The following is a 62,407-nucleotide window of genomic DNA, read 5'->3' as shown; positions in this document are numbered from 1 at the left end:
CGAAGAACATTTTCAGTAACATTCCGATTTTCGTGTTCCATATTTTTTATACCAGTCAAATGAAAAATGATGTTCTAAACACCACAAAAAGAAATCCAGATAGAAATTCGCGAGTTTTTTGTAGGAAGCGGTGACATCACAATAGTGAAAACTGTTTACCTATGTCAACCAGATTATGCCTATGTCCTTTTAAACAAGATTCTGCAACGTAAATGAAGACGTTTTATGATCAAGATGAACAGATATCACTTGCTCAGTTATCACTTACAGTTTTTAAGGAATAATGGCAAACATTTATTTGGGTATTCTCCGTGGGTAGTTTTCATGATTTTTCAATAACGTTGATCAATTTCTATCGAATCAAAAGTTCTATCATTTTTAATGATTGGTATAAAATTCAGCGAAAATGGAAACCGGAATGTTATCGAACATGTACTTCAGAAACAGGCAGCCGACTAAGTAATTGTTAAAATTTTACGTTTACATATGGTAGTGATCGTATGGTTTTTTTTTTCCTGGCCAGACTTCATAAAGTTTGACAGTTTGATGTTTTTACCATTCAGTCTCACCCTTGCCTAATATTAGGAGTTTGAGCGCACTCCGAACCCCCCCCCCCCAAAAAAAAGACGTGCATATACCATATATGAAACCCTAAAATCGCGAGTTGTTATGGGATTGTTACGCAAGAGAATCAGGTTTTGTCTTGTCTCGGTTTATGTGAAATGAGATCTATTCTGTCCCCCCCCCCAGGTTAGTGAACATAAATTTTTTATGACCCCTAGGCGCACGTGCTATTTTCTTACATAGTAACGTGCTATATAACAACATATAATTTCTAACTGGGGGTCATAAAAAACACTGGGGGGGGGGGGGGGCGAAACAGAATAGATCCGTAAAATGTTTTAAAAGTGTTGCAATGAGATATGGGAGCCTGGAAATTTTTATGGCTTTTACAAGACATTCTTCGCACCCGAACTTGCTTTTATTCCGAAGCCGTCCTGTTTTTTTATTAGTACAACGAAATGACGCTCACGAATAGGCTTTTTGAAGCACAAAAGGCAACTAAGTTTGAATATACTTTATTGACAACTTCACCAAGTTGAACAAAGACTGTTTTCTATTGATCAAACCTGCATGCTATGATTATGTTTATGTTTTTTATTCTCAGTAACCAATTCGCAGATTCCCAGCAGATCAGTGGGTCTAATACAACCCTCTATGAATTGCAAAATTATTGCTTTCTTTTCTACGAAAATTCGATTCCATATCATAGTGGAAGCATTGGAATCGTGAAGCTTGAACTGCTACAGGGACACAAAGACGGGATGTTTTTGTTTATTGTCAACAACACCACAACCCGCCCCCTCCCTCGAACACTTCCATATAAGATATACCCAGTAACAAACTATCACAGAAGTCTTGAACAAAATAAACACACGAACTACAAACTCTACCCTAGAGGAAGTCAATTTTAAACGTACGAAATTGTCCAATAAATGTATGAAATCGTACGATAAACATAAATGATGAAAATTCATATGTTTTTTCTTCGGTATAGTTGGTATGTTCGGCTTCAAATGTATGAAAGGTACGGTAAATTCAACTTTAAGCGAGGGAGACCATCAGTATTTTCGGTTTCAAAACAAAAAAATTCCTAAGCTAATTCCTTACGTACTTGTTTTCATACAAATATACAAAAATTCAGTGAAGAGAATTAAAGAACTGGACACAATCAATGTTCAACCAGTTCGTTACATTTGTGAATTCGAGTCAAGCATAAATTTCACATTTGTTAAACTAATTTTGTCAACGTATTAAAAAAAATCAAAAAATTGATTAAACTTTAAAAAGTTACAAAAAGCACAATTGAATATTTCTGGCACTTAAGCTTCCAAAATCTTTGACTAGCGCTTCCATAAAGTTTCATAGCAAACATGCCGACAAAATTCCTTGTTTTAAATTCAAGAAACCAAAGTTTTTTATTGCATTTTTAACCGAACATTCCGAGGTACTCTCACGTTCTCTAAAACCGACCATATCAGAGACATTTCTTATGCAAAAAATCTATGACACCAGCATTTTGAAGCATCCTAAGTTCGGAATTAAATATTCAGATGACTTTCTCCAAAAAAATTTTTTTGTTATTTTTTGTTGTTCGGACTTCCAAATTAGAGGGTGTATCCAAGGTCAAAGTGTTCCTTTTGCGCCATTTTTTAAGTTTCCTTAGTACAGTTTGGACCCCCTCTCCATAACCATTATCCAGTTAGCCAGTATTTTGGATCACGAATATCATCTTGGGTGCGCAACGCTTAATTTCAGACACAAAACTGAGGCGCAAAACGTTTCGATCAAAGACCGCGCATCAATTTGAGGTGCTTAGTTTCTTTGGAGTGACATTTTTGCGGAGCCATGTAATCAAGATTAAATTAAGCAACTTGTAAATTTGAAGAAGTTCATGAAAGTCAGTCTCTGATTATGGACAAATGAACTCCATTAATTTCAATTTTCGGGACTGGATAATTGTGGGCCTGGATAAACTTTGATTTTTTTTATTTTTTCATCAATAATCTATGAATACATTTAATATCAACCTATTTTTGAATTCTGAATAATTTGGAGAACCGTTTTAATTTTGCTTGACCCCACTCCAGAATTAATTCAAATTTAACCGCATTAAAGATTTCTGGTATTTTTGTTTTAAATTGAAGCGTTTTTACCGTAACTTTTGGCAGCAGGTATATTCGGTTTTCAAAGGTAGGAAATTGTGGGTAATTTTGGTTTGGAGCGTAGAATTTTGTTTGCGGTATGTTTTGCTTGAAAAAAAAAATCCTGAAATTTTTGAATGTATGAGAACGTAGTTTTGTTCATTTTCAAACTACAGGAACTAATGAGAAATTACTCATTAGGCTTTATATGACCCTAAAATTTATGAGCAAATTTGCATTCATTTGTAAGTGAAAATCACAAACAACCTTTATAAATGTATTCTTAATTGCCAATTGTGAACAACGCTCACCTTAAATTTTTTGTTGGACTTTGAAACATATAAGCGAGAAACTGTTAGCAGAGTTCACAACAAAGAAATGTTGCGTGTTTTAAGTTTCCGCCTGAATTCTACATAGGAAAACAGCAATTAGATTTCACAATCTTGTAAGCGTTGTGAACAACCTCCCGTAGAGCACCAAAATCGCTTGAGGGTTTAATAACCGGTAATGACTGATGTGTTTATATTCACCTGAGCTTACCAGATTTTTTTTGCGAATGAGAATTATTGAAAAAGATCCTTCGCATTGTTCAACAAGGATGGTACATTATTAAAACAAACAGAAAATTCATATTTTGTTCAACTAGGATGTCAATGAACTAGACTAAGTTTTCAATAAGCTTTCAAATTTGGAAAATTGATCTCTGAAAACAATTACTTTTGAAAAGCTTGCAAAAACATTCTACCATATTCTTTGACTTAACGAATTCAATTTTGTATATAGAGAAAACAAACGTTTTTTTTTCGGTTTTCGGGACTAGGGATATGACATTGTGCTTTCCAAATTTCGCACTTTTTTCTATTGAATATGTATTTCTTAAAGATTTTAAGCAAAAGGTTAAATACCTACACGCCAATTGATATGAATCAGATGGTATCATTTTTGTGGGCCTCATTATTTTCTGATTTCGAGATATCTGAAATGGGTTTTGGACCAGTGCGGACAGAAGTCTGAACATGAAACAAACTGTGATAGCGGCTCTATCGATCTGGGATCTTTAACTTGCATGCATTATTTCATTGCATACCACTTTTCTAATATAGGGTTCTATGCCCGGGTCGAGGTTTAGCGGTGAATTTTCGTAAGAAATGCGGTGAAATGCGGTGAAAAAAAATAATTTTCACCGCGTATTTCTTACATCTTTTTGCTGTGAATGCGAAGAATTGCGGTGAATTATTTATTTTCACCGCGTTCTCAGTATTCTTACAAAAAAGAAGCTTCCCCAGACGGCTTCGAACCTATGACCTCCTTCATGCCTTCCACTGCTCAGTCCACTGCGCCAACTGCCACTTACATCTTAGCATTTTCTAGTGAATTTAAATCAGATTGAGTAACTTTTGGAAATCATATGCGGTGAATTTTTGTAAGAAATGCGGTGAATTTCGCGTTGAATTTTTGTAAGAATTGCGGTGAAATGTGGTGAATTATTTTTTTTCACCGCATTCACCGCAATCACCGCATTTCTTACATTAATTTGCCATAATAGTCTATGCGGTGAATTTTTGTAAGAAATGCGGTGAATTTGGTGGTGAATTTTTGTAAGAAATGCGGTGAAAAGCGGTGAATTATTTTTTTTCACCGCATTCACCGCAATCACCGCATTTCTTACATTAATTTGCCATAATAGTCTATGCGGTGAATTTTTGTAAGAAATGCGGTGATTTTGGTGGTGAATTTTTGTAAGAAATGCGGTGAAAAGCGGTGAATTATTTTTTTTCACCGCATTCACCGCAATCACCGCATTTCTTACGAAAATTCACCGCATTCATCGCATTTCTTACGAAAATTCACCAAAAAACCTCGACCCGGGTGGTAGTAGCAGGAAAAATGTAACCGCACTAACCTAGAGCGGGGGGACAAACAAAAAAGATCCCAAAAAGACATCTACATTTATTCTTATGATTACATGAGCTATTACCTATCGAGTCAATTCATCATAACAATGGACAATATACCAATTGAGAGGAATTTGTTGCCTATTTCGAATTACGGATTTGTTGCGTTCAATTTATTTATTGTTGACATCACATTATCCGCCATCAGCGATGGTATTAATTTTACAATGATAAATCAAAAATCGTTGTTCTACACAGTTGACATTTCCAACAGCGTCTTAGATCCTCCGAGACAATATAATGACCTTTTGCATGTTGTTGAAAACAGTGTTCAAGTTTTCAGGCCACTGTTTCCCTTTCCTACGAAACATTTCTCTTGTATGGAATGAGCGCTTGTGAACAAAGTGTTTCGACATTTTTGCTAATAATATGGTTTGTAGCCTGCACCCTAGTCCCAGCACAATTCAGCGCTGAATTTTTACATTCACATATTAACTCAGAAAATCAGTTCTGAATCAGTACATTTGCAGTCCATTTATAGATTTTTATGAGCAGGACAAATTCAGAGAAGCTTTTGTACTTGACAGAATAGATTTTGATTTTTACCATGATCAGACAAAATTCATGCAAAATTGAAACTTTCGATTGTAGCACCAGAGTTTATAGATGATGAGTTTTATTCTGAGATTTTTTTTCAGGCTGAAATTTCGTTCTGATCAGTAAAGCCACAGTCTGATTTTGTCATGTAGCTCAGAACAAATTCAGAGAAACTAGGTTGTCCTGAATTTTTACTCTGATCATCGTAATTTTTGACATGATCACGATACTTGGAAGGCAAAAATCCAGAAGAAAAAGTATCACGATTCAGCGTTGAAAAAATAATTTAGTGAAGTCCGGGAGTGACAACTAAGAGGTGTGTGACTTTCGATGAGAAAAATATCAACACTCTGCTATCATAAGTAGAACTCCCCCTCCCCCCCAACACAAATACACACGCAGGACGCACATAAACGCATATAAATTTAAAATGCAGACCTTTGGCTTTTTTCCGTAGTGATGAGCAATTTTAAAACTTGCAAAATTCTTGCAAGCTGCCTGAGAACTTGCAAGACACTTGCAACAACCTGCACGTTATAAATTACGGTAAATATATAAACCGAGACTCTATTGTTTTAGAACAAGCATTTGAAACCAATAACACTTATTTAACAGGTTATAGAACTCAAATCTACAGAAAACATTCTGTCTTGAATCAAAATACTGCAAAAATCATGCAGTATTTTGATTCAAGTTTTTGAATTCCGAAAAAAATCGCATAACATTTTGATCATAAAAACACATGAAAATTAATTAAATACACATTTAACGGAATTTTAACCTACAGATTCAGTTCAACGTACAATTTTCTGGCCAGAAAAATAAATGCCCCGAACAAAAAAAAAGTCTTAATGGACTTCCATTTCACGCAATAAACGAAATAAAGTTATTTGTAAACTATTGCTTCTAATTTCCCCGTAAATGCTTTTCTATGGAAAATTGAAGGTTTGGAAGTTCTTTATTAACGTTGTTGATATACGACTTCATGTTTTATTGTTGAAATTAAACTGTTCATTGCTCAATATAGAAGTCCTAGTTAATAAGATGAGTCAGCTGTTTCTAAAACAGAGATCTAAGTAAAAAACGGTAAACTTTTCCTCCATATAGTGTTCTTTTGCAATCAAACAGTCTTTTCTTCAAATGCCAAACAACAAAATTGTTTCGGTCAATGGATTTTAAAAACGTTAGCAGTTTAATAGTCCTTGAGAAATTTGTTGTTTTCAGCAAGATAATGAAGTTCAACCCCTCTTTCATAAATTGAAGAAAATGTTTTAACTAACCGCCAGTTTGTAAGACCATCAAAACCTCTCATTAGACCACGTTTGCAAGCAGTAAACAATATAGACAATAAGTGCTTGCATTTTTTTTCCTACGAAATGATTCTCAATGAGAAATCTATCAAATGGAAAATATTTATCCGTTGTTCTTTATTCGCAAGTACAACACACTCACAAGCGAATAACTTTCAGACAAGCGAATAACTTTCCAACCAGCGAATAACTATCAAATAATACAGTTGACCTTTCTTCTTTGGAAACATTGATCGATTTTGCACTTATGCAGACACAGCAAAAATAAACTTGACCTTTTTCATTCAAAAATACAGAAATTGCAATGTCTATGACAAACTCTAATAATATACAACCAGAAAGCCAGGAGCATTTCATTCTAAATGAACAAACAGATCCTTCATTACTATCCCTAACTGAATGGGTTCAACTTAAAAAGGAATATTCCTACAAATTATATCTTGACTTACATTAAAGATTAGAAAAAAATGAAAATTTTTTTGAAAATGTGCTCGTTACTTATCAGCAACAACTGCAGGACAAAACATTGGAACTGTCATCTAATGAGGGGAAGGGCACAACCAACCATGAATCAAAATCTCGAAAAAACCAGGTTTATTTCAGAGAAGGTGAGCGATTTTGATTTAAACCCGCTCAAACGAGAACAATCAAATTTGGTTCTGGGTAGCAGCATCATTGGTAAGAGAGAAAGTGATGCAACAATTCCACTGGTTACAGCTATCCATGCATACCGTGGGTCAACCACCAAAGAGAAAATAAAAGTTGTGGAAAAATATGAATGCAAAAAACTTAAAACTTTAATTCTTCAAGACGGAACAATTACTGTTTCAAAATTGCAAAAAAGTTGTAATGAGATTTTAGATGACATGTTCAGCCTTATTGAAGCCTGTTAAAATAAGTTCCAGCCTGATGTGTTTGCAGTTATGGAAGTAATACCGTTCAAGAAAACTGACTACAATAGATCAAAAAACAAATTAATTGATGAAGTTAATGCTGCACTTAAAGAAAGATTGGAATCTCTTGGGAAAAATTTTGTTTCGCTCAAGATGAAAGAATGAATACGCTTAATTCCCTCTTTCAATCCTAAGATCAACCATTATATTTTCCTTTATCATGACAATGTACATTTGAATTACAATCATTGCATTCCTTTCCCTAAAAATCATCATCTAATGCTTCTACTGCAAACATCTACTGGCATTTGTGATTCTGATAAATTCACCAACCGCAGCCATAAAAAGAATAATAGATTTCAAAAAAATCCAAGAGCAGAACTGGCCTAGTACAAGAGCAAACACTAACTCTAACTTGAATTATCATTACCGTTACCAACCATATTAGTAATGATAAATTTATAAATTGCCGAATCAATTGTAATTTCTGTTGTACTGAAAGAATTGGGTCTCAACTGTTTGATAAGCATAATGTTTTCTAACAAGATATGTTTAATAATTTTAGGATTAATGTTGTTGAGCTCTCAAGTGACTTCCTCTTTTCCCACGTCACTTAACTCAATAGCAGTTGCTACCAGAATTCGGTCGGAGACCAAATCTAGGAGCAAGAAGCGAGCTTTAATATCAATAGAATCTTCTCTTGTCTTAAATTACTTGTTTTTTTGGTTATGCTTTAATAGTATCTGGCAATTGCTTTTGAGGTCCGGAAATATTGAAACCAACCCTGGGGCATTTAAATCGATAAAAGACATATTCCTTGATTGCGAAACTTTTTCAGACAAATTAAAATTTCTTCATTCAAAAGTACGGAGCATAACAAGAAAACAGCTTCAGTTGAAAAACCTAATGAATGATGTTGGCGCTAACTGCATCTATGGTCTATCTGAAACATGGCTGGATACAAACATTTACACTGATTTGATAAACCTAAACAAAACAAACTGTATTGATCGGGTGAGTTCAAAAAGAGGAGGTGTATTGTCAATTGCTCCTAGGAAACTTAACCCAAAATTACGCGTTGATCTAGCTTTCAAAAGTACTCTTTTTGATTTTCTGTGGGTCGAAATAACTTGCCCAAAGATTAAAAAGTTTACCTAATAAACTTTTCTTGTAACCCAAAAAAGCTTCTTTACGAAGAATTTCTCGAGCAGTTCACTGAATCAATTGATAGAGCAATTACTGAGAACAAAACAATAATTATGATGGGAGACTATAATATCAATTATTTGGAAAACAAAGAAAAGCAGAAATTGGAAACAATCATTCAACCGTATGATCTAAATGTGACTAATAAGCATCAAGCATCTAGAATTAAGGATGAATCAAACCCCCTTATAGATTACACTTTTAATAATGCAAACGAACCCTTCTTTATAGTGAAATATTTGACTCACCAATACAAACAGATCATTTTGCTCAATTGATTATTCTTGCCACAAAACTTAGCAAGAACAAAGTAATTAAAAACTAAATTTATGATAAAACGAATTACAGCCCAAATAATTTTAAACATTCTATCAAGCAATTAAATTGGGAAAATGTTTACTGCTCTACAGTTTCAAGTGAAATGCTACGCATATTTGAGCGAAATCTTGAACAGCAGATACTCCTTCATGCGCCAATCAAAACAATTTTTATAAGAAACAACAAATCACAGTTTTCCCTTGCCAAACGGTTCATTTCAAAAAACCCACTAACAAAAATCTGCTTAGAGAGCAATACCTCAATTCAAAATCTTTCCACGAGTTCTTCAAAATTGAAAGCCGAAGTGTGCGCCGGCTATGAGAAAGATTTTGAGAGATTTCATAATCAGTAAATTGAAAGCTTAAATTCAGAGCGCAGGAAATGGAATTTGATCAATGAAGTAAGAAACTCCGTGAAAACGACAACTACGGTATACTCCTTAAAAAACTCTTTCAATGAAATTATTACAGAGAAAACTAAAATAGCCAACTTTAAAATTCAGTAAATTAGGAGAATTTTTTGAAAGTAGGAACTATGCTGTAGACCTGCCTATGGTGAGGCAAAAAACACCTTTTCTTTTAAATTTGTTACTAAGTTTGAATGTTTTAAAACGCTTCTTGCACTTGGAAAATTAAAGCATAGGGTCCTTCTACCATTCCCTCATGGCCATTGCGAGACGATTATCCTCTCAACTATTGACCAATTTCAATAACACCAGCATTAGCAAAAAATTATGAATCTTTTATTAAACAGTAACTTGATGAATATGTTCATAGGAATGCCCTGCTTTCTAAAACAAAGTTTGGTTTCAGAAAAAAATTTTCTACAACAGATGTGCTCGTTTATTTAACTGAAAAAATATGATGCAACCAAAACGAGAAAAAAGTTTCTGCAGCAGTGTTTTTAGATCTATCAAAAGCTTTTTGACTCCATTAATCACGAGCTCATGATTCAAAAGCTTTCCCTTCTTGGTTTTTCGATATCAGCTCAAAATCTAATTACGAGCTATCTTTCAAATTGAACACAAAGAGTCATAATCAATAATTTTAAATCAGGGTGGATTGAAGTGGCTCAAGGAGTTCCCCAAAGAACAGTCTTAGGTCTTCTCTTATTGAATCTATATGTTAACGATCTTAGCAACTTTTTGTCATGTGAAACAATACAATACGCAGATGACATAGTCCTTATTAAGCTCTGATGATGAAGACTCAAATGCAAAGACGAGCTTGAGAAGGCCATAGAAAAGTGCATACAATTTTTTAAATTATATCACCTCAAGATCAATCCGGATAAAACAGAGTTTATTATTTTTGGTAGCTCTAATCCTCAAGACGAAACGTCATTAAAAGTTGGAGACAATTTAAGAAGTTCGAAAGCGGAAACAAATATCTCGGTGTTTATATTGACAAAGCCCTCAAATATCAAAAACAAGTCAAAATTCTTTCGTCAAAAATGGTCCAGGGTATTAAATGCATTTATGCACACAGGAACATAATTCCCACTGTAAGCAAAAAATTATTTTGAAGTCTTTTGTTCTCAATCATGTTCAAAATTCTTGTGTATTACTTGCAAACATCAATCAAAATCTCAAAAAAACACTAGAAAAGCAGTTGAATTGGGCCACCAAAGCCTGTTTTCACAGACAAGAGTTTGACTCATCCTCAGATCTTAAAATGAACATTGGTATGCTACCTATTTCGCTGCTTTTTGAGTACAGGGCTGCCACATACTCTCATAGCATCATGTATAGAAAGAAGCCTGCCATCTCAAGCTCAGCTTTGAAATTACCAACGGCAAGTTTTTGTATACACGAGCGAACTCAAAAAATTTTTACCCAGTCAATTTCAAAATGCAATTTGCATGAAAAAAGAATAATTATAAAAGGTATTCTGCAGCACAATTCTTTCCCATGAAATTGTTTGTCAATGTCATACAGTCTTGTAAAGAAGAAATATAAGCAGTTTTTTCTTAATGAATACAAGAAGGAGCCGAAGAAAACCCAACATGGTTCAATTACTTGAAAACATTTTAAGTTCAATTAAATTTCTTTCTGTTTTGTATAGAATTTATGTTACTGTCGTCCCTCCCCGCCAATACAAGCGACTTCTCTTCTATTCTGCCGATATTTTAGTTATTATAAATTATTAATTTCTCTGTTGTAATTATAAATATTATACACTGCCTATCTCTGTAAATTTTACTATGACTGAAACATTTACAGATATTAGTAGAAATACAGTGTTTTTTTTACTCACTTTCGGTAGCTCGTTTTGGTCGCTCAATTTACTTTGCTTGCTCGTTGGCTTATTTTCGTTGGCTTGCGTTTATTTACTTGAACTCTTATTTTTGTATGTTTGCTCGCTGGTTTTCGTTGTCATGTACGCTACTTTTTAATCGCTGGCTTGCTCGTTTTTGTGTGATTGCTCGCGTTTTGCCTTTTTTTCCTGTGGTAAGCTTTTGTTTTACGGCTTGGTCACCTATTTTTAATTGTTCTCTCGCTTGGATTCTTTATCTTGCTCGCTCTTTATTAATCGCTCTTTTCCTCGTTTTTGCCTGCTCGATATTGGTTGTTCTATGTCATCGCTTTGGCCTAGGGCATACCATTTTGTCCAGTCCAAACCCCACGCTTCTTTGAGCCCAAATTCAATAAAAATTAATAAAATCAATAATTCAGATGCCCATTAATATGTTTGGTTATATTGTTTTTTGTGCAGCGCTATAACACCCCAACCTTCCTTGTGAATTTTTCTTGCGCATTTAGATTTTTATTAATATTTTTCTCTTTCCAAAGTGATAAGCCCCATCTCTTTTTTGTGCCCACTTCGCGCTTTCTATTGTTATATTTTAGTGCTTTAGAATCTTTGTTTTTTTATTTGGTGGTTAGGTCAGAGGATCGATCCTTCTTGAGCTCTGGTCGTCAACTGAGCTGAAAAGTCGATAGCAAAAACTAAGACAAAATGTTATCTTCGAGATGTCTCACCCCCCTCTCTCGTGGCCCACTTTCTCGAACATATAAATAAAAAAGCTTGCAAGACTCTTGCAAGTAAATAGAAACGCTTTCAAGCATCTTGGTACCTGTATGCATTCACTTGGAAGATTGCATCCAAGTTTTCAATTAATCGATCTCCAGGGGTCATTGTGGTAATGGGGCGGGCTATAACAAGGTTTTAGCGAAATTTAAACAAAGATTGATCAAGATCTATAGCTCTTAAAGGAAACAGTACCGTTATCAGAATTGCGAATAATAGACGAAATTTGGGAAAAGAATACAACTTGACAAATTTGCAAAACATTCAACATCTAAGTCGAGTTGAGTTGTACCAAATTGGCGATCCTATTTTATTACCCGATCTTGTTATGATTCCTGGCCAGAGTTTCTCCCTTGGCTATGCGGAAAAAGGAATCGGATATTTCATATATGAAACTTTGTTTGTCAACAGCAAGATCAGATTTCAGTTTCGAGATGTATATATGCGGATAAACTTGACGTAAGTTGTACTTCATGCCACAAACGTGGGAAATTTTAATTCATAAAATATAAAAAAACCAGAACATCTATGCAATCTGATTCTTCAATGATTCAATTGACCATCAAAAACTACCAAAATTTTTCTCCAAATTTTGAAAGTTGCGCAAATCCGTGAAAAACGCAGGAATCTTCAAGGATTCCTGCACAATATGCGTCAAAAAAAGTTGCTCTGAAAACCAGAAACAACAAATTTTTCAATTCAATGAGCAGTTTTTCTATTCAGATGATTCAGTTGACTGACTTTGACATCGGAGTGCACTTTTTTGTAAATATAAAAAGAAGCAGATAGGCATAAAACTCATTAAAAAAATCAAATTCATAGGGACTACAATAACATCATAACAAAACAGCTTGGGTTAAAAAACGTTCATTTTGAATTTTACCTCATCCAATAAGGCGTTTTTGTGATTCCAATGATATTGAATTTTTATTAGGCAACCAAAACTAATTTTCAGTATGATGCGAGCTGAATGAAATCTTTGAAGGATGCTAAAAAACACTGACCGTACGTTCATACCGACAAAACAACAGTTTTCACTGATTCGGCGCTTATTTTGTTCTTAAAACAAAGAAAAAAGACAAAAACTGGCAAGATTAGATTCCGGATCTTGCATCTTGCAAAATAAACCTCTTGCAAATTTTTAACCTCGTTTACTCCATTAATAACTCAAGATGTCGCAACGCTGTCGATAGAGTTATAGTTCGCACTTCAATTTAATGCAGTGAGAAACTATGTAATAGAAAAACTGCCGTAAGACACATATTGCGCAACCAGGTGGAATCTCTTTTAATTCCTTTTTGTTGACAGTGGCCGGAGCTAACATTTAATACGTTTTTGTTTTTCGTTAATCTTTACGGTCTTCTTATATAGAGAAAACGGAGAAACACATTGTGTCTTCGAATCATACTAAAGCAAAAAGAAGCTTTTTTAAATGAAATTCTTGAGTAATCTTCTTCTCAAACAAACAAAAACACATATAAGCAAAGTACTGGCGTTCAAACTTTACGCTCTATCAATGGAATGAGAGTTGACTTATTTTCTCATTATTAATCAACTATTGTTTTGTGAAAAAAATGTTGTTTTTCAAAGTAAGTTTTATATGATAATACTTTTTTTTACAAAACAACGTTTTTTTTTATGTTAATGTCTGAGAAAATTTGAACACTTTTTAGTTTTCATAAACATCTTCTCCTGTCTTTTCACCTCCTTTCTCTTTTGCTTAGAACCAATAAGTTACAAAAAAGTTTTCAGTTTTTCTGAGTTCCAGCAGAAAGCGAACTTTAGAGTCGAATGTACAAAATTTACAGACTAATGAGAATTTAAATATTAAGCTGTCAAAAAATGCTTTTAATGAAATCCTACCGACATATTTTTGCCTCCTTCCTCAATCGAAGATTGATTTTTGTCACTTGGACGGTGAAAACTATAGTCAACAACGCCGTTGACAAATTTTATCGTTTCGTGCCGATAGTTAACCTTTAATGTCTATTTGTGTGGTTTTATTTCTCCAATTTTCGGTTTTTTTCATTGTTTTACGGAATTATAAATAACCTCACTTTCTCAACTACTCAATATTTGAGAGAGAAAATGATTTTTTTTGCATTTGAATTTGCTTAGATATTATTCGCAGAAATCTTCCATTCGCGGAGATCTTGAGCCTATGTTGAAATCTATTTTCTAAATTTCTCCAAGGTTTATTCTGAAAATTGTATCTCTTCTGTCGTAACCAGCTTTCAGTCATAATTGAGACTTATAGACAGTCATAATTTTTTTTGATTTGTTTTTAAAAAGAAAATGTTGTCTAAAATGTTAACCCTGTAACACTACAAATTTTTTTTGAAAGAAACAGCGCTCTAGCTCTAATGTGTGCAATGAAAGGTTCCAAGGATTAATTTGACAATAATTTGAACTAAAAAAACGATGCAGTCAAGGATTATCTTTTTCTGTTTCTTTTTATTAGTTTGATTGCCTGTTTTTTGTTAGTTTTTCGAATCGTGATCCATGAACTCATTCAATCCACAGACTGCACAAATAGTTAGTGATCTTTTAGTTCTTCTTCTTTGGCAATAGCCGGAGCTAACAATTTACCGCTGAATTTTTAATAAGTTTTCATTTTGCTTAATCTTGACGGTCTTCAAATATAGTGAAAACGGAGAAAAAAAACTGTCTTTGAACCATACTAAGGCAAACACATTTAAGCAAAGTACTGGCGTTCAAACTTTACGCTCTATCAATGGAATGAGAGTTGACTTATTTTCTCATTATTAATCAACTATTGTTTTGTAAAAAAATGTTGTTTTTCAAAGTAAGTTTTATATAATATTTTTTTTACAAAACAACGTTTTTTAATGTTAATGTCGGAGAAATTTTGAACACTTTTTTAGTTTTCATAAACATCTTCTCCTGTCTTTTTACCTCCTTTCTCTTTTGCTTAGAACCAATAAGTTACAAAAAAGTTTTCAGTTTTTCTGAGTTCCCAGCAGAGAGCGAACTTTAGAGTCGAATATACAAAATTTATATACTAATGAGAATTTAAATATTAACCTGTCAAAAAAATGCTTTTAATGAAATCCTATTGATATCTTTTCGCCTCCTTCCTCAATTGAAGATTGATTTATGTCACGTGGACGGTAAAAACTATAGACAACAACGCCGTTGACAAATTTTATCGTTTGGTGCCGATAGTTAACATTTAATATCTATTTGTGTGGTTTTATTTCTCCAATTTTCGGTTTTTTTCATTGTTTTACGGAATTATAAATAACCTCACTTTCTCAACTACTCAATATTTGAGAGAGAAAATGATTTTTTTTGCATTTGAATTTGCTTAGATATTATTCGCAGAAATCTTCCATTCGCAGAAATCTTCCATTCGCGAAAATCTTGACCCTATGTTGAGATCTATTTTCTAAATTTCTCCAAGGTTTATTCTGAAAATTGTATCTCTTCTGTAGTAACCAGCTTTGAGTCATAATTGAGACTTATAGACAGTCATAATTTTTTTGATTTGTTGTTAAATAGAAAATGTTGTCTAAAATGTTAACCCTGTAATACTACAATTTTTTTTTGAAAGAAACAGCGCTCTAATGTAAGTAATGAAAGGTCCCTAGGGTTAATTTGACAATAGTTTGAATTAAAAAAACGAGGCAGTCAAGGATTATCTTTTTCTGTTTCTTTTTATGAGTTTGATTGCCTGTTTTTTGTTAGTTTTTCGAATCGTGATCCATGAACTCATTCAATCCACAGACTGCAGAAATAGTTGAAAGATCTTTTAGATCTTCTTCTTTAGCATTAGCCGGAGCTAACAATTTACCGCTGAATTTTTAATACGTTTTCATTTTGCTTAATCTTGACGGTCTTCGTATATAGTGAAAACGGAGAAAAAAACTGTCTTTGAACCATACTTAGGCAAACACATATAAGCAAAATACTTGCGTTCAAACTTTACGCTCTATCAATGGAATGAGAGTTGACTTATTTTCTCATTATTAATCAACTTTTGTTTTGTAAAAAAATGTTGTTTTTCAAAGTAAGTTTTATATAATATTTTTTTTTACAAAACAACGTTTTTTAATGTTAATGTCGGAGAAATTTTGAACACTTTTTTAGTTTTTATAAACATCTTCTCCTGTTTTTTTACCTCCTTTCTCTTTTGCTTAGAACCAATAAGTTACAAAAAAAATTTCAATTTTTCTGAGTTCCCAGCAGAGAGCGAACTTTAGATTCGAATGTACAAAATTTATATACTAATGAGAATTTAAATATTAACCTGTCAAAAAAATGCTTTTAATCAAATCCTATTGACATCATTTTGCCTCCTTCCTCAATTGAAGATTGATTTTTGTCACGTGGACGGTGAAAACTATAGTCAACAACGCCGTTGACAAATTTTATCGTTTGGTGCCGATAGTTAACCTTTAATGTCTATTTGTGTGGTTTTAATTCTCCAATTTTCGGTTTTTTCATTGTTTTACGGAATTATAAATAACCTCACTTTCTCAACTACTCAAGGTGTGAGAGAGAAAATGGTTTTTTTAATTTGAATTTGCTTAGATATTATCCGCAGAAATCTTCCATTCGCGAAAATCTTGACCCTATACTGAAATCTATTTTCTAAATTTCTCCAAAGTTTATTCTGAAAATTGTATCTCTTCTGTCGTAACCAGCTTTCAGTCATAATTGAGACTTATAGACAGTCATAATATTTTTAATTTGTTATCAAAGAGAAAATGTTATCTAAAATGTTAACCCTGTAATACTACAAATTTTTTTTGAAAGAAACAGCGCTCTAGCTCTAATGTGTGCAATGAAAGGTCCAAAGGATTAATTTGACAATAATTTGAACTAAAAAAACGATGCAGTCAACGATTATCTTTTTCTGTTTCTTTTTATGAATTTGATTGCCTGTTTTTTGTTAGTTTTTCGAATCGTGATCCATGAAATCATTCAATCCACAGACTGCACAAATAGTTAGTGATCTTTTAGTTCTTCTTCTTTGGCAATAGCCGGAGCTAACAATTTACCGCTGAATTTTTAATGAGTTTTCATTTTGCTTAATCTTTACGGTCTTCGTATATAGAGAAAACGGAGAAAAAAACTGTCTTTGAACCATACTAAGGCAAACACATTTAAGCAAAGTACTGGCGTTCAAACTTTACGCTCTATCAATGGAATGGGAGTTGACTTATTTTCTCATTATTAATCAACTATTGTTTTGTAAAAAAATGTTGTTTTTCAAAGTAAGTTTTATATAATAATTTTTTTTTACAAAACAACGTTTTTTTATGTTAATGTCGGAGAAATTTTGAACACTTTTTTAGTTTTCATAAACATTTTCTCCTGTCGTTTTACCTCCTTTCTCTTTTGCTTAGAACCAATAAGTTACAAAAAAGTTTTCAATTTTTCTGAGTTCCCAGCAGAGAGCGAACTTTAGAGTCGAATATACAAAATTTATATACTAATGAGAATTTAAATATTAACCTGTCAAAAAAATGCTTTTAATGAAATCCTATTGATATCTTTTTGCCTCCTTCCTCAATTGAAAATTGATTTTTGTCACGTGGACGGTGAAAACTATAGACAACAACGCCGTTGACAAATTTTATCGTTTGGTGCCGATAGTTAACCTTTAATGTCTATTTGTGTGGTTTTATTTCTCCAATTTTCGGTTTTTTTCATTGTTTTACGGAATTATAAATAACCTCACTTTCTCAACTACTCAATATTTGAGAGAGAAAATGATTTTTTTTGCATTTGAATTTGCTTAGATATTATTCGCAGAAATCTTCCATTCGCGAAAATCTTGACCCTATGTTGAGATCTATTTTCTAAATTTCTCCAAGGTTTATTCTGAAAATTGTATCTCTTCTGTAGTAACCAGCTTTGAGTCATAATTGAGACTTATAGGCAATCATAATTTTTTTGATTTGTTATTAAATAGAAAATGTTGTCTAAAATGTTAACCCTGTAATACTACAAATTTTTCTTAAAAGAAACAGCGCTCTAATGTGTGTAATGAAAGGTCCCTAGGATTAATTTGACAATAATTTGAATTAAAAAAACGATGAAGTCAAGGATTATCTTTTTCTGTTTCTTTTTATGAGTTTGATTGCCTGTTTTCTGTTAGTTTTTCGAATCGTGATCCATGAACTCATTCAATCCACAGACTGCACAAATAGTTGAAAGATCTTTTAGTTCTTCTTCTTTGGCAATAGCCGGAGCTAACAATTTACCGCTGAATTTTTAATACGTTTTCATTTTGCTTAATCTTGACGGTCTTCGTATATAGTGAAAACGGAGAAAAAAACTGTCTTTGAACCATACTAAGGCAAACACATATCAGCAAAGTACTTGCGTTCAAACTTTACGCTCTATCAATGGAATGAGAGTTGACTTATTTTCTCATTATTAATCAACTTTTGTTTTGTAAAAAAATGTTGTTTTTCAAAGTAAGTTTTATATAATATTTTTTTTTACAAAACAACGTTTTTTTTATGTTAATGTCGGAGAAATTTTGAACACTTTTTTAGTTTTCATAAACATCTTCTCCTGTCTTTTTTCCTCCTTTCTCTTTTGCTTAGAACCAATAAGTTACAAAAAAGTTTTCAATTTTTCTGAGTTCCCAGCAGAGAGCGAACTTTAGAGTCGAATGTACAAAATTTATATACTAATGAGAATTTAAATATTAACCTGTCAAAAAAAATACTTTTAATCAAATCCTATTGACATCTTTTTGCCTCCTTCCTCAATTGAAGATTGATTTTTGTCACGTGGACGGTGAAAACTATAGTCAACAACGCCGTTGACAAATTTTATCGTTTGGTGCCGATAGTTAACCTTTAATGTCTATTTGTGTGGTTTTATTTCTCCAATTTTCGGTTTTTTCATTGTTTTACGGAATTATAAAAAACCTCACTTTCTCAACTACTCAAGGTTTGAGAGAGAAAATGTTTTTTTTCATTTGAATTTGCTTAGATATTATCCGCAGAAAACTTCCATTCGCAAAAATCTTGACCCTATGTTGAAATCTATTTTCTAAATTTCTCCAACGTCTATTCTGAAAATTTTATCTCTTCTGTAGTAACCCACTTTCAGTCATAATTGTGACTTGCAGACAACCATAATTTTTTTGATTTGTTATTAAATAGAAAATGTTGTCTAAAATGTTAACCCTGTAATACTACAATTTTTTTTGAATGAAACAGCGCTCTAATGTGTGTAATGAAAGGTCCTAAGGATTAATTTGACAACAATTTGAATTTAAAAAAACGATGCAGTCAAGGATTATCTTTTTCTGTTTCTTTTTATGAGATTGATTGCCTGTTTTTTGTTAGTTTTTCGAATCGTGATCCTTGAACTCATTCAATCCACAGACTTCACAGATAGTTGGAAGATCTTTTAGATCTTCTTCTTTGGCAATAGCCGGAGCTAACAATATACCGCTGAATTTTTAATACGTTTTCATTTTGGTTAATCTTTACGGTCTTTGTATATAGAGAAAACGGAGAAAAAAAACTGTCTTTGAACCATACTAAGGCAAAGAGAAACTTTTCAAATGAAAATTTTCAATAATCTACTTCTCAAACAAACAAAAACACATAAGCAAAGTACTGGCGTTCAAAGTATACGCTCTAACAATGAAATGAGAGTTGATATATGTTCTCATTATTAAACGGCCATTGATTTGTCGGCTCATTATTAATCGGCCAAAAAATCATTGCCTTGTAAAGAATGTTTGTATATCATAATTATTTTTTACAAAAGGGTTTTTTTTATGTTATCATTGGATAAGTTTTGAACGCTTTTCAGTTTCCTAAACATCTTCTTCTCCTTTCGCTTTGCCTCCTTTATCTTTGGCTTAGAACCAATCAGTAACAAATAAAATTTCAAATAACTGAGCAGCAATAAAACGCGGCTGAAAAGTATGAATAAAAAGAACTTGACATCATTTTTGGAGATCTTATCCGTATGTGCCCCCAGTACCTTATGCACCCCCCCCCGTTAAGGGGGCACATGTAATTACACAGTACATCATGATGTAAAAAGTTGGCAAATGAGTCGGGGTGTGTGGGCACAGCTAAAATTGGTTTTTAAAACCATGTGCACATCGAATGTTTGGTTTTTCTTGTCCTGACTTGGCGACACGGTCTAGAGGTACAATCTTTAATCTCTCTTCTGAATGTCATTTTTTTCAGAAAGCGGATCACCTCAAAATTTTTGTGGGAATTATATATTCTGCGGCTGAGCAAAATTGATTCATAACTTTCACTAAATTCTGATAAAAAGAATAGCATGAGTCGGAACTCTTGAACCGATCTTTCTGCATTTTGATTGGGCTTGCCTTACATTATTTGACAGTCGTACGGATTGAAGACCAGATAATTTTTACATTAAAATTAATTAGTCTCTCATATAAATTTTGTAGTTATTAATTTATCATATTGATCTATGTAATGCGTGTTTGAATCCAACCGTTGTTCATCTAATACAGTTTAAATATAGTTTAAACAAGGCGGCTCAGCAATGTGCGATGGCACATAATGTTCCGACCCCGCACATCCAAATTTTTGGCGTAATTGTCTACCAAATGAGGAACAGATAGAAAACCCAAAAAATATTTTTTGGGGATCACAAAAAACCCAAAAAAGCCCAAGTATTTTTGAAAAAAAAATTGTGTATGAAAGATAGAATAGCCTCTGAAGCAAATAACTCAGTGGAGTAAAAATTGAAGCATTAAATTGCTGTGATATGCCAATATTAAGAAAGCAAGTCAAGACGAACAGCAAAATCAAACAACAAAAACAACAAACATTAATTACATCAAAAACTTTTTGTCCGTTTTAGAAAACAAAAATAATAACAAAGTCAACATATCGTCAGATGAACCTAAAACTAAACAAAATAACTTATAAATCACCAGAAAAGATATGGACCAGTCCATAAAAAGGTTTAGTAATAATTAGACAAAAAAGAACAAAAACAGTAAAGTTAAAAAATTCGCTTAATTTTTTAAAATCATTAACTTCAAAGTAATTAAAACCATTAGAAATCAAGTAAAATATCCGAAAGGTTTACGATAACCACTGCTTCAATAGAAAGGCATTAGGACCTGTCCTTATTCATTTCTTTAAGCGACTAAAAAGAACAACAAAAAAACAACAAAAAAAATTCAATCGAAACTTTCCAGAAAACGCTGTCAAAACCGTCAAACCATATTTCAGCCCTCAAAATATATTCGTTTGCGCCTTCTTCAAACACCGATAATGTAGAATTTTGGCTATTTATTAGTGAGACTAGGTAACAAGCAGACAAAAAAAGAAAAGGGCAAAAGAATGTAATACTTCTGATTTTTTTTTCGAAACAAAATTATATACAAAGTCATGAAAAACAATAATTACAAAATGAAATAATTAAATAGGGTCGTTTATTCATCCAAAAGATTTCTTCGAGACCTGCAATTTTTCAGAATAATTCTTGCGTCCTTATAAAGAACGTCAAACATGACAAAAATCAAATTAATTTACTTTTTTTTATGAAAAACCGGGGTCGAAGTCAGTAAGGTCATAACGCCTTCTTTAAAAACAAATTTTGGGACATCAATCCCTTTTGACACCTTCCCTTGACACCCATAATGTCATATTTGAGCTGTAATTAACGAGATTAGGTACCAAAAAGAAAAAAAAAACAAACTTGCGAAGTTAAAAAGTTTTTTATTTTTAGTTTTGGAAAACGATTGTTTTCAAAGTCATGAGAGCCATCAGCTATCTACTAATATCAGAATATCGGCTCAACTATTCCTCAATGAAATGCAAGTGAAACCATTAACGATACAGGAAACTTCAAACAACTGAAATGACAAAGTAAAAATGACAGTTAAAGACAAAATTAAAAAATTCAACTAATTTCTTGAATAAAGAAGTGTCGAGGCCGTTAAAACGATTATCTATATCTTTAATAAGGATTTTGATATGTTCAATTGCGTTTCATTTTGAACATTAATAATGGGATATGAGAAGTGTCTGTATTGTGATAATGTGACTAGAAAACTTAAAAAACTGGAAAATTTCTAAAAACAAAAAAAACTCTGACATCTATTAGTAACAAAGCCAGAAAACAAAAACCTCAGGCTCAAAAATGCAATTGAGACTAAATTTTAAATCAGTAGATTGAAGGAAACTAAGCTGAAACTTTGCTGAAACTAAGCTGCAAGTTGACCAAATTAAGAAAAAACGTGGAGGAAAACTCATTAAGCCATTATTTATTCAAAAATCAATTATTTTTAAAAGTCGAAACGATCAAAAACTTTCAAAAAAAACTAAGTGCATTAGCTTGGAGCGGCTTAGGAAGCCAATTGGGCCTATCACTCTTGAGCTTTCATTTGATATGTTCTGTTCTTTATTATTAAAAAAGTTCTTTTTTCAAAAAAAAAAGACCGACTGATTGCAATCCGAATACTTTTTTGATTGTAACAGTCTAAGATTGGCTTAAAATTAGTCCTGCTGATGCATATTGTCCGTTAGGAACTATTGATTTTTCGAATATTTTAGATATAGATAATTTGATAGTTGAAAACTCAAAAAAAATTCTGCTTTTTTGTTAATAAACGAGTAAAGGTAGCAAAAAACGGCAAAGTTTTAATTACAGAGCACTCTCAGCGGAAGTTGAAGTAGAATTAGCCCACTTCTGGGTCTACAAAGATTTTATTGGTGTTGTTTGGGGGTGTAGTGCCGGCAAATTTACTCAAAGTGGACTAAAGTAGCTTATTTCGTGCTGTTTTTTCTACGCTGGACGGGCTTTCTGATGATACTACTCACAATTCTCAGCCCGGGTGGAGAAAAAAATGATGTAAGAAATGCACTGAAATACGCTGATTTTTTGAAAAAAGTTCATCGCAAAAAACTTACATAAAAGTGCGCTGAATTGTGCTGAAATGCGCTGAAACTTTGCAAGAAACGCACTGAAAACCACTGAGTTTTCAAAAAAATTAGCTATCAATGAGAATCGAAACCTGCTCTACGGTGCCGTAACCTTGACTCAATGCCCTGGCCTTTGAATCCTGAAATTCTTCCTATTTAGCTTGATTTTATAGCTAAAATTTTGTAAGAAATGCGCTGAAAATTCAGCTCACGTTTTACATATTTTCAGCGCTTTTCAGCGCTTTTTTTAAGAAAAAGTTCATCGTCATATAATGAAAATTATAATTTCGAAAGGAAGGAATCGATTTCAAAAAGCGTTTAATTCAACTCAGAGCGTTTCAGCTCATTTCAGTGCTATTCAGCGCATTCAGCTCATTTCCTACATAATTTTAGCACATTCAGCGCACTTCTTACAAAACAATACGCTGAAACAGCGCTGGCATCTCGACCCGGGTGCGATGATTATATCGACCGGCCAAAATTGACTGATCAAAAAACCCGTTTAAGTATATAGTTCCCCCCCCCCCCCCCAATAAAGTGGGTCAGAACAATTAGGTTTTCGTTTCCCTATTGATGAAAGACTTCATTGTAAATTCTCGCAAGATTTTTTAAAGTCTTCTTGGACGGCAGAGCAATATCTCCCAAAATTTTAAAGTATTAACAGAGGAAATTAGTTAATCAGCAGTAGTGGCTGTTAGTTGTATTACGAACTAGAACCATTTTTGTGAAGATATTGTCCATGAAGAGTGTTCAGTAAAATTTTCTTTTAATTTTTAGAGTGATATTGAACAATAAATGCGAATCAAATTTAACCAATTTGCCTAATTGAGTCTTCAAACAGGAATACTTTTATTATTTTCCACCCTCGAATAAATAGAACATACCCCAGTGTCCTCCTAATGGATTCAGAATCTTGCACAATATGAACCCATACATGACCTGTGAGGTTAGTTTCGATTAATGTTTTAATCGGTAAATTTCAACAAATTCCTGTGTTGAGATTTTCGTTGGATTCAAACATAAGAATTGTCGGTTTTCGTCGGTTTTACCTCGCCAAAACCGATCAAAGCCCTTACATTTTTTTGTCGTTTTGATCGGTTTTTGTCGGTATTTAAACGTAAGAATCGTCGGTTTTTGCCGTTCTAAAAATCTTACAAAACGACAGTCTCTGTGAGGATTCGAACCTTCGACCCCTACATTTTTATCCACCTTCTCCTCCACTGTACCATCAGTCACTTATTTTTTCTCTCCTTATTTTGTATTTAAAACAAATTGAGACTGACAATACAGACAAAAAACCACGATAATCAACACTTCTTACATCAAAAACCGACAATACCGACAAAAACTACGCTAATAGGCATTTCTTCATCTCCATAAAATACCGACAATACCGACGAAAACGACCGTATTCAAAATTTCCTACATAAAAAACCGACGAAATCGACAAAATTCGACAAAGAACGATGCTTCTTGCGTCGATTTCATCGCATTTTCTCAACCCTGGTTGTGATTGACATAGATTGGAGACTTTATCAGTTAAATTTTCAAGAATTTGTTAAGGGATTTGATTAATGACCACCTTTGAAATGTTTCCTCTGTTTTCCTCTTTTTTCCTCAAAAGAGAAGATACAGAAGAAAATTTTTTACACCTAGTCTTCGAACGAAATTAGCTTTAAAAGAAACAACGTTGTTTGATTGAGTTTATCATGGTTTCAATGTTTTAGCTTGCTTTATTGCCCCTCATCGCCATATTCCTACAATAATCAACAGCCAGCTCATATTGAGATATATAGCCCCGCAGGTATTAATTTGTCATGTGTGTTGAATTATTTAAAATGTACCAAGTTGCCAAACGTACAAATTGCTCGAATAATTATACGCGAGTTTTTAAGCATTATGTGCACCCATGTTTTAAGATTAGGCTTTTAAGCGTGCGTGAACAACATAAACAGCAGGAAAAATTAGTTCAAATTCGCTCAAAAGTGGATATATCAGTCACATTTATCCACAATTCTTAAATTTTGTCCAATGTGGATAATTGTGATAGACTTTTGTCAATATTGTCCGCAAAAAACCGTCACAATGACTCACACTAAACGCAAACTTACTCCGCGTTTGTGTTGTCCACAAATACTTATTCGATATTCGAATTAACATCCTTTTAAGACGTCCGTCAAATTAATCTCCTTTTTTGAACGTCCATAATTGGCTAATGAGTCCAAATCTGGCGGAGCTAAAAAACTAAAAGAAAGCAGCGTTGATCTGATTTTCTAAATACCTAACAAACGTTAGGCCATAAATCGATTAAGTCTTAAGCATAAATCATGAGTTTATGCTTAAAATTTTGGACAGTAATTAAATTGAATATAATTGCTTCGAAATTTTGAAACTCTTGTCTGCAATTCACTGCCACATGGACACGTAGATAGTTGTGACAAAAGAACTTTACGTATGTCCTCCGCATAAGGCAAAAGTTTCTAAATGTGTACGTTTGGCGACGTGATATGTCAGGTCTCTTTTTCGTATGCTTATTATTTGTTCCAAAATTCAACAGAAAGTGTGATTAATTTATGCGCGACTTTTCTTCCTTTTTCCAAGCCATGATGAAATTTTTCTTCGTAATCCAGATCTAGAAAAGAAAATACACAGTTTTTTATCATCATCTGGAAGACATTCATGGGTCAACATACTTAGGAAGTTAGGCTTCAAAAAAGACTTAACACCTTCGACAAAATCTTTCGAGACAGTTATTGATTCTATAAACGGAGCTAAAAAACTACCATTGTCTGCATTGGGATTAATGGCGCTTGCTGGAACAGCTGCGAATGGGATTTTCTTGTTCTAAGGAGAAGAAACTTTTGATTTTCATTTTAAAACTTTTCGAGATTTTTTCCCTAAAAGGTTGACAGAAAGATTTCAAGTTGAAAGCAAAAAATGTTGCTCCAAAATCTTTAATATTTTCCCTTTACTCAAGTGCAAATTATTATGTAATCATTTTGTTTAAATTCAACAAAGAGCACAGTATGATTTCGATTAAAAAATAACAGAAAAAATTCATACGTGAGAAATGATAAGAAAAAAGAACTATCGTGTAAAAAATAGTTGTCAAAAGTGCCCAGAACATTTCATATGGACTTTATTTTCTGACTGGAAACTTTTTGCGAACGATGCCGAAAATAACAAACGACTTAGCATTGGAAAAAAACGACTATTTTTAATTGAATAGGGAACTGTTCAGTCTAAACATTATTCGAAACGTTTATCAGATAATCAAAGCTTCAAATCAAAAGAAGATTGCGTAGTAATCGATATCGGAGTTGTTAAATGAACAGGTTAGGAGATACAAAAAAAATCAAAAATTGACCAATCTTTGAAAAACAAAAACGGTATTTCGAAACTCAATCAATCAATTCAGTTATGAGCTTAGATGGGGCTTTTAGTGAAACTTCATAATTGGGAATTGACACTCTTTTCTGTCTAGGGATTAAAAACTGCACCAAATTGAAAAGTGCCCAGAACATTTCATATGGACTTTATTTTCTGACTGGAGACTTTTTGCTAACGATGCCGAAAATAACAAACGACTTAGCATTGGAAAAAAACGACTATTTTTAATTGAATAGGGAACTGTTCAGTCTAAACATTATTCGAAACGTTTATCAGATAATCAAAGCTTCAAATCAAAAGAAGATTGCGTAGTAATCGATATCGGAGTTGTTAAATGAACAGGTTAGGAGATACAAAAAAAATCAAAAATTGACCAATCTTTGAAAAACAAAAACGGTATTTCGAAACTCAATCAATCAATTCAGTTATGAGCTTAGATGGGGCTTTTAGTGAAACTTTATAATTGGGAATTGACACTGTTTTCTGTCTAGCGATTAAAAACTGTACCAAATTGACAGAAACTAAAGAAAATTTTAAATAGACACTAAATACAAAAAAATCTCTCAGCTTAATAAATACTGATTAACACATCAATTTGCAGATTAGCATTTAGTTGTATCTAGCTTGCTTCCATCATATCTTCTTAGGTTCGATTTCGTTTGCCTACAAACTTTGTCAAATTTATTCGGTACTTTTTTTAATTTTTTTTGACAGGCGATCAGTCCCAAAAAAAATGTTTCAGAAGGAAGTTCTCTCAGCTGCATTCTCTGATTGGGAAAATTTCTAACATTCCTTTGCCACGATTAAATTGATCTCTTTAATAAAGAGAATTTTTTTTGAGAACTGTACAAAGTTCTAAAATTCTGCCTATTAAAGTGGAATTATAATCATATATATATGGTTATTTTGGTAGATGTCAGTTTGTAAGATGTCTGTAAGATGACAGTTTACCCGGAAATTTATTTAAAAAAAGAACAATTTAATTTCCGCAGTTCCAAGTATATTTTAAAATAGGAAAACTGGAGACTTGACGCGGTAAAAAGCTGTTTCAGCAAACCAATCTTTTGTTGCAATTTTTTGTGGAAGAGTGTTGCAATTAGTCGAAATTGTTATTGGGTGAGTTTTGTTTTGCTAATTACTTGAGAACCTATTTATCTACACCAAACCTCTAAAGAGCCATGATATTCATAAAAGTGAGTCTACATGAATATGACGTTTTAGTCCCGAATCAGAATTATGAGCAAATTTTATGCAAGATTTTTTGATTTCTGTCTGAACAATGTCCTGTTAACGGTTTGCGCAAAACACAAACAAGTAGCAGTATGTGCGCTAAAAACAGCTATTTCTCAGTTAATGTTTGTTTTTTTTAGCAAACCAAGCATCTGTAAATGTGGTACTGGGCGCCAACTGTTGTCCCAAATCTACACTCCAGAAGTCAATTTTTTCACCTGGATCGAAAATAGCCAGGCTGCAACTGTTTCCTTTAACACGTCATAACGATACTATATTGCTGACAATTGTAGATTCTCGTAATCAACTGAAAAAAAAATAACCTCGATTACTTAAATGCTACCAACTACTTTTTTTTGAAAGAAACATGTTATTTCATATTAGAACGTGTCACGGCTATATTTTCGATCATTAATTTTTCGCAAAATAATTGCAACGATGAAACTTTTGTTCCAACTTTTTTTTGTTTCCTCTAATCGATGTAAATAAAAATAAACGCCACTATTTTTTTGTGATTGGTTATTTCGCCATGTTGGCGGAGAAAATTGTCTACAGGCGTTTGATTATTTTGACGTCATGATTCTGGGTAGAGCATAGGACCTGATAAGCTACAATTTTACTAAATGGCACTTCCGATATCCCCTAGCTGGTTGTGCGGAAAAATCAGAAAAGTTTTGCGGAAAAATAAAAAAAAAAGTTCTATAAATTCCACCCAGAAATATTTAGCCTTTCAATGTAGTTCAATAAATTGGATGAACATCATTACAAGCGTCTGCTGGTATCGAAATAAGTCAACTTAACTGTAAGAAAGTGGTTGCGACATAGATAAAGTGAAAATATTAAGAGGGAGTAAGTGTATTAAGACATTGAAGTACACCATGTATTAAGATACGGAAGTGCGAAAGAGCTCAAAAATTGAGTACAATTGCTTAAAAATAAAGTACTTTTTAAACAGTACTTTAATCAAGTTTAATTAAGCTGCTTCAACTGATATTCTACTTAATAGATGAATATCTAATTTAGGTGGATATAAAAGTCAGCTAATGCAATAAATGATTTTACAACAACCTGTCTAAATTACTCTCAAAAAAATGAAAAGATCCGAGCAAATTGATGGATCGCCATTATAAACGTTTTGCCGTTAGAATGCCAATTGAAAAATGTTAATAGTACAGAGGAATTGGGTAACGTTAACTACAATACGGAGACCTGAAACATAAAGGTGGAAACTGAAATTCCGAGATGAAATGCAAACCTACTATGAGGTAATTTTTCCTGATATTACGTTATTGCACATAGATTTTCAGAATTGTATTATAAGCTTTGTCGAATACTACCGTTGCATTAATTGATACTCGAATAGTCCCAATATCTAAAAGTTCAAGTTAAACAAATTTTATTCAAAAAATTCAACAGATTTGCTCACACTGTCAAAATGATTAACTGTTAAAACAAACAAATTGAGCTCGACTTTTTGTTAGTAGCTTAAGTCATAACTAAAAACTACGATATCCCCTGTGTCCATATCCATATAACAGTCCTTGCTACTCGTTAGAGTAATTAAATTCTATCTGCAATGTAATCACATTTCCGGCTTATTCTTGAAAAATCGAAATTAGAATTAAGTGTGTTAGTAACTGCACTTTGTGCGTTTTCGTTCAATAGCTCAAAAGCACATCAAGCAAAATTATGCTAAAACACTCTAAATCAGTGAGAAGAATTATTTTTGTACTTCAAGCAAAGCTTCATTTATTTTGGAACTTGATTAATAAAAAAAATGGAGCAAAAAAGTCACTTCTCTTTTCAACGTTTCAAATGAAGTTTAATTTGTGAAATCATTAAATTGAATTTGAAAATAGCAATCTCACTCTACGCAGCTAAATAATTTATATAAAATTAATTCACAAATATCAACTAAATCTAAAAAACAACATACATTAACTGACATCTATCCAAAGTTTTTGTCCACATTTTTTTCATATTCGTAAAACACTTCTAAAAAATTAATACTGAATAATAAAGATCATTGACAAAATGGGAAAACATAAAAGGTTCAATTGTCTATGATTTTGTTTAGTTAGCCTTTTTACAATTTTCAGATACTGTTCCTCTTTAACTTTTTTCAACCGTGTTTTAAATGTCTGATTGGAAACTTTTATCAATTATAAATCCTCAAATGTTTTTATATTCTCATAGGATTTTTTTCAGATTTTCAGTAGCCAAAAAATCGGAACAATGTGGCTTTTTATCTCATCTTTTTTAGCAGCTAAGATATCATTGTGTTGCATAACTTTAATTGGATCCTACAAAGTATCAAAGAAAAGCGAAGCCGGCTCAAATGTTGTTCAGGATTTTTTAAGTCCATCAAAAACGAATGTTGGTTCAAAAACCAAAGCAGTTCAAAAACGTTGGTTAGTTAATTCAAAACTGAAAAAACTAGATTTTTTCTTTAATTGACGCAAAAATGCATTTTTGAATACAGAAAATTCATAAAATTAAGAAAAATGCAAACGAACAAAGTTTTCATGTTCAACCAAAATCCAGTGGACATATTCAAAGGTATTATGTGTCGGGAGATCAAAATCGTTCATTTTTTTAAAGAATAAATGATATTACAGATTTTAGAAGTTATTTATAATTTAGTTGCGTCTATACGTCGCGAAAACGTTCTGTTTCCTACAATAGTGTGTTGCAACTACTATCTTAATTGATCAGTAAAAGCTTTGTGATAACCTGACCCAGATTGGGAACTTTATCCTCCTCATAAACAGAATACGTGTTTTGAAAATTGCAAAAATGTGTCTCTTATTCATTTTTTACTGAAAATGAAAATGATGACAAAATTATTTTTTTTTTGTTATTTTGCTTCACTTTGGAGAAATTAATTTTTTCTGTACCTTTATCGACAATCAGATTAAATATATGTTCTTTGTGTCAACTTTTTTCAATACTTATCTTTTTTGATCTCTTCCATTTCGTATTCATCGACACGGGGCAGCGCTAGCTCCCAATATTTCTATCAAACGTTGTGCGTCTTTTTATACTATAATCGCAGAAACTTTAGTTACAATTTGTTGCTTCAGGTTTCCCAATGTTGAAAAACGAGCTTGCAAGATTGGTTTGACAGTAGTAAATCTGAAGAAACAATAGAAATTAAACTAGAAGTGACATTATAAAATGCAAGTAAAAATAAATTTTGCGAGGGGAAATTTTATCTACTTTTATTCAGTGCTTTAGAAAACAAAAATGGCCCAAAACTACCTTCTTGGTGTCCTTTTCCTTTTTTTATTCTTTTCATCAAATGTTTCCATTAAAAAATGAGATAATCATTTTTTCATATGAGTCAAAACTAAACTCTAAGAGCTGAAAATTGACGTTTTTCGTTTTTTATGACGCGCGAAAAAAAAAACTGACTGGCGAAAAAAGCCTGCGAAAAAGAAATGAATCTTTAAATCTAAATTCTGGACTCAATTGATCCGATTTCTAGACTTGTTTATAGAGTTGCTTGAACAACTCATAGTTCAAAAACTTTGAAACCAGTTGGACAAAATTGATCAACCCCAAAGAGCTCAAAAAGCTCAAAAAGCAACTTGCAAACAATTTTGTAGAAATACAAAATGCTGTGAGATCTTTCGCTTTATGCATTTTACTTCATAACAGCTAATGATGGCTGAACCGTTGGGGCTAGCGTTTTTTAAAGAGAGCTTAATGGGAAAAAGATGGAAAAGTTTTGATCGTAACAATCACATATATCAAAAAGGGGATCCCCAATTTTTATTTGGTGGCTCTTTAAAAATGAAAACTCACAACTGAAACGCAAACTCTGCAACAGAGACAAAAATGACAAAGGAAACAGTTTCCAATAGATTATGTTTGGATGAGAAAATTGAAATGTTTGAGAAAGGTTCACTGGGAGAGAAGAGATTCATTGCTGATCAATTTGGAATCGGAAGAGACATCGCAGTTAATAAAAGAAGCAAATCATGTTGATCTGATTCGTTTTTATCGTTTTTCTTTGGCTTCTTTTCTGGTTTGATGAGTCCCTTGTGCGCTTTCACATCGCAACGCGACCCCAGTCAGCTCTGCTTAGACCGAGTAGGGTTGCGCACGGGGGGGGGGGGGGGGGGGGGTGAAACGCGAACCCTCCAAGGATCGAGTCTAACATCTAACATGGCTATCTACTGTCTGGAAATTCTGATCTGGTCTCCATGGTCTCATAGTCTGCATGGTCTGATCAGCGCACTACCTGCGGTCTGGAAAATTTGATCACAGCCCCCCCCCCCCCCCCCCCCAGAGTATCAAAAGTCTGATCGTAGTGTTGTTTAGACTCTGGATAGTTTTGCGGTGCTGCTGAGCTAAAAACTTTGTTTTCTTTGTTTCGATTTTTTACTTAAGAGTTATAATGGGGAAACATCTATTCTCCTTCAATTGCTAAGGGCAGGAACGGTTTACTTAAACTTAAACAAAGTTAAAAACGTAAAACGCCCAAATTCTGGATAGAGTAATCATAGCTTTGTCTAGAGTCTGAAGAGATCCGTCGCATGATCTGGATAATTTAAAGAGAGCCCTTTTCAGAGTCTTTACAGTCAAACAAAAATGACGGCCAGTTCCCCGAAACAAAAAAGGAGAGGTGTCTTTTAACCTCTACGGTGTCTGTTTTTGAAGAGCATTCTTCAGTTTTACTTGATGAACACCAAAGTCCATGCTGAGAACACAAAAAACACATATTTAAAGTGACGTTTTTCACAATTCAAAAGAGTTTGAATTTTATTCGCGTGCTGTCTTTTTTTAAAGATCTGTTCACACATTTTAATGAATTTTAAAGTCAAATTGAAGTGATGATTTTGGTGACGCCGAAACAGGTTGTGGAGCGAAAAAGCGAATGGTTTTGCGGCGTGAACTTCTTTCATTCTAATTTTTAAGTAGAGTGAGAAAACAGTGTATGAACAAAAATTCGCTTTCTCGCTAGTGGTTTTTGCTCACAGGCGGCTTTTTCGCTTCGCTTTTTACTGTTTTTTTCCGATTTTTTGATAGAATTTTTTTCTGAATGATTTTCTCAATCCAGTGATAGTCCATTATAGGTCTAGTTGTCTATTTAGTCAATGAATTTCTTTGAACTGTAGGTCAGGATTGTCCTGCTATGTTCATCTTTCTAAAAACAATACTTTACACCATTGATTACTGCAACTTCAACGGTGAAAGTTTTAACTGGGTTAACCCACGGGCACAACCCAAGTGAGAATGGTACTACCACTGCACGATCATAATTTGTCTGGCATATCCCATGCGCAACCCAAGTAAGTCTGGCAATGAAGTGCGCAGCTAAATTGGTTCTTATAACCCGAGTGCGATTCAAGCCGATCTAATCAGAGCACATTTTTGACTGGATGGTCTGGCTCCCCATACATGATGATCTGTGCACGACGTAGATTAGTCTGTTTAAAGCTGGCCTGGGTGAAATACCGCATTTTGCGATACACTGCTTTGTAGATCTTTTGTGTAGGGACAGGATAGTAAATTCAGAGGACAGTAGATTGAGAGTGATAAATTTTAAAAGTAAATTCGGGACAGTAGAAAGAAAAAGAGAGAAAAGTTGTAAGATACTCCATTCGACAACTGTTAAGACGTTAGTTACAAACTAGCGTCATTTCAAACCTTTTTAGGGAAAATGGTCGGAAAAAAATAGTCTCAAAAATAATCAGAGGTGGCTTTGGTTGTGGTCAACTTAAATTTATGGAGTCAAAGAAGAGAAAAAAAGTAGAGAAAAAAACAAAGTGAGAGATGTGGATGATAAGAATTTTGTGTCACGGTGCTCTATATGGGGAGGGGGATCGGTTGCTCATTTTTTTAGCTTTATAAAAGTCCGGTAGCTTACAACACATGTTCATTGATGCTCAGGACGCAAACTACTTTTGTAAACCAAGAAACAATCAAATGAAAGGTGCTCATGAAATATATCCAGAATAGAATTCTGGAGAACATTCTTTTGTTGCCAACAATTTAAATTTTACAACAACTAGTACCTGGGGAAAAGTAACACTATTTTAAGTATAAGAATTTCGACCAACAATTTCTTTAAAAAAGTTATTAAAAAGTAATCAAACCACCCGATCAAAAGTTCTTTTAAATAGAAAGTGTTTGATCATTGCTTTCTCAATCTTCGTTGGACAAATTGCCCCCGCACTTGTTCTTGTTCTAGAGTGATTACTGTTACTAAACCAAGTTGACGTTAAAGAAAAGAACTTTAGATCTACCGTTCTGCATTACGAACGCTGATCTAACTCAATTGATCATTTCAGACAGTTTGATGCTAGCAGAGTTAAAAACCTGTTAATTCTATATACCATTTGATCTAAGGCCCGAATCTTAGGCCATTTTTTCTTATTATGTCATCGCAACCAGTATCATTGATCAAAAAAGCACTCACCTTATTAAGAGTTCATTAATTTTGGGAGCAATTGAATATCTAACTTGAGCTGATAAGTGTTACGCAGTAAATGAACGAATTATTAACCAACCAGATTCGAGTATTTTAAAAGCGTATAGAAATCGTTCCAAATAAGATTTAAATGCGTATAAAACGTTCTAATATACGTAGAAAGTTCCGAAAAAGTTCATTTAACCTGATTTTAAGTAAATATAACCACTATATGTATCGAATAAGCTGGTTTTCGGCTTAATATTTTTAGGTTTTCTAGACAATTGCCGATTGAATACGAACTCATTTTGACGTCAATGACAACAGACGAAAAAACCTGTTAAATGAACAACAAAATCTTGCCGTCTAAGTTTTCACTTGTTACATTGAACTTGATAATGCTTATACGTTGCTTTATTCTAATAACACGTTGTTATATGACGAAAAAAGAGTTGAATTGAATCCTCGGACTACTGATCGTTTTATCAGAGTTTAAATGGTTCCGCTCCCGGTTTACGATGAATATTTTTGTGAATTGTCGACATAGACGCAACAGTTATACGCAACCTCTCTGTACTACCAGCAACCAGCAATCGGGAATAAATGGAAAAGATTGTGGGTCGCAATTGAAGTGGACTGCACGTTCTGTGATGAGGGATCAGTTGTTTGCAGAGACTTAGAGAACAATGTCATGATCAGCAAATTGGGATTTATCACTTAAATGGCAAGAAACCCAACCCATTAATTTTTTTGAGATTGGTGTAGTAGAATTAAACTAATCTTTGTAGAAAACATTGGTAAGGGGGCCCACAAAAAACAACTTTTGAGTCGAAAAAACATCAATTTTGAAAATTTCTGCCGATTTACCAAAAATTCGAGAAAAAGGATATAGTCGGTTAGGATATCCAAAAACAACCTCTGATATAGAGAAAATTGAGAGAACATAATGCTAAATTGTTCAATTTTGAAATTTTTTGGTCAATTTTGAGGCAATTCAAAAAAATTGGAATATCACTATCGAATATTGAAAAACCGTACTATCGCGCATAAAACGATAGTTTTCATAAAAGAATTTGCAAATAGTTTTCATAAAACGATAGTTTTCATAAAACAATTTTGAAAATTTCTGCCGATTTACCAAAAATTCGAGAAAAAGGATATAGTCGGTTAGGATATCCAAAAACAACCTCTGATATAGAGAAAATTGAGAGAACATAATGCTAAATTGTTCAATTTTGAAATTTTTTGGTCAATTTTGAGGCAATTCAAAAAAATTGGAATATCACTATCGAATATTGAAAAACCGTACTATCGCGCATAAAACGATAGTTTTCATAAAAGAATTTGCAAAAATTGGCAAAAAAATAGAGAAAAACTGGACAAAAGCATTAATTTTTGACAAAATTGTCATAAAATCGAATTCTCCAATAAGAAGGTTCGTTATTTGAGTGAAATTCAAACACAAAAAGTTGTGAAAATTTTCACAACCTCCGGCCTACTGAAAAAAAATGATCGAATCACTATAATTTTTTCTCGTCGCTTGTTTGTTCACCGTTTTGTCCGCGTTCTTTTCGTCCTTTAACTTTTCAATTCTCCGTGTTCCGTTTTTTTCTTCAATAACGTTGCTCTCCCAAGACTTTGCTTTTCGTTTTCCTCGTCTACGTTTCTGGATTTTGATGTAGTATGTTGTCATATGTGATGAAGTATGTTGTTGTTTTTCTTGAGTTTGTTGAGTATGCTAGTATGCTGGTTTGTTGTTTAGGTATTATAGCTTTCTAGGGTGCGACTTAAGTTTATTCTCGAGTTACGGCTGGATTGTCCTTTGACTTTTCAACTTTACTATTTTACTAGCCTTCCTGTTGTAGTATATGGATTTTGCTGCTGTATATTTGTGTTCACCGGTATGATTGCTGTTGGTTTGGTCTTGTTGCCTTCTGGGATGTGACTTATGTTTAATCTCGAGTTACGGCTGGATTGTTTCTTGACTTTTCCAACTGTCTTAGTCTAAAAGTACACTATTGTAGTTTATTCAATTTTGATGTAGTTTGTTTAATACCGTTAGGTTGCTGATTGTTTGTTGTGGTTTGGGTTTGGCTAGGATGTGACTTAAGTTTATTCTGGAGTTACGGCTAGTAAATTTCTCGACCTTTTCATATTTTAGTGTACTACTGCATTGCCGTAAATTAGTTTGTTGATATATTAAGCCCCATAATGAACTATGCTAGATTGTCTTGCAGTAGCTTCTCTCCCTCTTCCTAGGGTGTGACTTAAGTTTGTTCTGGAGTGACGGTTAGGTTGTTTGCTTGAGTTTTTGCTGTGGTCCGCTAATATAGCTCTTTCCGACCTCACCTGACCTTATTATGTCATCGCAACCAGTATCACTGATCAAAAAAGCACTCACTTTATTAACAGTTCATTAATTTTGGGAGCAATTGAATATCTAACTTGAGCTGATAAGCGTTACGCAGTAAATGTATTCCGCAGTAAATTCTCGAGTTACGGCTGGATTGTCCTTTGACTTTTCAACTTTACTATTTTACTAGCCTTCCTGTTGTAGTATATGGATTTTGCTGCTGTATATTTGTGTTTACCGGTATGATTGCTAGTTGGTTTGGTCTTGTTGCCTTCTGGGGTGTGAATTAAGTTTATTCTCGAGTTACGGCTGGATTGTTTCTAGACTTTTCCAACTGTCTTAGTCTACAAATACACTATTGTAGTTTATTCAATTTTGATGTAGTTTGTTTAATACCGTTAGCATGCTGATTGTTTGTGGTGGTTTGGGTTTGGCTAGGATGTGACTTAAGTTTATTCTGGAGTTACGGCTAGTAAATTTCTCGACCTTTTCATTCTTTTAGTGTACTACTGCATTGCCGTAAATTAGTTTGTTGATATATTAAGCCCCATAATGAACTATGCTAGATTGTCTCGCAGTAGCTTCTCTCCCTCTTCCTAGGGTGTGACTTAAGTTTGTTCTGGAGTTACGGCTAGGTTGTTTGCTTGAGTTTTTGCTGTGGTCCGCTAACATAGCTCTTTCCGACCTCATTTCCTACCCGTTCTTTCCCACCGTCCCCGTTCGTTGCGTTGCGCGTTTTTCGCCCGCTTTCCAGCACGTCCCGTTTCCGTTCCGTCGCGCACTGCTCGCTCGACTTCTCGTCTGTCCCGTTTCCGTCGCGTTGCGCGTTGCTCGCTCGACTTCCCGGCCGTAACGTCTCCGTTTCGTCGTGCGTTGCTCGCTCGACTTCCCGTGTGTCCTTTGTCTCCCTCCGCGTTGAGCGCATAGCGTTCAGCGCCCCACTTCTGTTTTTGTTGGGCACTGTGCGCTCGACGACCTTTTGCTCTTTGGGCGGTTTGTCTTACAGACTGTCTACAGTGTGCTTTGTTTGGTGTCTTTTGCGTTGGGTTTGTTTTGCGTGGGTTCGGTTTGTTTGGAGTGTGCAAATAATAGATAACCGTGTGCAGTGGTAGGTTTGCTGGTCTTTGGAAATAATAACATCGTGATGTCTAATAGTCATGATCAAAAAGTCAATAAGTTGTACATTGCCAGGTCAAAGCGTGAAGCTGAATTGCATGCTACACATGAAGATATCCTTCATTGTATAAATAATCAAAGTAGGCGAGTGAAAGTTGAACGCCTAGTAACAAAGTGCAACGAAGCATTTTTGACTGTTGTAGACAAAAATGAGGACCTGATTGCATTTGCTGGAAAAATGGAGGATCCAAGTGCACTTGTTCCTTCATTAGAGTCTTACTTAGAGGCAATGACAACCAAGAACGATAAGATCCTCACTTCAGTACGAAACTACATCAACTCTGCTGATGATAAAGTGAGTTTCAGGAACCGAGGGCTTCAATTCATCCTAGACTTCCCTCATTGATGGCCTCGTCAAAAACATCTAGTCAGCGTAAACATGATTACGTAATTGCTAATATGAAGCGCGAAGAAATTGAAAAACAGAATGAGGCAGCCATTCGCCTCGCTAAACAGAAAAAGCAAATGGAAATAGATGAACTGGAGGAAAACAACAGGAAACGGTTGGCAGAGGCAACTCTGCAAGAATTTGAATTGCTGGACGCCGTTTCCAAATGTAGCCAATCTGAAACAACTGCAAGTGCTAAGAGCTCAATGAGAAGTGAAAAGGCTGTCCAGGATTGGATCAACACCTCACTTGCTTTAAGTTTTAACAATGAGGAGAAAACTAGTGAACCAGAGGTTAGGATCGACCCTCCAGAATGTCCTAGCCACAAAAACGGCAAAACAGTGGAAGATCAGAACACTGAAATTTCAAGGCATTCTGTTCCAAAAAATTGTCGAGGGAATTACATTTTAAGCAACGAGACCTTACAGCAACTCGATCCATATTATACCCCACCTGAAAATTATACCCCACCTGAACACACAGGCGTTGTACCAGGCGCAACTAAGGGCGAAAATGGATCAAACAGGCCAAAAAGGCATGGCACTTCCGAGCACAACTAACCAAGGAACCGCAGATGATCATCCGACTTCTGTGCACGCCCCAGGGGCTTCTTCACCACCCATTCAAGAGCCCATTCGACCTCAAATAAATCAAAATAATTCGTCCAATTTTTCTCCACAAGCTCAATTTCAAATTTCAGAAGCAAGGGGACCTGAAACATCAAGTCTGCCTGAGAATAATTCGACCCAGCGAATATGCTCCCGACAACAAATTAATTTTGTCCCCCGAGCACCAAACGCCACTCTTCCTCCTTTTCCGACAACAAATCATCCAGCGCCCGCAATAAATGTTGCCTTGCACCCAAGCGCCCAATCAAGTCCAAACACACAACAGCACAACTCCGAACCCGCTCGTCCTAATGACTTTCCCATTCCGAACCCAGTTTTCGTACCTAACCTCACTGCTGCCATCGCACACGCCCCTTTGATAATCAGCATCTCGTCAGCAACACATTTCAGAAAAATAATAACCGAGTACACAAAGTCGTACGTTCCGTTGCTCCTCCTGCCCCAAATTTGCCTAATATCCCTCTTGGCCAAAACTTTGTGCCAAATATGAGTCATTGGCGGTTTCCACAGCACAGACCGTCAAAAGTCAACCAAGACATAACCACCGTGAATAGTCTGCCTCTTAATGTACACACCCATATCGCACCCTCAAGCACTAATGTTCCACTACGATTTTATCAGAGTTCGCCCCCTTTGGTTGACATGCAATCACCATCAGGTGCACAGCAAGAAAACCTGATCGCGACTACTAGTAATGTTGTACCTGGTCTAGCCACTCCGGTTTTTCAGCCAACATACCCCTATGTTGGGCCCACTCCGTTGAGTTGGAGTGGTCCGCAGGTGTCTGCACCTGCCCCTCCGATACCAGACAATGCGTCATTGATTAGGGAATTAGCTGATGCAATAAAAAGTAAGAATAACGACCCTTTGCCTGAGTGGAAACTTGCAGAGTTCAATGGCGACCCAATAAAGTGGCATGAGTGGTATGGTCAATTCAAAAGCGCGATTGACTCGCAGTCGCTCACCGAGTTGACATACCTTAAAACACTCGTCAACGGTAAGGAAAAAATTGCAATCGCCGAGTTTGCTTACTGTGGTTTAATGTACAAGGATGCACTAAGGACTTTAGAACGTAAATTTGGCCAGCCACAGGCAGTCGTAAGTTCACACTTGGATAAACTAAGCATTTTTCCACTTCTTAAAACGCACAATAGTGAAATCATCATAAACTAATTTGCAGCAATATCCAGCCTAGTTGGGGTTTTCAAGTCACTATCATATGATGCTGACTTGAAGAGCGCTTCCCTACATTAACAAGCGGTACAAAAGTTACCACCAAACATGAAAGAGTCATGGTCGCTCTTTACGCTTAAAAAGCACTGGGTTAAGCCTACCCTCCTTGACTTTAACGATTGGCTTAAAGAAAAGGCAGAGGCCCATGATCTTATGAAACAAAGCGCAACCAAGGCAAAACCTGAAAATAACAGCACTTCAGGAACCAAGACCGAAACAACCTCAAAAGTGTTTGCATCAAACTCACAATAAAGGGACACAAAGAAGCAAATTCCATCTTCTTCCACAAACGCTTACTCTCGGTGCATTGTATGCAAAGGTAACCACCGGCTAAGGGAGTGTCGAGTTTTCAAGGAAAAGACTCCAACCCAGAGAGCTAAGTTGGTGGCGGACAACAAACTTTGCTTTTCGTGCTTAAGGGACAAGCACACGTTCTGCCAGTGCCCTCAGCCAAGAAAGTGCCAAGCAGAGGGGTGTAATAGTTCGCATAACTCACTATTGCATGGAGCAGATAGGGTTTTCCCAACAAAACAGTCAACAAATCCCAATATTATCCAGCCTTTTGGCAACACAGGTCAAAGTAAAGCAACTACTAGTCAACAGCCGTCTAATAAGACCACAACAATGTCATCTGTTACTGATGCTAAGGGGCTCCTTCAGGTAACGAATTGCAGTCGGTCAATTTGTCCGGTTTAGATACCAAGGCTTTAGTATTGTGTGATACCGCCAGCAGTAACTCTTGGGTGGCCGGTAGTCTCGCAGATAGACTCGGTTTGCATGGTAAAGCACTAAAGCTAACTGTCAAGGGTATTAATACCGAAAAAGTAGTTGACACTAGGATTGTTGAAGTTACTGTGAAACCAAGAGAACATCAAGATTTCGAATCATTTACCATCAACCCTTTCGTTAAAGAGAGTCTGAACGTCTGCTCTGATATAATTAATGTACAGGCCCTGCAAGAGACTTACCCACACTTAGCGGTCCTTGATCCCGTGACATGTTCTTATAAAGACATTGAGATGATACTCGGACAAGATGTCTATCATGCCATCCGCCCGTTAGAATACTTCTCTGCCGATGAGAAGCGTTCACCCGTTGCCGTACGCTTACCCATAGGTTGGGTCTTAAGCGGTCCGTTACCATCAAGTTCGTGTTTAACCTCAACGTGCTTTAAAGTGAATATCGAACAAGACAATGAGTTAGCAAGTCAAGTAAAGTCATGGTACGACATTGAATCATTCGGGGCATACAAGCAGGTCGACTCCAGATCTGCAGCAGACACAAGGGCTCACGAGATCCTTGAGAGTACCACCATACACAATGGCCTGAGATACGATGTCGGAATGCTGTGGGCAGCAGACAACATCTAGCTCCCAAATAATTACTTCTCCTCCCTTGTGCAACTAAAATCGCTCGAAAAACGTTTGGCCAAGGATGAAGACCTCAGAGAGAAGTATACTAGTACTATCAAGGAAGACCTAAATAAGGGGTATGTAATTGAAGTTCCGGACGCTCACAAGGTTGAGAGCCGGTCTGATAAAGAGTGGTACCTACCTCACCATCCGGTTTTAAACCCGAACAAACCAGGTAAGGTGCGTAGGGTGCTCAATGGAGCAGCAAAATTTCATGGCGCCTCACTGAATAAATCTTTGCTCACTGGCCCTGATCTGCTCCGAAATTTTATTTACGTACTTCTTCGCTTCCGACAACATCCATATGCCGTCTCTGCCGACATCGAGGGAATGTTTCTACAGGTTGGCGTGTTACCATCAGATCAACCATCACTTCGCTTTCTGTGGTGGGAGGTACCCACAACTAACGTTTTAGTGTATTAATATACGAGCCATATATTCGGGGCAAAAGACTCGCCCACATGCGCCAACTATGCATTACAACGCACTGCCAGAGACAATGCCAAGTTTTATCCCGAAGCTGCAAAAGCCGTCCTTGAAAACTTCTACATGGACGATTACCTTGACTCAGTGGAGTCTCCCTAGAAAGCCATCAAAAGATCGAAGGAATTGGTACATCTTCTCCCTCTCGGTGGGTTCAAGCTTACAAAGTTCGTAAGCAGTGTACCAAATCTGGCTGACGAATTGATGGTTCCCCTCAATCTACTGAGCCCAAGGTTAATGTTTCATGTCAGGAGGATTCATCGCATGTGCTAGGGTTAATGTGGGATCACACTAATGACACTTTAGTTGTGAGTCGGGGTACAAGCTGCGCTATCACCAAGTCCCTCACGCAACGCTTGGTCCTAAGTCTTGTCTCGAAAGTCTTTGACCCCATTGGTCTTGTCGCACCGTTTACTATCGGTGCGCGACTGCTCTTAAAAGACATCTGGCGGGTCATAGGACAATAATGGGACGACGAGCTCCCACAAGACATGGTTCAAAGATTTTTGGCTTGGAGTGCGGACTTACCAAAGCTTGAAAACAACAAAATTGCTCGAAGTTATTTTACTGGACCCTTTGATAATGTAGAATTGCACATGTTCGGTGACAGTTCCCAGGATATTTTTAGTGCCCTCGCATTTCTTCGAGCCCGAGTAACAACTCCTACGGGCAAGGTAAAAACAGAGATTGCGTTTGTTTTGAGGAAAGCGCGCGTGGCGCCAATGAAAGTAATGACTGTCTCAAAACTGGAATTGCAAGCAGCTCTAGTTGCCGCTCGGCTGAAGAACGAAATTATTCAGGCACTTACTATAACTGTTAACCAAGTATTAATGTGGACAGATAGCACGACCGTCCTCCAATGGATTAACTCTAATGAAAAGCAACCAATCTTTGTTGCAAACCGTGTTTGCGAAATTTTGATGTATACCAGCGTTGACCAATGGAACCACGTCGCAACTAAGGATAATCCAGCTGACGCGTGGTATGTCCGCTGAGATTTTGCAACTAAGCAGTTGGGTCAAAGTTCCAAATTTCTTAACTAATTCACGTTTCCCGTTTATTCCGAACAAAGACGACATTAAAAACATCAAACTTGGCGTCAACCAAGCAGTCACTATAGAAGACACTGTTTCTCTGGCTACATCTGTTAAAAAACAGACAACTCCCGTTCCGTCGTTATTCCCATTTGATAAGTTTAGTTCTTATCAAAAGCACTTGCGCATTGCCGCATACGTTCTCCAGCTTTTGCCGAAACATGCCGGCTACCGTAACCCCGATGGTAGCATTACCGACCTTATTATGGAACTCCGTTACGGCTCCGATAGCGTCGCGCGCTCCGCCGTTTTACGTACGTCGACCGGTTCACTCGTCCGCCCGCTTGTAAAACTTGTACCAGTTTTCCCAACATCTTCTTCCGGGCCGGAGGATGTTACGCAGTAAATGAACAAATTATTAACCAATCAGATTCGAGTATTTTAAAAGCGTATAGAAATCGTTCCAAATAAGATTTAAATGCGTATAAAACGTTCTAATATACGTAGAAAGTTCCAAAAAAGTTCATTTAACCTAATTTTAAGTAAATATAACCACTATATGTATCGAATAAGCTGGTTTTCAGCTTAATATTTTTAGGTTTTCTAGACAATTGCCGATTGAATAGAAACTGATTTTGACGTCAATGACAACAGACGAAAAAACCTTCTAAATGAACTTTTGCGGAACTTTCTACGTATATTAGAACGTTTTATACGCATTTAAATCTTATTTGGAACGATTTCTATACGCTTTTAAAATACTCGAATCTGATTGGTTAATAATTCGTTCATTTACTGCGTAACATCCTCCGGCCCGGAAGGAGATGTTGGGAAAACTGGAGATGTTGCCCGGAAGAAGATGTTTGGAAAACTGTCACCGCATTTTTATAAAAATGAACTGCATTCAGTGCATTTCTTACAAAAATTCACCCAAACCTCGACCCGGGAAAAGAATCGCACGGTTTGATCAGAGTTGAAAGCCTGATAAAAAGTCAGCTTAGCTAATTTTATCTAACTATTACAAAATTTTTGCTTTACACGCTAGAATTTCATATATACAGTAATTTCTTTTATTAATGCTGCCTGAATGTAAAGAGTGTTGACGATTGTGAGTTCACGCCAGTCTCAGAAGAAGTGCAGCATCTCTGGTCGAATAAAGACTGTGGCCTCATTGGGCATATCTACGACTTGCCTCAACTATGTTACTGGTGCTGGCTAAATTTGATAGGCGATAACTTGACCAGGTTCCAAATTCCGGAAGATCAGTGCACAAATACTCGTCCTTCGAAAGGCGAGTTGGCTACAACATCTGCAGCAACATTAACAGGTATTTTATTTCGGCGCTAAGTTAGAAAGTTCAAAAAATTGGAATTTTTCAATTCATTATCAATACGTTGTCATCATTAGCGACAAAAAACATTAAAATGGGGGCATTTTTCATTTTTTTTTCTATATACAAAATTTAATAAATTTCTATGTACAAAATATTTCATATTTTGTGTAGACAAAATGTGTGCTTAATTAAAGCGAGATTACGTGACATTTGCAGTCACTTCAAAATTCAGGCTCTCACAATTTCTAACTCACTTTGGTGGCTAGAGTTTGTGGTGCGCTTCTTTTGGAGCTCAGTAATGCACCGTCTCTAGTCGTCAAAGAAACTACAGAGGCTAATGCAGAAGCTAGCGCACAGCCGAACAAAAAATGTTGAATAGAAAAACTTGCAAAACAACTTGCAAGTGAAAAGAAAATCTTACAAAATCTTACAAGAATCCTGGCACCTTTATGCATTCACTTGAAAGATGGCCTTGCAAAACTCTTGCAACTTTTCGAATCATCGACCACAATGGGTCTTATGTATTTGGACTTGACACTTTTCATACGACGAGAAAAAAGAAGTGTGAACAATATGTGGCACAGAATGTGTAACGCAAGCAAACATTTCAAAAAATGGAAAAAAAAGGAAAATTCAAACGGAAAGCAAGCAAAATTCTAAAGAAATGAAGAAATCTGCCTAATGAAAAAAATCCTATAATTTTTGTGACTTTTTTGCGATCGTGTAGTGATGTGAATTCTGTTTTTGTTTTCAAATTTCTTAGCACAATTTTTCAAATGGTATTTCTTAAGGACCAATACCATAAAGACCTAATATTTTCGTTTTGGAACTTTCAGGACTTGTATGTTGAACGTGTCTTCAAACTTTTTAAATACAACCTGTGGTACTTTCCAAGTAAAAGCAGTCACTCAGTAGCTCACTCAATTTCCCTTCTGAATTGTTTTCTTGATCGTTCTGAAAAGTTTATCGTAATATCTCTCTATATTTCAATCAGCATATTTTATCTCCATCTAGCAGCTCTGTTTGTTCAGCAGGAGATGATTTGAAAGCTTATTTGATCATTAGATTTAGTTAATCAATAATTAATATTTTTTGCAAAAATTTTTGAATGGTATCTTTATTAAATTGATCGCAACTGATTGAAAGGCAAAGAGAAACATTTTTCTCATTTACTTTTTTTGTGATATCGTCTCAGAATGAATTGAGAGGATTTAAAGTCATCTCATAGTAGGACAACTTGATTAAAGTTTTTCTGAAGGACGTTTTTTTATTAGTTGTTTTCTCATGTTTTTTGCGAGTGTTGTCGACCTACAGGACTTGGAAACAATCGTAACATTTTGCCCCAAATTGTGCACGTTTGCCTGTAGTCCTGATTTTATGGGATTTTGTGGGATCTGCATCAAGTAGGATCTGGATTTTCTTTGTCATTACTAAAAGTTCAAATTAGAAACATAAGTTTTTTTTTAAAACTTGAGTGACATATAAATTTGGGTTGCATTTTGTTTTATTAATCAGAGACTAGTAGCGTGAGGGTTTTACTTTGCATTCAACAACAAATCAAGTTTTTCCAATTTTACCGAATTGACACACTTAGAGCTATGATGAAAAACATTGACGGATTCGAGTGCAATCAACCGAAAAAAATATACTTTCTGCAAAATATGACTTACTTTCTGGCAATCTATTATCAATGTTTTCATTTGCAATTATTTCCAAAGTGCATTACTGTCATGTTTCAGCTAGCCTCATTGCCGTGATCTTGTATATTATTTATCTTGTCAAAAACTTATGATAGGATTTAGGAACCATGTTAATGAGCTGCAAAACAAAGGCTGTTATAGATACATATCTTCCATTATGATAAGCCTCCGTGTGTAATAATTGACACAATCAGGGGCGAGATGGAATGGACGTCTTGTAAGATTTTGACAAGTTCCTTGAAACAAAAATGTTTAATACTGGTACGATTATTTTTTTAAGATTATTTTAAAACGAAAGACTATCTTGTAAGACTAAAAGCTCTCTTGTAAATTTTTTTGGAAAAGAGAATGTTTATCATGTAAGTTTCCTGTAAGACGAATGGTTCTCTCAAAAGTTACTTCTGAATATCCTGTTAGACGTTGCATCTTCATGCCAGATTCCTTCAGAACAGTTTAAGATCTTTCAAGATAGCAATTTGGATCTATCTCAGGTAATTTAAATCAGTGAAGATTCTTGCATATTATTTAGATAAAGACATTGATGTTGAGGAGCGCGACCAAGTTGAAAAATCAGAATCGACGGCAGCCTTCGGCAGTGTGACAAATTCGATTAATGCGTTGACAGATGGCGAAGAGGATAAAGACGATAAAAACTTCAGACCTGAATTACTTATAGCAAGGATAATACGTCCGATCAGTTCTGTCGAGAGACAGCACTTAACTAAATTAGTGATTACTGCTGCTTTTACTATTTTGATCATTTGTTGAATAGATTGTTATACTAAGTAAATCATTATTCTAAGCAACTTATTATAACCTTTTTCTATTACAACCTTTCGGCAAAAATTGTAATTGTCTTAAAATACGCCAGCAGTAGAAATAGATTGCTAGGAATATTGGCGAACGACAAAATAATGATAAAAAATTGGCCGATAGCATTAATATATTTGGTGAACAACCTTCATTGGTCACTGAAATATTTGCCCGGAGCGGGTTCTTCCCTCACTCTCCTGTCCGGCCCTCTTCCGCCATGGACATGTCAGTCCAGCCCTTTTCCGCCTAGCGTTGGTCATTCGAAACTCGCTGCTTGCCTTGTTGATCGCCCGCTACACAGAGAGGTAGAATTAGAGCGACTCTCGATGGATTAAAGAGTTGTCTCAGACTGAAACTAGCGTCTCGCAGAGTGATTGTTAAAGGCGTCAGATTGGTTTTGAACTCTATGTGGCCGTATGGTTTTCTACAATTTTGAGAGAGCTTCATACCTCGGGGATTTCGATCAATGTCTATCTGACGAATAATTTCTCCAGTTTTTCGGCCGAAAACTTTTTGGTGATAGAAAATCTTGCAAGATTCTTGTAAGAAAAACGCCTATAATTTTAGATACTTACATGATCTTACAAGATAGGCGCGTAAGGTCCACTAGAGGAGGCAAATTTTAGAGATTTTTTTTAATCTTACTCTATTTAAGGACCACAGAACCACCAATACGAGAGACGGACGAGTTCAACCGAAGGGTAGTATTGTTAACATCCATAGTTTATCATAAATGTTATCAAACGCAAACCGATCGATAGAGAAAATAGCTTTCACCAAGAAACAATTTCCGCGCACCGTGTGAGCATAATGGGGGTAGATCAAGCGCATATTTACTTTTAGGCTGAATCTTGCTCTGAATCGATGAATTCGAACTTTGTGACTTTTTTGCTTGTTCGGCTTGCGGTTTAATCCCGGCTGGTTTTTTTTCCAGACCGCCACTGTCACCGCTCAAGGTCGAGCGCCAATGGCATCTTCGTCGGAATTTGGATATTGACAAGAGCTGAAGACGAGCGCACGAGAAACTGATCTTTGCTGTTGCCTGGCAGCGGAGAAAAACGTTCTCTCGCTCTCCTGGTCTGTGAAATGCCCACCAATGAGTAATTGAAATCAGATACAAGATTAGCAATACTTTACTAACACCATCAATGGCTTGATTATCGGCCGGATCATTGATTGGATTGTTGGTCCGATTATTGCGTTGATTACTGGCAGCATTTTGGTTGAATTATTAGGCGAACTATTGACCGATGAGCTTTTCACGCTTTTGCCGTCGCTGGAACCTCTACAAACAGATTTTTTCCAAATGTTGATGTGACTTGGCAACCCCACCATTCGTTGCCACCGTCTATTGGAGTGTGATAGCAAAACCTCCCAAAATTTTAGAGGTTATTTACCTTTTCCCTATTGTTCATTGCTCACTAGCTAAAAATCCAAATCTGAATGAGTTTTGACAACGTTCTGCGAACACCACATGAGGCAAAAAACTTCCGAAACCAGACTGTTTGCTTTATTTCAATATCAATGAGGCTTTTATCTATTTCGTTCAAACTGGAGATAGAATTACAATTGGAGGCACCTTGTAATATTGCTGACGACAATATGGAACAAAACATGATAAAGACAATCAACTTGACACTTAAAAAACGCATCAGATTTTCCCATTGAGGTCAAATTTTGTGCAAAAAGAATATAATAACTTGCTAAACGGTGATACTAAAATTGAACAAAAATATTAGATTTTTCGAGAAGCTGTAATTTGAAACTCCTGTAGTTCTCCCTGGAGCGCCTTGAACAAAATTAACTAACATCTTACAAACTGGCGAGATCTTGGGATTTCTCCAAATCCTCGCTAAGAAAACATATCCGGAACAATAGAAACAAATTAGGGAACAATTTGCAGTGATCAATTTCTTAGAGGGATGACTTGATCAAAATGTTTGACAGTAGGTCCAATAGACATATGAATGACTTCCAAAGGTCGAAATGTCGAAACTTCCAAAGGTCGAAATGTCGAAACTTCCAAAGATCGAAATGTCGAAAATTCCAAACTTCGAAACGTCGATATCTCAGGTCGAAACTTCCAGAGATATTGTGCGCTTAGATGAAAGCTAAAGGTTAGTCATTCCAAGCCAAGTTGGAATAAATATTAAATTAATCTCTTGAGAGACTGATCAATCAAATGGAACCGATGAAAAAAATGTATATCATTCAAAATAACGTTGACTATGCGGGAGGATCTAGGGGACAAAATAGATCAAACCGGGATTGACTATCCTGCTGAGGGGCAGGTTTCTGTTGTGTGTTTTTGAATAATTAATATTAATCAGGTTAATCTAATTTTCATGCAACAAAAAATTAATTCCGGAACTCATTGAGCGGAAAATTGAGTCTTGTGGACCAGAAGAACATCACGCTATCGAAAAGGACTATGTACTGTCAACAGAGTCTGAGGAGCTAAGAGATGAACAGTCTGTTAATCAATATTTGTTTGAAGATGCTTCGGATACAGATTTCTGGATGTAGAGGAACTTGATGTCGACGATGCGAGAAGCGAAACAAGTTTTGCTGCGAGTTTAAACTGAGTAGCATGCGACAATGTAACATCAATAGCGAGCAACTTTGGCGTTGTTGTCAAAGCTAGCATAAACGATATGTTGGGAGCCTGGGCCCTGATGGAGTTTAAGACCGGAGGATTGGACCAGAAAATCTGCAATGCAACACATGTGGCTGATGAGACACAATTGTGTACAACTGAGTGCACTGTGGACACTTTGGAAAGTGCTAGAATTTACAGAACAGGGAAATCTGATCAGAAGTCAGTGACTAAAGTGTTGCACAGTTGGTTCCTTGATGATCAACAGCCTAGGAGGGAGGACTCCAGTGGGTTTTTGACGGAATTCGAGCAGAAAGTGGACGGAAGGATTGCATCGCGATTTTCGGAGATTGCAAAGCTGTTGCTGGAGAATCGATCGTTGAGGCGGAAAGAGAGGTGGAGCCGTTTGGAAGCATCAGGACAGCAACCATGGCAGGATTACAGGAGCTATGGCAGCTACAGTGGAAGAAGAGGTGGACATCTACTCAAGCATCAGAGGAAGAAGTGTTTCATGTACAGGTGCACGATACTGTGATGAGAAAGACGTCGACAGCTAAGTTATTCAAGCCTTTTTAACCCAATTTTTGCCTACGTTGTATTAATCTATTTTATCGAGACAAGTTGATCAAGCCGATAGCCGTAGAAAGAAAAATATTTCAAAAAGATGATTAAAAGATGGCAAATGTGTAGTTTTGTTAGATCTACTTTAGATTGTTTTTACTTTAGTGATTTTTGGAGTTCCCGGGGAGGATGTACGTCGAAGGCATTTAAAAATCAATAATGATGAATTAGGTAAAATAGGATAAAATGGGGAAATGCAAAAGTGTTTTCAAATCTGATTTAATCAACAACTATTAAAATTTTAATGCAGTTACTTTATGCTAACCCGGAGCTAAAACCTAAGTGGCTCACTTCACTAGGTCAACTATTGTTAAAGTACGTAGGAAAAGGTTAATCGGGTCATAGGAGAGCAGCTTGCAATTATTCGGGAGAATAATAGTCTAGGAGGGAGGAGTGTAGAACGCAGGAAATGCATGACACGAATTATGTGGATTTATGATTCGAATTACGGGCCGCATGAATTGAGCTACGGTGATTTATGATTCGAAACGGTAGGACTATGACTCGACAGACCGGGTCATTGTTCCGAAATACCGGATTTATAAATAGAAAGACCGGGTCATTGTTTCGAATTACCAGATTTATGATTCGACTTACCGGGACATTAACTTTTTCCGGGACCGTGTATTTAACGACCCGGAATGACACCCCCGACGACGTTTTGTCGAGTCATATTTCTATCACCTCGCCCCGGGTTGTCCTGATTCAAATCTACGTAAGCTGTAATCAATCTTTTTATGGCGTAAAAGGTTTCACGGCATTGCAAAGATTGTCGACACTGTTAGTTATAATCGTTTTTATAGAAAATTCGTTGTCCTAACACTTCTACGTCGAGTGCATCAGTCCGTTACACGTTGTTGGTACTACAGGGCATGAAATGAAAAAATCTTTTTCGTAGAATTCTGCAATGCACCCCTGTTCATCAACCCCGCTTAAGTTGCTAGAGTCCCGAATGTCCACTTTTAGCATTCGTTTTTATTCAGAACAGAGGAAAGATTTTGAAAATGAAACACGCAGAGGCTCCTCGTATAATTGCTGATCATCAAAACCAACCACATCACCATCTGGCAAAATCATTTTGCGGCAAGTGAATGTGTTATTTTTTGTTAAACGAGATTTGTATCAACCCAAGTTTTTGAGTCCAGTTTGAATAGACCCCTGCTCGGTAGCAGAGAGTATCTTGGTCGATCTTAAAAATTCATTGCTCTCAATTATTGAGACGATAGAGTCTCTTGACACTAAATCATTAAAGAAATTAAAGTCTTTTTAAACCGTTTTTTGAAACTTCTGTATTGATATACACTTCAGAAACCCCTAATGGTTCCCTAATTACTTGATCGATCTAGAAACATCAGTAGAGCTGAGGAGCGGGAAAAATTTATGCTAAACTTTACCGTAACTTTGCAAAATTTAAAATTCAAATACTTTAAAAAAATGCTGGACACTGCCTAATAAATGTGTTGATGTTTCTCCTAAAGTTTGCATTTGTATTGTGTTTTAGTTTCTGCTAAATTTTTGTTGTTTCACTGCTGAATGCAATTGTAAAATTGAACTAACCGTATTAGGATGACCATAAACATAAAGGCCAACGGAGTTGTTGATGAACCAACAATAACGCAAATTTGCTGAGTTGTTTACTTAACACCAAAACCCACCATTATCTGATTTGTAATATTGCTATCCAGTAAACTGCCATTGAAACGTTAAAATGAATAAAGGTGCTCGAAGAGGAGCTAAAATTATGAAGGTGTTAGTGACGAGTCGGGAAAGGAAGTTAGCAGACCGGGAACTAAAGCGGAGGATGAAATTGTTAGATATGGAAGTACGTGTGCTGATCCGTATGAAGCAGATAGCACAGGGAAGGTTGTTTGCTGCAAGGGGAGAAGAATCAAATAGCGGAAATGAATCGGAAGAGGAATGGCTAAGGATAATAAGGGCGGAAGAAGGTAAAAACTAAAACTGAATAGACTAAACTTAAACTATTATCATCATCATATCATCATCGCATCATCATCGTTATCGCGTTGTAAATTTGTGCCTTAGAATTTAGTTTATTGTGGTTTCGGGACAAATTTCCGCACCGGGCTAACATGACCCCTTCCGTCGGCCGTGACCGAAAAAGCAAGATAGATCGCGGGAACCGTTGGCCAGCGTGCGTGCCCATGTAACATTCCCAATGACCCTCTGATTGTCGGGGGGAACTAATATACACGTAAATATTAGCTGACAGCGACCGGGCAATCATCCGTAGGTCGGTCGAACTCAGCTCGGTAACATCCTCGTTCGATTCACTCGAACGAACCCCATCGGGGAGATCAAACAAATAACTGTCTGGTCCTGATTTTCGCAGGCGTTTCACCCAGTCCTCGATAATTCCGCCAGAGTTGCGGGCACCCGTTAGAACTACTGATAGAGCAGAGCACACGCAGTTGTACCTATGATGACCAGTACGCAGAGTCTCGATTCGGAACTGGGTAACGTCAAGAGACTCGGAACTGAAACAATACGGTTACTTAATTATCATCGTATTTAAACGTAGTACGTGCAATATACTATAATACTCACTTTTTGAACGCTGGAGAGAGCGGGTGGGTACCGTTAGAAGGTATCCCCAATCGTTTGCCGAGCCGTTCTACCCGCCGCTTGTCAAGGTGAACCATAGGTCCGGTCCCACGAACGGCGACACGCTGTTGGCACTTCCGACAGCTCGCCACCACCTTCCTGCAGAATTGTCGTAACCGCTCGATGTGGTACTTCGTGCGGATAAAACTTTCCAGCTGTAAACGATCAGGGTGATCTCTATCTTGATGTTCTATAATCAAAGTAGGGAGCGCGTCTTCGCTATGGAGGAATCGTCTTCCATCTCGGTAGAGTTTCCCATCGCGAATTGTGAATAGTCGAAGCTTTGTTCGGAAATGTCGTTCTTTGTGAGTAAGAAGCTTTGAAGATGTCATGGAGAGCTTTTTGTAGTGTAATAACTTGTTATATTCATTGACATCCATCATAATTGAAAAAAAGAGTTTTACAAAATTCGTAATTTTGGCCAAATCTGAAAATTTTTACAAGTTGGGACCGAAAATTTGTCCACCCCCCCCGATTTTTTGAAGCCGATATGGCTGAACCAAGCTGGGGTCACCATCACCCTAGGGCAGCCCTAAGCTATTTATAAACCAGGATTGGTAGTGCCAGCTTTACCCAGTCCGGAGCTATTAACACTTATGAGGGGAAAAAGTGATAATTTTGGGGAAAAATCCGAAATTCGCAATTTTGGAGTTTAATGAACACTAGTCATACTAGGGTGCAATAAGGCCCTGAGCTTACGCTTGATTCGGCGGAATACGAACCATACCCCCCAAACCGCCCTAAGTAAACAAAAGACCCGGAAACACATAATTCGTAAAGCAACTAAGTATAAGTCGACTTGCCGGCCAATTTGAACTTTATGCTTGTTACGGACGTACGGCGCAACCGGACCGTAACCCTACAGCACATAAGCGGACGTGCGGACGGTACCCTTGGAATTCCCCTATGTAAACAAATTGCACGTGAGAACAGAAAAATCCGGAGTTCGCATATTTGTAAATTTGGCAGCCATTTTGACTGATATCTATTAGGTAAGTCCGGTATTCGACACGTTGAAGTTTTACGGCATTGGTATGACGAAATGTAAACAAAGTAGCCAATAGCATTATGGCAAGTGGAAACGTGGTGCAATAATGACGGTTATTTGGTTTGAGTAAACAAACTGTTTGCTCGGCTCAGTATAAAAGCGGCTTACACTATAAGCGCAGCGCAGAAGTTGCAAATCGTGAACGAGTTAATTATCGATTGTTTGGCATAGTTTGCCGGTATTATTGAGCGAGAGGCTCTGATTAATCGTTATTAAGCGTCGTTGCGTTTAACTTTGCCGGAGCGATTGAGCGAGAAGCTCTGAATAGTCGCTGTTACAGAATTAGAGTTATTGGGCTAAGTTTTGCCCGATTTGATTGAGCGAGAAGCTCTGAGTAGTCTTTGTTGTTCGGTTACGTTACTGATCACCGATCGCTGTTGCAAGTGAGCGAGAGGCTCTGGAACTTGCGTTATTCGATCGAGCAAGCGGCTCGGATTAGTTATAGTTGGCAGAGTTGCCTGTACCGTTGAGCATTGAGCTCGGATTGGGGTCTAGCGTGTTTAAAATCGCTAGACGGTTAGTTAGGTAATAGAGCGATCGCTCTGATAGTTTGCGGGATTACCGACGTTTATAGTGGGTAGATAAGTGTGTAGAATCGTATCGTTCCGCGGGAATTTGGTTAAACGTAGAGTTTGTTGTGCTTAAGGATTACCAGTCAGTACTCTGAGTAGTTCTTAAGTGTATTCTAGTTAGTGCTGTAAACTGGTACTATAGTTGGATTACCCTTGTATAGTTTGATTGTTTGTTGTTATATTTACTATTATTCCGTTAGTTACTTACGTATTTGGTTTATTAATTGAATAGTTGCACTAACTGTTTTGATCGAGCCGGAAGAGCAAATAAACGGGCAAATAACAAGAACGAACCACCAAATAAAAACCTTTCGAATTGTGAGATCTGGGCGCTAGTTCCCGTTCTAGGCTGCCTAATAAAGTTCAGAATCTTACAGCAATGAAAGTTATTTTCAGGTAACCACACCTGAACTTGTTCAGGTGAAAATTTACCTGAAATTCAGTTCAGGTGTATTTCAGGTGCTTTTACACCTGAACTTTACCTGAACTTCTAGTTACCTGAACTTGGTTCAGGTAAATTTAACTGAACTTTTTTTAGTGTGCATTGCAATCAAAATATACCACAACAATGGTGCAACCGATTAAGAAATCATACAATGTGCCTTGTTTTTAAGTTTAATGATTTGAACAGCACTTAAGCTCTTGTAGCACAGAACAAGGAAACAATGACGGTATTAGCATTTTTCTGTTTACACAAATCCTCTAAAATTTTATTTTACATGCGCTTAGGTTTTGGTAATTGTTTGTCTCAAGTTAAACACTGGCCACAAAAAAATCTATCGTTACACTCCGGGTTGCTGGAGCTATAACTATAAATAGTGCCTAGACCGCGTTTAAAATCCGTATATTGATAGCAGATTGAACCTTACCAATTATTTTTTCCAGCCGAGGTGTTTCAGGAAGGCTCCCATGCTCCCATATGTTGAATGAGCGCACGATCAAGAAAAAAAATTGTTGGTTGTCATCATTGTAAGCCGTTTTAGCGCGTAAATTGCTGCACTAGCTCAGAATTTGACTTCTCTGTTTTTTTTGGCACTGTGGCATGCCATAAACAGGCCTTGGATGGCCAACGTTGGTTAATGATGAGAGTTGACGAACAAATTTTGATTTAAATGTCCCACTGTCTGTTAAAAAGCTGCCCCTGGCGTTGGTTGCGGCAACATAGACCCACGATAAGCAAGTTGTTAGAAAATAGCACATTTTTCGCTCCAGAAATAGCATTTTATTTGCTCCAGTTTTTGTTCGATTCAGAAATAGCATTTTATAATTGAAGCTCCACAATTAACTGATTTAAACGTTTTTAGTATATTGGTTTATTTTTGTATTTTTAGTCAACCGTTAAATGAACTAGGGAAAAGTGGTGGCCACCCAAGCACACAAAATAGAGGATTGCTGAATTCCTTGTTGGATTGTTGAATAGAATTATTGTTCCGACCCCACTTGGGGGGGGGGGACTATATACTCAAATGGTTTTTTTGTTCAGTGATTTTGGCCGATCGATATATTCATCGTAGAAAAATAAGAGTGGTATCACTAAAAAGCTCGTCCAGAGTAGAAATCAAAAATAAAAAGATTTTTTTGAATTTCGTATTTTTCGAGGAGTTATCGAGGTTTAAAGTTTTGTGTGAACAAGTGATATTTTATTCACTTTTAGCATGATTTTGTTCAATTTGTCGCAATTTTTGTTCAAATTAAGGCTTTTCTATAAAAAATATTTACAAAATTACATTTCATGCTACAAAAAGAACAACTTTGTGATATTTTTTTTAATTTTAATAATTTCATGATCAATAAAAAGGCTAGTTCTGGTCTCGTGAGGAAGTTTACTACAAAAAAACTCGAATTCAAATTGAGAGCTGTTTTTTTTAAAAAATTTTTTCTGCTTATTATTGCTCTTTAGTCACTTACAGACTTGTCATTTTCATATCGAGGTTCCATTAATCGTTTTTAAGGCATCGCTCATGTCTTTTTTGTCTTCGACTGTGGTTTTTCCAAATTTTTAAAGGAAGATTTTTTTTTTGAGATATTACTTTATTTTGGGAGTGCTATTGCACAGACTTGCCATCTAAAAAATCAATTGGCAATCTCATGTGCAATAGGTAAAACTATACAGCGTTTTGAGGGGACAGCTAAGGGATGATAAGACTATAAAAATAATTTTTTAAAAGTTTTTTTTGATTAACCGACAGTAAACTACTTTTCGTGAATAGTAAGTCAGTCTCAAAAATGACAGGAACCCATTCCTTTCTACTGCAACCAAAAATAATCTGGTAAGCGCTTCTCGCACCCTTCTGCTGAATTTTTGGTTTTTGCCTGCTTTTGTTGATTTTTCATAATCATAAGACATATTTTGTTGTCCTACTGATGACATAAGAATAACAAACATACTTATCTCCTTATTGAGGCATAGTTTTCCGTATTTATTGACTTCTGTTGAGACCTATTGATATTAATGGCTGTTAAGAACTTGAAAAAAAACTTTTACGAGCATTAACCACTATCAAACTTATTTTCAAAAACTGTAAGTCAGTCTCAAAAATGACAGGACCCCACTTCTTTTAATTGCGTTTAAAACAATCTGGTAAGCGGTTATAACTGCTAACTATCAGTTTTATGACTTCGATAGCACGATTTTTTGTAATCTCAAAAAAAAATATTTGTTTTTTGGGTAATTTTGTTACCTTTTGAGATCTTAACTAATTATCTTCGTATTGGCAGTTCCCATTGGCTTAAAATAGACGTCCGAAGGATCATAGATAACAATTTCAGAGAAACATTATGGTTTAAAAGACTTCGACACTTTCTTCTCAACTTTCTGCTGCTTTTTTTCGTTTTTGCCTGTGTTTGTTGTTGTTTTCGAAATCATAGGACTAATTGTGGTGTCTTATTGATAACATGTTGATGACAAACATCCAAGTGTTCACATCATGGCCTATAGTAAAGTATTTTTTTTTACTTCTGTTGGAAGCTCCTATTTTTAGTGGCTGTTAAGACTTTAAAAATAAATTTTATGAATTTTTTTGAACTTTATCCAATCTTAAATAAATTTTCGTGAACTGTAAGTCAATCTCAGCAATGACAGTACCCCCATAATTTCTATTGCAACTGAAATGAATCTGGCTAGTGGTTTTGTCTTCTAACTATTTGTCAAAAAAAGAAGACCCCATGGCTGCTGAAAATTTCGTGTGAGATTAGAAAAATTTTAACCAAAATTTCTTTTTTATATTGGTTTCAACTTTTTTCTTGCTCAAAATTTTTTCAATGTGCTATTTTTGTCATCTAATTTTTTATGTAGTTGTAAAACACTGACTGGTCTCATAAACTTCTAACTGAGAATTGACTGAATGATGTTGCTCAGGGTACTCAATTTTTAGCGAAGAATATTGAAGTTTAAGATATTGTTCGCTTTCAAACATTTTTTATACTTTTCAGTTTTTGTTTTTCTGTCAGCCTCTAATTTATTCTCATCATTGAGAGGTTCCGTATAAGTTCTTGAAATTCAAAAAGTCTTTTTTATTGATGTCAGGTGGTAACTCATGCTTTGTTTGTTGAACCAAAACGCGTTTTTTTGAAATTTTGTGATTGGTCAATATCTGTGTTTCTTTTTCTCTTCATTTAGCACATTCGTTGAAAAAAATTGTTTTTGTTAATTTTGCTGCTTTTTTGTAGTCTTTTTATTGGCAGATCTTGTGAGCGCTTTAATGAGGCATGGTATTATGCAATTCAATAAGAAGTTCCGTTTTGTGACGATTTTTTCTGTTTATTATTGCTCTTTTGTCATTTTCATATCGAGGTTCCATTAATTGTTTTTAAGGAATCGTTTATGTCTCTGTTTTCCTCATCACTGTTTTTTTCAAATTTTTAATGAAAGTTTGATCTTCTGTTTGAGATTTTACTTGATTTTGGGAGTCCTATTGCACAGACTTGCCATCTAAAAATTCAACTGGCTTTCTTTTATGCAATAGGTAAAACTGTATAGCGCTTTGAGGGGACAGCTACGGGCTGTCAAGACTTTAACAAATAATTTTTTAGATTTGTTTTGAAATAACCGATATTAAACAAACTTTCGTGAATAGTAAGACAGTCTCAAAAATGACAGGAACCCCTTCCTTTTTACGGCAAAAAAAATTAATCTGGTAAGCGGTTCTCGCACCCCTCTGCTCCATTTTTGGTTTTTGCCTGCTTTTGTTTTGATTTTCATTATCATGAGACCTACATTGTTGTCCTTCTGATAACATAAGAATAACAAACATTCTTATCTCCTTATTGAGGCAAAACTTTCCGTATTTATTGACTTTAGTTGAGACCTTTTGAATTTAAAATGCTGATTAGTCTCATAAACTTCTGAGGATTGAATGAATGATGCTGCTCAATGTACTCAATTTTTAGCGAACCGTATTAAAGTTTACGATATTGTTCGATCTCAAATAAAGTCTATTCTTTTCAGCTTTTGTTCTTTTCGTCAGCTTGTAATTTAGTCTCATCATTGAGAGGTTCCGTCTACGTTCTTGTAATTCAAAAAAAAAAATTTATTGATGTCATATGGTAACTCATGCTTTGTTTTTTGGACAAAAAGGTGTTTTTATAAGATTTTGTGAATGGTCAATATCTCTGTTTCTTTTTCTCTTCATTTAGCTCATTCGTTCAAAAAATTTGTCTTAGCTAATTTTGGTGCTTGTTTTTTTTTCTCATAGTCTTTTTAGGTAGATCTTGTGAGCGCTTTAATGGGGCATGGTATTATGCATTTCAATAAGTAGTTCCGTTTTGTAACAATTTTTTCTGTTTATTATTGCTCTTTAGTCACTTACAGACTTGTCATTTTTATATCGAGGTTCAATTAATTATTTATAAGGCATCGCTTATGTCTTTTTTGTCTTCAACACTTTTTTTCGAAAATCTTAATGAAAGTTTGAACCTCTGGATTTTACTTGACTTTGGGATTCCTATTGCACAGACTTGCCATCTAAAAGTTCAACTGGTTTTCTTATATGCAATAGGTAAAACTATATAGCGATTGGAGGGTACAGCTACGGGCTGTCAAGACTTTAACAAATAATTTTTTAAATTTGTTTTGAATTAACCGATATTAAACAAACTTTCGTGAATAGTAAGACAGTCTCAAAAATGACAGGAACCCCTTCCTTTTTACGGCAAAAAAAATTAATCTGGTAAGCGGTTCTTGCACCCTTCTGGTCCATTTTTGATTTTTGCCTGCTCTTGATGTTGTTGTTTTCATAATCATGAGACCTATTTCGTTGTCCTACTGATGACATATGAATAACAAACATATCCTTATCTCCGACAATAACCGACAATGAACTACTTTTCGTGAAAAGTAAGTCAGTCTCAAAAATGACAGGAAACCCTTCCTTTCTACTGCAACCAAAAATAATCTGGTAAGCGGTTCTCGCACCCTTCTGCTGAATTTTTGGTTTTTGCCTGCTTTTGTTGATTTTTCATAATCATAAGACATATTTTGTAGTCCTACTGATGACATAAGAATAACAAACATCCTTATCTCCTTATTGAGCCATAATTTTCCGTATTTATTGACTTCTGTTGAGACCTATTGAATTTAATGGCTGTTAAGAACTTAAAAAAAACTTTTACGAACACTAACCACTATCAAATTTATTTTTAAAAACTGTAAGTCAGTCTCAGTAATGACAGGACCCCATTCAGCACGAGTTTTTTTAATTTCAAAAAAAATATTTGTTTTTTTGGTAATTTTGTTACCTTTTGAGATCTTAACTAATTATCTTCGTATTGGCAGTTCCCATTGGATTAAAATCGACGTCCCAAAGATCTTAGATAACGTTTCCAGATAATTGATTGTGTATTAAATGGCTTCGACACTTTCATCTCAAACTTCTGCGTCATTTTTTTTGTTTTTGCTTGTGTTTGTTGTTGTTTTCAAAATCTTCGGAATTATTGTGGTGTCTCATTGGTAATGTGTTGATGACAAACAACCATGTCTTCTCATCAAGGCATTTAGTAAGTTTTTTTTATTTCCTATGATTTACTTCCATTTGAAACTTCTTCAATTTAATGGCTGTTAAGACTTTAGGAAAAAATTAAAGAATTTTTTTGGACTTTATCGAGTCTTAAATTTATTTTCGTGAAGAATCTCAGCAAAGACAGGACCCCCATAAATTCTATTGCAACTGAAATGAGTCTGGCTAGTGGTTTTGTCTTCTCACTATTTGACAAAAAACCCATTGCTGCTAAAAAATTTATGTGAGATTAGAAAAATTTTACCAAATTTTTTTATTGGCTTTGAAACTTTTCTCGCTCAAATTTTTTTGAGTTTGCTATTTTTGGCATCTAATTCTTCATGTAGCTATTAAATGCTGACTGGTCTCATAGGCTTCTAACTGAGGATTGAATGAATGATGTTACTCAATGTACTCATTTTTTTAGCAAATGGTATTAAAATTTACGACATTGTTCGCTCTCAAACAATTTTTTATACTTTTCAGCTTTTGTTATTTCTGTCAGCTTGTAATTTTTTCATCATTGAGAGGTTCCGTCAAAATTCTTGTAATTCAAAAATTTTTTTTCATTGATGTTATGTGGTAACTCATGCTTTGTTTGTTGGACAAAATGCGTTTTTATAAAATTTTGAGAGTGGTCAATATCTGTGTTTCTTTTTCTCTTTTTTAACACATTCGCTGAAAAAAAATGGTTTTTGCTTATTTCAGTGCCTGTTTTTTTGTAGTGTTTTTATTTTCAGATCTTTTGAGCGCTTTAATGAGGCATGGTGTTTTACAATTCAATTAGTAAATTCCGTTTTGTAACGATTTTTTAAAACTCAAAAATCTATAAGTTCAAAATGTAGATGATCTCGTGTCTGAACATCATGTGCGAACGCACAATAACAAGCATCCTTGTTTTAAAAATGCGCAATTTAGAAAAAAAATAAAACATGCAAACCCGTTTTTGATTTTTCTGTTGAAATTTTGAGTTAAATTCGACTGAATTGGGATAAATTTTTTTTCGCAACATAGAAAAGAATGCAATTAACGAATCCCATAAATTTTTACTAATCGGACAAGCAACAAGCATTGGATTTCTTTCTTATACTTCAATTTAAAATAGGCAGTTTTATCTAAAACAGTTGTTTGTTAGTTATATAAGAATACACGTAAATAATCCCACGCACACAAACACGCAACCAATTACAAACAGACACACACACACACGCGCACACACACACAGACAAACAGACACAAACACGCACACACAGACAGACAAACAAACACAAACACACACACACACACATATAAACAAACACAAACACACATATACAGACAGACAGACAGACAAACAAACAAACACACACACACACACACACAAACACACATACACACACACACACACACACAGAGATAAACAAACACAAACACACACACACCAGCCAACACACACACACACAAACAAACAAACAAACACAAACACACACATATAAACAAACACAAACACATATATACAGACAGACAGACAGACAGACAGACAGACAGACAGACAAACAAACAAACAAACACACACACACACACACACACACACACACACACACACACACACACACACACAGATAAACAAACACAAACACACACACACCAACCAACCAACACACACACACACAAACAAACAAACAAACACAAACACGCACACACAGACATACAAACAAACACAAACATACACGCACAGATAAACAAACACAAACACACACACACACACACACAGACAAACGAACACAAACACACACACACACACACACACACACACACACACCAACCAACACACACACACACACACACGCCCACACAATTACACACACACACACACACACACACACACACACACGCACACACACACACAGATAAACAAACACAAACACACACACACCAACCAACCAACACACACACACACAAACAAACAAACACAAACACGCACACACAGACAGACAAACAAACACAAACATACACGCACAGATAAACAAACACAAACACACACACACACACACACACAGACAAACGAACACACACACACACACACACACACACACACACACACACACACACACACACACACACACACACACACACCTACCAACACACACACACACACGCCCACACAATTACACACACACACACACACACACACACACACACACACACACACACACGCCCACACAATTACACACACACACAGATACAAACAAACACAAACACTCACAAATGTTCTGAATAACAACTCACACTAATCAATCCATTCTTCCTTACGAACCCGACAAAACTAATTGTGAAAGGAAATCTTTGAGTCGATCAGATAGTTTCGACTTGGCGCAGTGGAAAAAAGAGTTAAAGGCATGCAGGTCAGAGGTTCGAACCCGTGTATGGAAGTTTCTTTTTGTAAGAAAACCGAGAACGCGGTAAAAATAAATAATTCGCCGCAATTCACCGTACTTACCGCAAAAGATGTAAG

The 62,407-nt window shown here is 35.6% G+C and overlaps 1 protein-coding gene across 1 annotated transcript; it reads left to right on the top strand.

Moving 5' to 3' along the window:
• Window positions 1–2,289: 2,289 nt before the first annotated feature.
• Window positions 2,290–46,416, top strand: LOC142348065 (uncharacterized). The gene is made up of 8 exons (XM_075399231.1): window positions 2,290–2,411; window positions 4,692–4,943; window positions 12,158–12,412; window positions 24,597–24,673; window positions 27,630–27,726; window positions 31,356–31,452; window positions 43,711–43,942; window positions 46,178–46,416. Exons 2-8 carry the CDS (start codon window positions 4,708–4,710, stop codon window positions 46,414–46,416), a joined length of 1,233 nt encoding a protein of 410 aa, XP_075255346.1. The 5' UTR covers window positions 2,290–2,411; window positions 4,692–4,707.
• Window positions 46,417–62,407: the final 15,991 nt, after the last annotated feature.

Source organism: Convolutriloba macropyga, chromosome 10 (assembly GCF_964194025.1).
Source record: "Convolutriloba macropyga chromosome 10, txConMacr16.3, whole genome shotgun sequence".
Lineage (NCBI taxonomy): Eukaryota > Metazoa > Xenacoelomorpha > Acoela > Convolutidae > Convolutriloba > Convolutriloba macropyga.
This window is presented reverse-complemented; position numbering and strand designations above follow the sequence as displayed.

Excerpts from the sequence above, each read along its gene's own strand:
- LOC142348065 (XM_075399231.1), top strand. The coding sequence starts at position 4,708 with ATGGACAATATACCAATTGAGAGGAATTTGTTGCCTATTTCGAATTAC. Across the intron at positions 4,944-12,157 it reads AACAGTGTTCAAGTTTTCAG|AATTGCGAATAATAGACGAA; the intron begins GCCACTGTTTCC and ends TACCGTTATCAG. Across the intron at positions 27,727-31,355 it reads CCTGGATCGAAAATAGCCAG|ATTATGTTTGGATGAGAAAA; the intron begins GCTGCAACTGTT and ends AGTTTCCAATAG.